Source organism: Cyprinodon tularosa, unplaced genomic scaffold (genome assembly GCF_016077235.1).
Source record: "Cyprinodon tularosa strain WSP-4 unplaced genomic scaffold, ASM1607723v1 ctg142, whole genome shotgun sequence".
In the NCBI taxonomy this organism is placed as follows: Eukaryota; Metazoa; Chordata; class Actinopteri; order Cyprinodontiformes; family Cyprinodontidae; genus Cyprinodon; species Cyprinodon tularosa.
In genome coordinates, this window is record NW_024038243.1 from 273,442 (window position 1) to 345,530 (window position 72,089).

The 72,089-nt window shown below is 38.2% G+C and overlaps 1 protein-coding gene across 2 annotated transcripts; it reads right to left on the reverse strand.

Moving 5' to 3' along the window:
• Nucleotides 1–8,291: 8,291 nt before the first annotated feature.
• Nucleotides 8,292–55,158, reverse strand: dkk2 (dickkopf WNT signaling pathway inhibitor 2). 2 transcript variants are annotated; one of them, XM_038278560.1, is made up of 4 exons: nucleotides 54,655–55,158; nucleotides 25,452–25,602; nucleotides 15,330–15,461; nucleotides 8,292–10,720 (listed from the first exon to the last, which is right to left on the reverse strand). In XM_038278560.1, the coding sequence occupies exons 1-4, from the start codon at nucleotides 54,844–54,846 to the stop codon at nucleotides 10,470–10,472; spliced, it is 726 nt and encodes a 241-aa protein (XP_038134488.1). In that variant the 5' UTR covers nucleotides 54,847–55,158; the 3' UTR covers nucleotides 8,292–10,469. The 2 variants fall into 2 exon arrangements, with proteins under 2 accessions (XP_038134488.1, XP_038134487.1); XM_038278559.1 differs by having other exon boundaries at nucleotides 25,452–25,605; nucleotides 54,655–55,156.
• Nucleotides 55,159–72,089: the final 16,931 nt, after the last annotated feature.

A 72,089-nucleotide genomic window follows, 5' to 3' on the forward strand; every position in this document is an offset into this window, starting at 1 on the left:
ATTATTGAGGAGCTTTAGCTCATGCAAAGATCTTTGTGAACTTCCCTGCAAGTGTTTTCAAGTTGCTCCTGCAAGCTTTGGTCACTAAGACCAGGTCTTGTTAGCTTTAAGCTAACATCATGCATGCATTAGATGACTAAATATTTACCGTTATGTTAGTTTTGGTGTTGAGTGTGGCAAACTATGACATCAATGAGTGCATTTTATTCATGCATTACTCTTTTAGAAATAGAGGAGACCAGTGTGTTTGTTTCCACCATGTGTCTCCTACAACCCTGGCTGATTGGAGAACCTGGCAAAGAGTAGACCTAAAAAAAAACCGTTATATCCTGTAGACATATTTCTCCTTATTGCAGACGGTATTATTACGTTATTATTACTGTCTCTGTGTATCGGCTCTTTAGACCCGCTCAGCTTGTTGCTCTGTCTCAGTCAGCGGTGGTTTTCTCAGAATCCTGCTAATGTCTCTCGTTTTTCTTGTTGTTTATGTACTGTTCAGTATCAGGCAACAGTTTTATTTGAGGCAGTTATATTAGCTCCACTTACAACAATAAATGCTTCACACTTTGATGGAAGAGTAATAAAAAAAGAGAACGATGTCGAGGAACATATACCAGGCAGATGGAGATTTCTGCAGAGGTTTAAAGGTGATGGTTAGTATTTGGGAATAGGATTACTATTACTTCTTTTTAAATCTTTCTTTCAGGGGTGTTTTTAAGACAAAATGATTTAAGTTTTTTCTTAATTTTTTGGTGTTTCTGCTCCTTGTTAGTAAAAAAATTGGTACATCATATGTCATTATTATGAGATTTAAAGTCACAAATTCAACTTTTTAAGTCATAATGAGATGGAGTTATAATTATCGCACGACAAAGTATTTCATAACAATGACATAATAATAACTTAAGATCTTACAATCATGAGATTCTAAGTTATAATTTTGAGTCAAACTTAAATTATGACTCTCTGTTATAGCTATGACTTTATATCTCATAATAAAAACGTTCAAACTCATAATCCTCATCTGGAATCACATAGTTATGACTTTGGAAGAGGAAATGATGACTTAATGTCATCATTATAACTTTATATCCCATAATTATGACTCTGCCCCTCATACTTCTGATTTTGAATGTCCAATTTATGACTTTAAATCTCATAATTAGGAATTTAGTAAATTTCATATTTATTACTCTGAAATGTGAAATTACGACTTTATATCTCATAATTACAACTTAAAATCTAATAAAAAGCCATAATATCTGGTTAAATTGTGCTTTGAAATGACATGCGCTGTGAATTGGCGCTATATAAATAAATTGAATTGAAATAAATTGAATAATAGCAACTTTCAAAGTTATAATTATGAGATTTAAAGTCATAAATAAGACAGTGACAGTCGGAATTATCATGTGGAACCTCATAATTATGGCTTTGAATGTCATAATTTAGTCTTTATTTCTCATAGAACTTAAATCCTCTTCATTATGACATACCATGTGCCATTTTATTACTTTCAAGTGGCAGAAATGGGATTCCATATTTTGGAGTCTTGATTCGTCCGTAAAACTATTCTGTGACAGATTGAAAAATCTCATAAAACATCAATCCGTGTTTGTTGTGGCTCTAAGAATCCTTCGATCCCGTCAGTCTGGTGTTGCTCAAAAGTGTTTGTTTTTGCGGTCAGAAAAGAAATGGACGCTGAAAAAAAAAAACAAGGCTTAGGCCGAATAGAAGTCCCCCAATGAAAACTGATGACATCTTCATTTTTATCGGCTCGTAGAAACTGTGAGTCTAACCCAGCGCCTGTGACGCATGAAATAGAGGGATAAAATCATTCTGCCTGCCTGCTTGACAAGACTTTCCCTCTCTGCCACAGCAAATGATATGAGCCATACAGAACCAAATTACATCTATGATTTACATAACGCCAACACAGGCACGAAATCAAAGCTTCCACTGAATCATTTAGCATATTTATGTAGCTGGCAGCTTCATGGGTAGTCAAAGCTGCCTGTCTGAACCGCCCTCATTCGTATTCATTTGTAATTTCTGCTGACACATGCTGGAAAGGGCTGACACGGCGACACTCGTTCGCTCATTAGCAGCTTTTTGATGGAGACTGAAAAGTTGTGGGTGGCCTGGAATGAGACAAGAGGAGGAAAGTGCTTTCTTTCTTCAATCTCTTCTTTCCACGGAGACCTGGACTCCATAATCAGTCTAAATGCAATGTTTCTAGTATCTGTGGAGATTACACAAAAGCATCCAATATTTCAGCAAATGTGAAGTGAATCCAAGCTAAAGGTATGGTGAAGTTATTACTTTTAATCAAAGGAACATCTGAGAAAGGAATGTATTGGATGTTAACTGCTGACGCATGCTGGAAAGGACAAACACAGCTCCAAATGTTCTTTTAGGGGATTTTGACCATGTGTCACAAAAAGGGACTTTTATCAGTATATCTGTGAAGATGCAAGCAAGTCTCTTCTTTTTACTACCCTGGCTTCTGCAGACCACAGCTGTGTCTATAATACAGCCTTAAAAAATTGAAAAGTCTAAAAAAGAGATGTTAGAGACTGGACAAATGTTGCTGTGCTATCTATGCTGGGCTGTTTTGACTACAGAACTGGAAATGTTTAAACCATCAACACCTTAATTTATAGATGTTGGAGATCTGCCTGTTTTTCAGTTTAGTCCTGTTTCTCTGACTGACTAACTGCATGTGCTCTCTTCATCCTCTGAAATGGGGGCTGGCTTTGAACTGGTCAGCCTGGCTGTGTGTTTCCTGGACTTGGCCGCCTGTGGAGCTGGTTAACAGTTACATTCAGTCCAGTAGCTTTATTTGTCCCAGTATGGGCAATTTTTGTGTAGTAGTAGTACAACTTTTTACTCACATGTTCACATTTCACAAATCACAGATAAAAAAAAAAAAATAAGTAACACAAGAAACACATAAAATATTTAAAAAGATAAAAGTAAGGTGGATAAAAGAGACAAAAATGCAAAAAAATAATAAAAAGTAAATAAATGTGTGTAAATAAATATGTGCAGTGCAGGGGATGAATGAGAGCATAGGCCTGAATGCATGCAACATTTGGCTTTCTGCTTTTCCTGGTAGAGTTTAGCAGCTGAAGAGCAGAGGGAATATTTGTATCTGTTGGTCCGAACTGGCAGGTATTTAAAACATTTTGAACCTCTGCTTCTTTCTTAATGTCTGCTTCTGTCTCCTTGAACCCCAGTCGGCCTCAGCAGATGGCCGCTCACACTGAGCCTGGTTCTGCTGGAGGTTTCTTCCTGTTCAAAGGGAGTTTTTCCTCTCCACTGTCGCTACAAGCATGCTTGATGTGTCTTCAAGTCAATGAGTCGATGCAATCAACTGGTTTTCCTTAGTGTTGCAGTCACTGACCTCTAGGGGCTCGCTTCATGAGAGCGCTCTCTCTTTGTGTTTCAGGTCTACCTGGCTGGTACAGGAGCAATGTGTTGAAGCTTGTCAGTCACCCCATAAAGAGCGTCAAACCAGAGATTGTCAGGTCCCTTCTCTTTCTCTCATTCCCTGGGCCTTGATCTGAAGTGATCTTGTCTGTGAGCTGACCGTTACATGGTTTTACTGTGTGAATATTGTTAATGTGTGATTCATGTTGAATAATTGTCTAACTAAAGTGTTTTCCGTTCACAGTGGAAGCTGGAAGGGGTTCTCTGCCATTTTTGTTTAAATGTTTGCTCCTTGTTTTGTGGTTAGCCAGGGAGTTCAGGTATTGTACTTTCTTTTTAGTTCTCCTTTAGAAAGTGTTTTTTTTAATAACTAAATAAGGGGATGTTTTGTTTGTTGGTTTGGCCTTTGAGACCCTGAGGCTTAAGGCTTTGCTGTGTTTTGCTGTCTCCTGTGATTGAACCCCTGCTAATTGTGAAATAAATTATATTTTGCTACTGACATCTGAAAACCTTCAATCAATCTGTCTGTATAATCTGGTTGAATTGTCTCTGTAAAGTGCCTTGAGATGACATGTGTTGTGAATTGGCGGCATATAAATAAACTGAATCAAATAGAATTAAAGATGAGTGAAAATTATGTAATAAAATAAGTAGCTTTTTTATCTATGTCTAAGCTGCTACTTTTACTTCTTGTTACTCATGCTATGCATTTGGAACGATGAGCATAAGAGAAACAAACATCAAATGTTGTCGATATGCAGTTGCCACGTCCATGCAACATCTGATTCCTAGCTTCAGCTTTTTATAAAGTACATACTTTATTATCAGCTTTAAGAAAGGATTGAATTAATTATGCATCTAATCAAATTATGTTATAGATGTGTATGAATGATATTACTGTCATGATTTGAAATAAACCTTAACTGGTTGCAATAGTTCTTTACAAGAGGGACTACTTTATCATATTTGCACACCAATGTCAACTTGAAGTTAATATTATTTTTTTTATTCCCACAAAGAATGTCCTTTCTTTTTTCCTCTACCAGTCTCATCCTCACAAAGCGACCATACTGGCCATTTGTGAATGCGTAAGCATGGGAATTTCATTTAAAAGTAATAAAAGGATAATTGTTGTCAGCTGAAAAGATGCTATTCAGAGACACATTATATTTAGAGGATGAAACACAGTTCATTTTATTTCCAAAACCAAAAAAGGAGCCTTGGAAAATATAAAAGATGAAGCAAAGCCTGCTGTCGATGGCAGGAGCAGCTCAACACCACAGTTATAAACCAGAGCTTCTGGTTGTTTGTTGGTACAAAAGTAACAAACAGTTCTTCCTTCTTTTGTTACAAGAACATTGATTCCTTCTGTTTAGCATGAAGAGAGCTTGCATTGCTTAATTTATTCTGAAAGCAAGTGGTAATAACTAGTGTTGCTCCGATGCCATTTTTTGGCCCCGATACCCGGCTGTGCAGTATTGGTCGATACCATCTGTTTGAAATTGATGTGTGTGTTTATATAAAGAACTCCATTCTACTTGGATGTAAAATAATTACCATCATGGCTTTGTCAAACTGCTGCCTACCTTTGTGAAGCAGGAAAAAGACTAATACAAAGTGAATCCAGTAGAACTTTTTATTTCCTACCTGGAATGGGTGACAATAGTTGAAGAAACTTTTGGCTCTCAAAATTGTATCAGTGCCCTATTTGTTGGTACTCACTGATACAGATACCACCATTTAATGCTGGATCAGGACCGATACTGGTATCGGTGCAACACTAGTAATAAACTATACTGGAGGCAGCGTGCATGGTCTTTAAATATTAATGAAGGGTCTGATAAAATATGTTTGATAAAAAACATGCTTCATTTTAACCCTCCTCTCTTTTATGTTCAAAATATACTAAGCTGCTTCTGCAACTATGAAAGGACACAACTTCACTCACAACCAAGATAATTGTTTTTATTGTTGTTCAACCTATGCAAAGTGTGGGCTTTGACATTGGTTTTGGATTCTCATTCATCCGGTTCATGGCAACCACAAAACAGGCTTAAGTTGGAAGGCAACCGGACTTTCGCTCACTTTTCAGAGATTTTTGACACCTATCCAGCAGGCTTTGTCAGACCGAAGCCCTGCTGAGAACCAATAAGATTTCACGAAGACTCCTGGATAGGTGCTGAAATGTCCTAAAAAAAAACTGAGAGAAAATCCGGTTGCCTTCCAATTTAAGCCTGTTTTGTGGTTTACTGACGGACTTTAAAAGTGAAAAAATGCTTGCTGCCTTTTCCTTAATAATAATAATAATAAATCCTTAACATTTGCTGATCAGGAACAATGCTTCATTAAATGCCTCAAGTAATTTCCCACTTCACCATGTTGCTGTTCAAGCTGTCCTTACTTACTAGATCTTTGTTTTAACTGGCTGGTATTTCATTGTAGGTGGGATTATATTGCAGTTGGTGTCAGCGCAATTGCAGCAGCTTTTGGGTTGCACGAAATAAATTCTCTCTGCACACATAATGGAGCGGACTGTACCACTTTTGGAGTTGTTATAAATTTGCACATGCAATCTAAGTAGACAACCTTCAACACGCTTAATAAGTATTCCTACATTTTGTTTGAATGTGATATACTTTTAGTAAAGACATCAGTACCATTCAGTAGATCATATATCAATGAGGAACAATTCTCCTACTATATATAACCTCCCAAATGGTAGAATTATATGCTGATGTTGCTCAACTATATCTGTCCATAAATCTTCATGAAAAACACCTATGCACGCTTTAAATAAAAATGCTGCTCTAACTTAAATAATTTACTTGAAATTTAACAGGTTCGCCCAACTTATTTTATTGGTTTTCAACTCATAAACTTAACAAACCAAGTTGGATCTACTTCATTCAATTACTTGTTACAAATTGAAGCAATTCATTTAAAGTGGAGCTGCATGTTCTTTTTAGAGTGCAGGCATGTCTTGAAGACATAAAAACCTGGATGACTCTAGACTTTTGGCTTTTGAATGCAGGCATAACAGATGTGTTTAAAGTTACAGTGTGTAATAATTACAGGGATATACAGTCAGAAATGTAATATATTATACATAACTATGTTATTTATCCTCATCTACGAGCTCAGCCTCTTAACCTTAATATTTGCGTTGCCTTAGAATTCGTTATTTATAATTGCATAGGAGCGGGTCTCGCAGCCATGGAGGTAGACATCTTTGCGCTACGGCAGCGCAGAGCCAACAAACTAGCGATTGTGAGATCGCCCATTACGCTCGAAAGTAAGTATATTTATTATCTTAAGTCTACATGAAATCTATACCCTACACAGACTAATGAAATACTATCTGTGAAATTATCTATCTAAACCAACCTCATCACTTGAGAAGGTAGGTGATGCGGACGTTGTGGAAGACATTTTGTCCCGTAACACTCTCCGTACTGTTGGGGGGGAGAAGCAGTGGGGGGGAGATGTTCATGTTGCTGCGGTCTGCAGTCTGGACGTTAGATGTCGCTGAAAATTACACACTGTAGCTTTAAGAAAGAAGCTGACTGATTTGTCTCTTTATTTTGAATTAAATTGATCTTGGATGTGTAATATTAATAGCAAGAAATCTTGGTGTTATTTTTCATCAAGACTTGTCATTTAAATTCCATAATAAACAGGTTTCTAGAGTTTTCTTTATTGATCTCTGGAATATTACAAAACTTAGTTGCATTTGTTACTTCAAGGCTGGACTATTGTAAATTTCTACTATCAGGAAGTCCACAAACTGTAGTTTAAAGCATTGAGCTGATCCAGAGTTCTGATGAAAATTTAAAAAGAGAGATCATATCTCTCCTATCCTGCTTCTCTTCATTGGCTTCCTGTTAAATCTGGAATAGAATTTAAAATCCTCATTTTCATAAAGCCTTAAATAAGCCATAATATTAGGGATCTGATAATTCCTAATGTTCCTAATAGAGCACTTTGCTCTCAATCTGCAGGTTTACTAGTGGTTCCTACAATTTCTAAAAGTAGAATGGGAGGCAGATCTTTTAGTTATCAGACTCCTCTCCTGTGGAAACAACTACCAGTTTTAGTTTGAGGCAGACACCTTGTCTATTTTAAGGCAGGGCTTAAAACATTCCTATATTATTAAGCTTATAGTTGATGTTTTAAGTGTTTGAGGTTGTTCATCTTTAGATCAGCAGATGCTGGTCTCAGTTGTCTACAGACGATTCCACCTAAGAGCATCTGAAATCCAGTCAAAGTGTTGGGACTGCTGTTAGTACCAGTGGGTATGTGAGGGCGACCACACAATTAAGTCAATAAAATGTCTTTAATTCCCGTCATGTGTTGTTAGGCTTACAACATGTAATAAAAATATTTGCACAGAACCACAAAGTACCCCGCACATTGTCTCTGGGATGAGAAGGGATTCTTAGACGAGATGACATCTGCAAAGCATCAGCTCATTAAGGCTTTCATGAGGTTTGTTTGTGATCATGAAAACATCTCCGCTGCTGACTCTGTCACTTCAGGTTTTATGAACCTTGCCTTTTTAAGCACTTTGTTTTCAATAACAAAAAGTCTATGGAAATGATAGAAATATTAAGCCTCATATTATGTAAAATTTTATTAATAAACAATAGACTTTTCTATTTTTTACAGGAAAATAATAAAACAGTTTTTTTTTCTCATGCATGGATGTATGCACAGATACTATCCAGTAATATTAAAACAATTTGAAAACATATATATATATTTTTTTCCCCAATATATAAAATATATGTATATATAAAGTCTGACCGCCGCTTGTCTGATGCACTCATGAATGAAGATCAATTGAGATAAAAAAAAAAAAAATACTTTTCCTAACTTTATTAGTGGAAAGAAATAACATTTCCAAAAAATATAATAGACTTAGTATTTGAGCATAAAGTTCTTAAGTGATAGCGGTCAAAAGAAATGTGGCACTCTACTTTCATGGCACTCCAGCAGTTGTGCTAACATACACATATATATAGCATACATAATAATGAACAAAATACAACATTGTAAGCTCAGACAACTACATATCTTACAGGCTATCATTTATCACTCCATTATTTCTGTCTTATTTTTTGCTAGGTCTAAAATGCTGTATTTTTATAATGTTATAATGGGCAGAAGTAAAATCCTGTATCATCCAAATCAGTGTAATTAATCTATATGATCTGATTCACTCAGTGATTTACTTAAAAAAATGTAAAAAGTATTCTCATTTTGAATAAGACTCTCATCTGTTTAACTTAGCAACTTTAAAAACAGTTTAATGCATATATTGTGAAACAGAAATAGTTAATTTAACCAATGATTAAACTTTGATACTTCAGTTTATTTGACAATATTGTACATTATTATATTGTATTCAGCATATAGTGATATATTGCATATATACCATCATTTTTAAATACCTTTATTGATTTATACATTTTTAATGACAATAAAATGTTTTCTGATTTCTACTCAGATTGTATCTAATGTATGGTGTTGGGTTGTATCGTAATGTTTGTCATCATTATATCCTCTTATTTCAAGGGGATTTGTAATAAAATGAAGCAGCAGGAAACACATCAATCAATAACACATACTTTGTGATTGCTTATACAAAATACATTCCTTTTATTCTTCCATTATTTTGAAAACACAAACCAAATCAATGTAAAATATTCACACATATCATTTTAGTGGGATATACATCTTAACATAATTTACACACTATTTACACAAAACAGTCAGGAAATCATTGTATTACCTGCTACAAGCTGTCTTTTTTTATGTAAGCAGTCTCATGTTTATGTCTACCTACCATATCTCCTCTGACTAGACCGTGCAGGATTAGTATGTACATGATATACATACAGTCTTAAATATAATGCTTCCAGTTTATTTACATAAAAAAGCTTATTGATATTTCAAATGATTACAAGATGTATGCTTTAAAGCGATTCTATGAGTGTCTGCTTCAGGGTTCGGGAACAGAATTAGGTTTTTCAGTATTTCATGAGAAGAACGTATGTGGTTGTATTCAAAAAGGCTAAAAAGTAAACAGGGTTCCGCACCGCCCGGAGAACAAAGTATCAAACCACAGATTCTCTTTGAACACCAGCTCTATGTAATCTATCTCCGCATGTCTCCATTCCTACGGGCTTTGCAAATGGAAAAAAAAAAAAAAACTCAATTGGAAACCCTTAAACGCTGGAGTCTCGTTAATGTGACTGGGAAAGCAGAGCCGCTTTCTGTCTGGTACCGGTACCGCCGAGTCTGCAGTGGAGGTTTCCCTCGCACACAAACTGTTTCAGCTCTCGTCCCGACGGATCACAGCTGTATCTGACAGACCAAAGTGAACACAATCATGCTTTATCTCTCGCCTGCTGAACTAACGCAGCAGATGAAACTCATTAACTCCAAGCAGAACACTCTGTAGGTCTTTGGTTTATAAGTGTGAGGTGTAAGCACATTAACACTAAAGAAGTCTGACGGATGCAACAAAGTGTTCCCTAAGATAAAGATTCCAATATCTAAGGAATACGTATTTAAAATATTTTAAAGTAACTAATTGGAGAGGCTTGTAATGAATATTGTATTTTACAAAATAAAAGTCTGCTACATCTGCTGTCTCCACCTTGACAAAGTCCGCACCCATCGCAGCATGTTGCCAGCTATCTTTGCGGTTCCCTGAACATCATCCGGTCATGTTTAATTCTTCAGAGGGGCGTGGTTGGTCCATCTCCTAAAGCTGCGAGGAAAATACATGCTTGTGTCTTGAAGTTGCGCGCTTGCGTGAGTGCAATGACGGCAGCTCACAGCAAACACATCAGAGGGTTCCCATTTGCTGTTCGCTTGCAGAGCTTTTGAACCCACGCCTCAGAAGTCTGTTCTGTCTCTAGTTAGTCTCTGTCTTTTGCTCCTTTCAGTGCAGCCACAAGCCATTCTTTTCTAAAAACTTTCCGTGGCAGATGGAGACAGAGGCCTCAGCGCCTGTGGCAGCTGCTTCGGCTTCAGATCTTCTGGCACATGTGAAGTCTGGACTTGGATGAGGAGGTGGCATCTTTCCACACCTTGCAGGAGAAGCCCTTGGCGCAGTCGCAGCGCTGGAAGATCTCCAGGCCGTGAGAACCTTTCTTCCTCTGCTTGGTGCATACCTCTCCCTGCCGCAGCACCGGTTTGCAGATTTTGGTCCAGAAGTGACGGGCGCAGCAGTAGCCGTCTGAGCAGTCGGATGAGCGTAGGCAAGGGTCGCCCTCGTGACCTTAGAAAAGATAACAGCAATAATCGATGATGAGTCAAAAAGCGACTGGGCCTTACAATATTACTCATACCCCTTCAACATTTTCACATTTTGTAAACAATATACAGTGTAGTGCATCTGAAACCTGTGGTGTGCATCTTTATTCAAGTCCTCGAGCCAAAACAGCTACAGCATGCTTCCATAGGGAGGTAAATATTCTCTATGTCCTTCCTTTGACTCCCCATATCTCAGAGGATATACTTTAAAATATTTATTTTGCTCTTTAAATCATTTAGTCCCAAAATATATTAAAGACTTTTGGTCAGTGGATCAACCATCCAGACCTTTTAGGTCTTTGGACTCAAATCTACTCTGCAGAACCATTTGCTTTATTTCCTAGGGCTCAGCTTTGCTAAGTGTTGAGGACACAATATTGACATTTCTAGTATTGTTTTGTTTAACATGGAAGTTATGTCCCCCTGAAGGCAGCTGCGCCTTGGAACTTCCCTACCAGTTCTTTACCTAACTCAAACTGGGTAAAACCCTATAAAAAAGGACTATAAAACAGGAGTAAAAAAGTAACCGCGTTTATTCCAGGTCAGGTCGTTACAGGACAGAGAAATTGCTTGTAGTAAGCAAAGCTGTGGGCTCAAAAAACGTCAGCGAGCGTCCGGCAAAGATTGAGCAATGATTGAGCCCCGAACACAGTTCTCTCCTCCTTCTTATACCTCATGAGTCCATGTGTTGCATCAAGTGGATGCTTGTCCGTATCAGAAACTGACACGCCATCCATGCCTTGACCTTTATGCATCTTGCCTCTTTGCCCCTCTTTTTAAAGACACGAAGGCTGTCCTGATTAGATGACCTCCGTACACAAAGTGACATCCACCATGTGAAGGAAGGCCTTCTACTCAGTCTAATCTGTTTAACAGAATAAAAATGCACATGGTGTATAAAGAATAAACCTAACACTTTTGTAAGCCAAAACCTTATTACCCATTAAATAAGTAGGATTTACAAGCGCAGCAGCATTAAATATTGTATTCTAAAAGAAATGCTGCCAATCAGTGGACTTTAGCCCAGCTTAGTGCCTGGAGGATAAAGCAAAAGTGATGTATGGAGACCTACGGAAGATGGAGCAGTGGTTCTGTTATGGACGGCTGCGGAAGTTTTCATGGATTAAGATACAGCTATGCCTGCGTGTTGGGTCACAGCTTTTTGCCTCAGTCTCCATAAGGATGGATTCTGCTCATATAAGCTTCCTAAGGATCCCGAGCTGCTTTCAAAGTGGGTGAAGCAGGTCAGTGAGATCGGGAGATGTTGGAGCACTACACAGTGTCTCTTCTGGTTAGGCTGGTATAAGTGGGCTGGTTATACTATCTGTACCAGCGGCGTAGTGTTTTCTACCAGGGCTGCTGTAGTCATATTAAGCTGGGTGTACACTGCAATTTTTCAATCATTGCACGCCGCCACAACTCACAGGGGGTTTAACAGTTAACAGCTCACGATGTGATCTACTGTACGTCTAAAAACCACATGGGACTCAGCTCCGCAGTGAGATGGAGCTAGCAATATGAAGCTCTGCTCTGGCTTGGCCAATTTGTGTAATTTTGAGTACTGAAAGCCCTAAAAAGAAAAGGCAACGATGTATTTGGACAAAGACATGGCTGAGCAAACGTGGATACTACAGTCTGTCAATTTTAAAGGAAAAACTCCATTTCACTCGCACCCCCACCATGCTTCTGGGGTTTCATCTCAGAGGAAGAAGAAGAAGAAGAATCCTTGTTTATGCACTGAACAATTTGTCCACGACCACTTTACAACGGCCGGCTGAATTTCAAACATGTTTGATTTTCTCCCGACCTTACGATTCCTTTAATAATCAATGGTTCCATCCATCTCAATTAAAGAATGTCGAGCTAGCTTCAAAAGTGTTCTCCCTCTGAAGTCACCGCACGGTGATGGGTTGCTGACGGCTATTAAAGGTAGGATATTTGTGTTAAAAATACACCTATTTCATTCATAATAGCTAAGAAACCACTTAGTACTTCCTGGTTCAAGATTTTAAAAATTACATGACAACACACAAATGCACATAGGTTTGAAACGTACACAATGAGACGTGCAACTGTCTAACAAATACCATGGCCAACTCTAGGGTTTAGAATTATGTTATGTAAATCTTTAAAAAAAAAATGCTGTTTTCAACACTTTCAAAGCCTCTTTGTGTATTTTAAGAGTGACAGTAATTTCTTTTCTAGAGTTTTTCACAATCTGTTGATCATAGCACTATTTACGAGCCAAATCAAAAAATGTCTCACAATGTTAATATCTGTGAACCCTCTCCTGTAGGAGCTGTTGCTTGTCCCCCGTGTTTTTCTGCACAGAACCATCCAGGCAGCTACAAATTTTCCTACGTGCATGGTGCAGATAATCTGTAGGCAACAGATGTGACAAGCATAAACCAGGCGTTATGCCCCACTAATCTGGAATAAACTTCCAGAAAACTGTAAAAGATCTAAAACCCTAAGTTGGGTTTAATATGAGAATAATGCATTTAAAATGTGTAATTACGTAATTAATTTGAGAGGCTTTAAGTTAAATCCATTTTAAAAGATCTAATTCTTGAGAGCAGCAATTACCTGTATATTAAAACGATGAGTTTAAGTTTTCAGTCCAACTTTCTTTCATTTGGTTAATCAACTTTTTTCACTTTAATTAATCATCCTAATTATTTAATAACCTTTATGTTGCATTGTAATTTTTCAGTGTATTTCCTTCTTTTTTTTGTACAGTACAGCACTTTAAATGATCTTGCTAGTGAAACGTATTATTCAAACAAACTTGTCTTGCCTTACAAAGATAACGGTTAAGAGAAAAAACAGCTAAATCCGAAAGAAATATATATAAAAATACTATTAGAAAGTGTATAAGCTTTAGAAAGCCTAAAATAAAAAAGAATGACATAAAAGCTGGTTGAAAACTTGGTAGTACACTGCTCTTCATTATTAGAAGAGTTATATGTGTATATATTTATATTAACTTGTGTGGTTTGTTTTATATATATATATATATATATATATATATATATATATATATATATATATATATATAAATATATCTATATATAAATATATCTATATCTATATCTATATATCTATATATAAATTAGTGCTGTCAATCGATCAAATTTTTTTAATCGCGATTAATCGCATCAATGCCTAAGTTAACTCGCGATTAATCGCATTTTAATCGCAAATTTTTTTTCTGATTGAAAATCATTTAAATACTCTCGATGACATACAAAAAATACATACAGGCTAGGTTTGTGCCAATGTTCTTTTTTTTAAAGGAAAACGGGTCACAGACACTGATTTATGCCTTAGAAACAAATGGCAAGAAGATGGGGAGGCATGTAGCAAAAAATAACAAAAATGTAGCCAAAAAAAAGGCACTGAAAACAGGCTGATGTAAAATAGTCTTTACAGTCAATACAGTCTTTTGAACAAAGACAAGCATTTTACCCTACTGCTATAAAATGTAGTAGAGTTAACATTAGATGTTAATTAACCAAGATAATAATGAACAATTTTCAATCAATACATCAAAATCAATAGACCGACATCACTAGATGGAGGTAGTCTATGCTCTAGAAAGTTACTTTTCAGCCTCTTAACAAAAATGAGAACACACACCCACAGACCCACCCACACACACACACACACACGATACTGACCTGTGGCGTACACAGACAGCAAGAGTGCCGTAGCAGATTCCATTTCACCTCAGTAATCTGTTTTCTCAGCGTATTTCAGGTTGCTATAGGCACCAGACATTCAACTTGTTTGTTGGTGGTAGGGCTTAAAGAAAAGGCACTAGTGCTACCCAGTGTATGAGCGTCTTTTTCCTTGAGGAGCTCCGCTCTCGAAGCCTATGAGAAATGCATAGATTGGGGGGATATAGCCCGCCTTCCCGCAGGCTGCAGCGGGATGTACTTGGAAAATTGTACCATAAAACCACATAGCGTTAATCTCACGTTAAAAAAATTATCGCCATTAAAATGGCCTCGCGTTAACGCGATAATAACGCGATAATTTTGACAGCACTAATATATATATATATATATATATATATATATATATATATATATATATATATATATATATATATATATATATATATATATATATATATATATATATATATATATAATTAAAGTATTTCTGATTCTGATTCAGCTTGATGCCTTGTGCATTTAAATATGGGGTTTTTCCAGACTCTTACATTAAATTATAAATGACATGAGCACTAAGCAGCAGTCTTAGTGAGTTATTACCAATAAACAAACCATATCACCATTCTGTGGTTTTACTCGAATTTCACACCAAGTGCTGCTCTCCATGAAACTGTCTGCATGGCTCCAGCTAGGTGCAGGAACAGCAAAAAGCAGTGTGGTTTCTTCTCGACTCTTTGGGTACACCATTGCTGACACATGAGTAGAAAGCCAATTATCAACATAGTTTGTGGACTGGCTGGGTCCATGAATACCGAAAGACCTCCAGAAATGGAACAAGAGACATATTTAGTCACCTACTTCACTGAAGGCATCTTGTATGGGTGGGGGTCTTACCTTTTAGTACATGCTTAGCCTGGCCCCTCCCTTTCTTCCTCCAGCTGTGGTCTTTGGTGTTCAGCACATTGGGATTATCTATTGCCGAGATGTGAGGGGACAGCACACTCTCAGTGATGGAGACGCAAATATCTGCAGCAAAAAAGGAAACAATGGTTTTTATAACGGTCCGTCATCTTGGCTTCTTAGCTAATCACAAAACCTTCAGTTATTTTTTTATTTACAGGATTTTTCCTTTAAAATGACATTGAATCTTCAAGACACTAAGAGGAACCCAGTATTGACATCACTTTTAGAAATGCTGAGTACCAGAAGTGTCAAAGATATGAACATTCTTCACTTGAGTAAAAGTACAGATACCTTGGTAAAAGAAAATACTTTGGTTAAATTAAAAGTACCTGTTAAACTTGTTTACTTAAGTAAAATAGTACAAGTTCTACATTGATCTTAGAAGAAAAAAAGTACAAATTATACACAGCAACCTTTATAAACAAGTATAGTCTATAGTCGTGTGTGTTTCGTTCGGTTCATGCGCTGCTCCTTTTTCACATAAGCGAAGCGTTTACACTGCAGAGCAGAAGGTGGCAGTACTGCGACCAAAGCCAACCACCAGTAGTAAACAACAAGAAGAAGAAGCGACGCAGCTTCGCTGGGTGTAGCAGGGAAAAAAATCAGTTGTTGTAGAGAATTGTGTCGGAATGGCGAGTGGGAAAGAACAGGAGTTGGAAGACGCACCAGTGGCACTTTATAGGTCTGCTGTATGGGACCACTTTGCATTTAGAGTGACCTACGATGACGGTGGAAAGAAAGTTGTGGATAAAAGTGCAACAGTGTGCAAGCATTGTGCAACACATTTTGTTTATGCTAACAGCAACATGACCAACATGTCATGCTAACCCGAAATCCCTCATACTCCATCAGCAAAAAAACTAATTACAATCCATTATTTTTGGGGGGATTTTTTCATTAATTTCATACATTTTTATGGGATGTCGGTGTAACAATCAACATATACCGAATCGAACCGAACCGAAAACCGTGACCACGAAACCATGAATTTAACCGAACCGTGGATTTTGTGAACCGTTCCACCCCTAATATATATATATATATATATATATATATATATATATATATATATATATATATATATATATATATATATATATATATATATATAAATATATATATATATATATATATATATATATATATATATATATATATATATATATATATATATATATATATATATATATATATATATATATATAGTGCCAATCCAAGCATGTAATCTCAAGACACTTTACAGACATTTCAGACAAGATAACATAGATTGAACTGAACAGAAGTCCTGCATGAACAGCAGAATGCATTTAGAACTGTGGTATTCACAGCATTAAAGTTGCAGCTGACATTAACATTAAATATAACCAAAAACATAATCAAAATGTACATTTAAAATCTAATAAGGGGGGATGGGTGTGGTATGTCTTGTGTCTCAGAATCTGATCCATCAGTGTTTACCTATCAACAAACTGTGCTCCAACTGGACAGATTATCTATTTGGTCCTCATTTTCCCTGTTTAATGCTGCTGTTTCATTATGTCGATATGTATAAAAATAACCAAAGTGGAAAAAGTAGGGAATACAAAGTACAGATATTTGTTGTTAAATGTAGATAGTAAAGGTGAAAAGTCCTCAGAAAGTATTTACATAGCTACTTGATGGCATTGCCAGGTCCTTTACCTCAGGGGTTTATTCTTCTTAGAGCTTCATGTTATGCAATGGCGCAGCATTAAGCACCTTCATAAAGCTGTAAAATCCTGGGTGTTACATATCTTTTTGCTGTTCTGTTCTGCTTTTCACTGATATTATTTTGAGTTGTAATAATAAATATTACAACCTGAAACATTTCAGGACTTCAGTCGATTCTTTCCAGAAACTTAGACATTTGATTAATCCGATTTAAAGCTGTAAATTATTCACACTATTGTGAACCTGTTTGTCTTTATTTTTTTTTAAATCCTAATTATTATTATGGTGGATTTATAGATACAGCCAGACTTGTAAGAGAACCCAGTAAAATAATTACAGTTTCAACATCTCCCCACTCCCTTTATTGAGCACACAGTTTTAAAATCTTGTTTAAATTGTTTTCATTATTGGCTCCCATAAATATATCTAAGCCGCTCATATGAATAGTTCCTTTTAGATGGAGCTTGTTTTAGATTAGACGGATCAACAAACTGTGCTTTCACTGCTTCAGGATCAAAGCTGAGGAGCAGCCTCCCCACTGTTGGACATGTCATAAAAAAATAGCTGAGAACACATTTTTTCCAACTGTCTTTTGTTTTCCATTGTCTTGGGACATTTAAACTTCTGCTGTAATCTTTTTTATTTTTACAAGCAAATATCTACTGTTGCCACATGTTCATCCAGGAGGATTGTATCAAGGCAATGACTCGATGTAATCGTTTGGTTTTCTTCACATGGCTTTTGTAAGGTGCATTGGGATGAGTTGTAAATTGGTGATGAATAAATGTAGCAAGGTATGCAAAGGAGGGCCTGGGTGGGATTTGATCAATCAGACTTCTGGGTGGAAGTCATGCATGAACAGAGATGGGAAGTAACGAAGTACAAATACTTCGTTACTGTACTCAAGTAGATTTTTCTGATATTTTTACTTTACTTTACTAGTTATTTTTATGGCGACTTTTTACTTCTGCTCCTTACATTGTTACACAAATATCTGTTTTTCTACTCCTTACATTTAAAAAAATTGGCTCGTTACTTTAGTTTTGAATCCTTTCAATGGAGTTACCGTTATTATTTTTCACGTCATCAATCCCAAATTCAATCTAATTGGATGGGAATCTATGTTGCATTTGACGCACCACTACAAGATGAATCGACGGATTCGGCGGTATTTATTCGCGGCAAATCATTGCAGCTTGGTGGCGGTGGCGTTAGCATAGTAGTTTGGACGACGACATGATTGAAAATAAACACAACAGAGATCTAGTCCTATTGGCAGACATATATTTAAAATGTAGGCAACGGCATGAAAAAAGTGGTTTCTACTTTTACTTTTATACTTTAAGTAGATTTACAAGCCTGTACTTTGTTACTTTTACTTGAGTAAAGAAGTTTAATCAGTACTTCCACTTTTACCAGAGTATTTTTTAACACAAGTATCTGTACTTTTACTCAAGTACGGAAACTGAGTACTTTTGCCATCTCTGTGCATGGACCAGTTAGACAAAGGGATATGCCACTGGCCATGTAGCTGGGACGCATGATCAGTCGGAGGCATAGGGACAGGACAACACTGGCATATCTCTTCCCATCTTTCCACAAGCGTGTCCTAATGCTCAGGGCAGGCTGGCAAGAACACTTTTGAACCAATAGTTAAAAACTATAGGACTTCACATAAATAAACTAAACTGATTTTTTAATTGAATTTTTTAAAATAACAAGATAACTTATAGGGTTTTTTTAATTTTTTTTTTTTTTTATGAGTTGTTGTAGATGTTGGCTGTTGGCAGAAAGGATTTTCTGTAACGGCCTGTCTAACACCACAGCCTTTTATTGAAGACACTTTGGTGTTTAACAATCATTTACAGAGGATGCTTACTGTTGTAAGACAGACTGCCTTAGACAACGCAGCTCCTTTGAAAATGAAAACCGTTAAAAATAGAAAGCTTGCTCCTTGGTTTAATGCAGAGCTGCGTACTTTGAAGCAAAATGCTAGGAAACTGGAGAGAAAATATCGCTCCACAGGCCTGCGAGAGTCCTTCCTAGTCTGGAAAAATGGTTTACTGCTGTATAAGAGGACCCTTTGTAAAGCAAGAGCAGCATACTTCTCCTCATTAATAGAGGAGAATAAGAATAATCCTAGATTTCTTTTTAATACAGTTGCCAAACTCACCCAGAGCCATAGCTCTGTTGAACCGTCCATTCCACCTGCTCTTAGCAGCAATGATTTTATGGGATTCTTTATAAATAAGATTGATCTTATTAAAAATAAGATCATAAGCACTCCTCTATCCGCGATTGTACCTGAGGTAGTCATGGAATCTGAACCGGGTTTAGACTGCTTTGATCCAGTTGAACTCTCTGAATTAGCAAAATTATTGTCTTCATCTAAGCCTTCAACTTGTATGTTAGATCCAGTTCCAACCAGGTTATTTAAGGAGGTATTCCCTTTGATCTCCTCCTCCATTTTAGATGTGATTAATCTATCTCTGTTACAGGGATATGTACCTAAAGCTTTTAAGATTGCTGTAATTAAACCTCTGCTTAAGAAACCGTCTCTTGACCCAGATGACTTGGTCAATTATAGACCTATATCCAATCTTCCTTTCTTATCCAAAATTCTTGAGAAAGTAGTTGCCAAACAAGTTTGCGATCACTTCCACCATAATGAACTTTTTGAAGAGTTTCAGTCTGGCTTTAGAGCTCATCATAGCACTGAAACAGCTCTGGTGAAAGTCACTAATGATATTCTCATGGCCTCAGATAATGGACTTGTATCTGTGCTCGTCCTGTTGGATCTTAGTGCTGCATTTGATACAGTTAACCATAATATTCTTTTAGAAAGACTTGAATATTTTGTTGGAATTAAAGGAACAGCACTAGACTGGTTTAAATCTTATCTATCTGATCGAATTCAGTTTGTTCATGTTAATGATAGATCTTCAACACGCTCAAAGGTTACCTGTGGAGTACCACAGGGATCAGTGCTAGGACCAATTCTCTTTACTTTATACATGCTCCCAATTGGTAGAATTATTAGACAGCATGGGATTAATTTCCACTGTTATGCTGATGATACCCAGCTATATCTGTCTATAAATCCAGATGAAGCTAACCCATTACATAGATTACAGGCATGTCTTGAAGACATAAAAACCTGGATGACTCTTAATTTTCTGCTTCTGAATGCAGACAAAACAGAAGTTATAGTCTTTGGACCAGAGTCTCTGAAAAAGAAACTGATTAGCCAGTCACTTCATTTGGATGGGATTAAACTGATTTCAGATAATAAAGTAAAAAATCTTGGTGTTATTTTTGATCAGGACCTGTCATTTAAATCCCATATCAAAGAGGTTTCTAGAATTTCCTTCTTTCATCTGAGGAACATTGCAAAAATTAGAAATATCCTGTCCAGGGGTGATGCTGAGAAACTAGTCCATGCATTTGTTACTTCAAGGCTGGACTATTGTAATTCTTTACTATCAGGAAGTCCACAAACTGTAGTTAAAAGCCTTCAGCTGATCCAAAATGCTGCAGCCAGAGTTCTAATGAAAATGAAAAAGAGAGATCATATCTCTCCTATCCTGGCTTCTCTTCATTGGCTTCCTGTTAAATCAAGAATAGAATTTAAAATCCTCCTTCTCACATATAAAGCCTTAAATGGCCAAGCTCCATCTTATATCAGAGATCTGATTGTTCCTTATGTTCCTAACAGAGCACTTCGCTCTCAATCTGCAGGTTTACTAGTGGTTCCTAGAATTTCTAAAAGTAGAATGGGAGGCAGATCTTTTAGTTATCAGGCTCCTCTCCTGTGGAACCAACTACCAGTTTTAGTCCGTGAGGCAGACACCCTGTCTACTTTTAAGGCTAGGCTTAAAACTTTCATTTTTGATAAAGCTTATAGTTAGGGTGGCTCAGGTTATCCTGAGCTATCTCTATAGTTATGCTGCTATAGGCTTAGACTTTTGGAGGACATAGGGACCCCCATTTCATCATTCTGCTTCATTCTCTCTCTGTTCTCCTATTCTGCAGAATCTGTTAGTTCAATCTCTAACCTTCTGCTCTCTCTGCTTTTCCTCAGAGTAGCTTTGCCTCGTCTGTTCCTGTTTGGCTGTGACGTCATCCTGGAAAAAAACATCAGCTGTGCTGCTTCTATCAACACCCTTGTTAATAGATGTTGGAGATCGGCCTGTTTTCCAGTGTGGTCCTGTTTCTCTGACCGTGACTGAGTGGATGTGCTCTCTTCGTCCTCTGGCATGGGAGCTGCCTTGGAGCTCGTCTGCCTGGCTGTGTGTTTCCTGGACGGGGCCGCCTTTTACAGCTGCTTTTTGTATCTCTGCTTCTGTCTCCTTGAACCCCAGTCGGCCTCGGCAGATGGCCGCTCACACTGAGCCTGGTTCTGCTGGAGGTTTCTTCCTGTTAAAAGGGAGTTTTTCCTCTCCACTGTCGCTACAAGCATGCTTAGTGTGGGGGATTGTATTTGAGTCAATGAGTCAATGCAATCAACTGGTTTTCCTTAGATAGAAAACTTTGTATCAATTTGACTGTATGATCTGGTTGAACTGTAAAGTGCCTTGAGATGACATGTGTTGTGAATTTGGCGCTATATAAATAAACTGAATTGAATTGAATTGAATTGTTGTCCATAATGTTCCTCATTTTAAATAGAATTATTCTTTTTGAAATCCTCTCCAGAGGTTCTAAAGGAGTTCCTGGAATGCTCCGGGTTCTGGGACTGACACTATATGGACCTGGTGCCTTATTGTGATTCAGTGTCTCCGGTTGCCTCTTCTGAGTTTTTTTGAGAAAAAATGTATAGAAGCAGGAGGGTCCATGGCAGTGAAAGATAAAACACTTGAGGTGTGAGAGGAAAGCTTTGTTTCAAAGGAGGGCTGTAAATTTGTTTGACTGTGGGAACGAGAGAAGAATACTGAGCTTGTTCCTGAACTGAACCTATTGAAGAATGTGTTCAGTTCATTGGCTCTGTCTAGACTTCCACCTTACTGTTATCCCTTTTGATTTGAGGCTTATGATCCTATTTATCCTTGACCAAATCTCAGATATTGTTTCTGGAGTGTGTTTTCCAGCTTCCTCCAATATGCTTTGATTTATCTTGACCTTTAACACTCCTCAATATTCCCCATCTTACTACATGAAAACTTTTTTTTTTCTTGCTTAGCGGTTTCTTCAGATCACTGGTGATACAGGGTTTATTACTAGGGAAGTATCTCACAGTTGTGGTGTGTGTGTGTGTGTGTGTGGGGGGGGGGGGGGTTGGGGGGGGGGGGGGGATGCTATCAGTCATTGCATACTCTCCACATAGCTGACAAAGTGCATCCCAGTCTGTGGCCTCAGAACAACCTTGCAGGGCTTTTTTAGCTTCATGTGACTTATTTCTTCCAGTTCTGTTGGTTCTCTCTTTAAAAGAGCGAACACTCTGAACAGTGAAAAAAGACTGTAATCTCATTTTTCAGGATAAGGTCTTATTTAAGAGATGTATGATTTCTTGACATTTGCATAAAAAAAGTCCAAAGTTTTGTTTTCCTTGGTGTACCAGCTAATAAACAAACTGTTGGATTGTTGACAGTTTAGTAGAGAGTGAGGCATGATTACAATTACCAGTTACTGCCACAAATGCATTTAGCTGTTGTCTATGTAGCTAAGCAACCACAGAAATTATGACATCACATACAGTGTTGGCAACAGCAGAAGGTGGTATGTAAACAGTTGCCAAAACAGTACTAGTGACATCTCTGGGTAAATATGGAAAAAAAACTCACAGTTCAATATCTGGGCTGCAGAGATTAAACTTCATAGTAACATATTCTGGATGACGCCATCTGTTGTTAACAAGCAATGTCAACCCCTCCCTTGAGTTTTCAAGCCTTATTTAAATCTCTGTCTGTCATAAGGTCAGAAAGGCTGGCAGAGAGACAGTAAAACTGCTTCAGTAAAACACAAAACACCCCGTATTAATATTCTGGTGTTCCTAGGACTAGGAGTTTGTCTAACTTGCTGCTCAAAAATCGAATGTTGCCCATAAAAGATGGCTTGAATTTCCTTCAAGCCATTGATTTTAACTCTGCAATACAAAAAAAATCAATATATCTGATGATAACACAGCTTTAGAGATACTAACAAAACTTTAGAACTGATCTTCTAACATATTTGTTTTTTATCTTATCGAGAATATGAATAGAGTTCCTTGAGTAAGTTTCTGTTCTGTAAAATGGAGAGAATATGCAGTTGATTAGTTATGTGGGAGGTTTTTGTTTGACTGAGCATCAAAAGAGTTATAGATTAGTGTTTATTTTCTGATCTGAATGTAAGTTAATACTTTGTTCTGTAACCCAATCTTTTGCAGTCATGCAACTTGTAGTTTATTTCTGTTTGGTTCCCTCACTGATTTGTTTAGATCTCCTTAGGAAACGCTGCTCCATTTTCTATGGTTTACATTTAGTGTGCCCATTGAGAAGCTTTTATTGATAGGAGAAAACCTTATAGCACAAATGTAAACGTCTTTGTAAACTGCTTGTTCTCTGAGTTTCTTCTTATCATTTTGACATAATAAGAAATGTTCCAAAGTTGGCTCTCCATTAATGTGGCCATGCAAACAGGATGTTATTTCTTTTTTCTGTTGTTTCTTACACTTACACTTGGATAGCACGTTGTTCTCTGGTGGCAAAATATGTTAAAAAAGTGTCTTTGAGTAAGAAGATTTTAAATTTGCACTAAAATGCACATAATAATCAACACACTAAGATAAATGGTATCAAACTTTGTATGGTAGAGTATCCTCTTGAATCTAACAATACTAGCAGGAAAACTTGATTTTTTCATGGCCTCAGTCAGGAATAGACAAAAAAGATAAAACGTGAATAAAAAGTGCTCAATGTAGCGAGAAATTATTTCTTGCAGAAAAATTGAAAAACAATCAGATTTTTTTCACTTAGAATATAGCCGCAAATTTTTCGCCTTGTCATAGTTTTGAAGTTTCTGACATGTGTGATTATGGAGAAGTAAAGAACTGAGAGAGTTTCACTAGTTTTCAGTATAAAACCAAAGGGCAGGTCCTGTAAAATATAAAAGTATTTAATTTTTCCCAACTTGGTGATTTAGAAGTTTTAATATGTGAATGTGAATCTTAATAAGCAAAAGAGCTACATCATGAAAACAAATTTACAACAAACCAGAAGTTTAAAGTAGTTTTTTTTTTATTCCAATGCATATCATTGTAAGTGGTACCAAAAAAAATATTTTATTGGTTTAAAAAAAAAACATGTGAAAACAAATGACTAAAACACCCAGAAATTAATGTTTCACTCAGTCATCACTACCCTGTGATTTCTAGATGTTTATTTTTAATGTGGACGATTGAAATGTAACAGGAAGAAGTTTTAAATATCAAAAGTTAAAATTTCCTGTTTTCTGAGTGTTTGCAGGGATCATAAAGGAGACACATTTTCAACACAAGCATTTGTATTTGTATTCATCATCCACTTAGCTTATACAGTACAGTAAGTAATGTTTTAAACAACAGTCATGGTTGATTAACTTTATTTGTAATTGAAAATAGGAGCTATACACAGTATAAAGCAGCATTTTATAAAAATCAGCCGGCGATACCAAAGATCAAGCAGTGTTTATAAATTCTACTGTAATTAGAGATTTTGAGAGCAACTCTTTGTGCTGCCGTCACCCAAGTGCTGAGTGACATCAAAAGCTTTTGTTTTGCTAAAGTTAACCCAGTTCAGTAATGCAGAAAGCCATTGTTGATATTTTTTTATTCATATTGAAAATAAAGCTAAGGCTCTATCAGATCGTTTAGTGTTGGCTGGATGGGATCACCTGTTAAGTCTGACTGCTGAGGAATTTGAGGGGCAACAAGATCTGACCAGTTTATTCCAACTTTATGTAAGTATAGCAAATACTTTATAATAGCCTCACTTAATCTCATGTTATACTGGGCAGATTATCTGATTTTATTGGTACAGATTTGAACCCCTTGGTATGGAATTGCTAACTGCAGGTGTCTCAAAACTTTACAGGCTTTTTATAGAGAGTTGATATTTGCCTAAGATAAAAAAAAAAAACTCAATTGTGAAAGCCTTCATAACAAGGAGTTTAATTAATATATGTTTTAGGGTAAATGTCCTTTATTTATCATATTTTTATGCACTTGTTATGAGAATTTGCTTCATAAATAAAACAGACTGGGACTTGATGTTAAAGAAGCAGTGGGTTTCTAGACAAAGTAACTTTGGTTATAAAAACCCAAGGTGAAAAATCAAGATCTTAATATTGGCATTAAATGCATATTCATTTCAAATGAAATTCAATAAAAGTGTCTTTGTGCTCACTCACAGTTACTACAGCGGTTCCCAGGGCAGCACATAGCATCTCGATGGCAGCGCTTCTTTCTCCTGCGGCAGGACAGGCAGCGAGACGGAGCATGCTGGGGGCTGTGGCAGTAGCTGCCAACACTGCACTCCTTGTCGTTACTGCATGGATACACCTGCTGGGGACAAAATAAAATTTTGAAATATAGCAGGTAAGAATATTTTAGGGTACAATAACAAAAAAAAAAATGAATCACAGCATTTATCAACATTCTACTTTATGGAATATTTTGATCTATAACCTCCTGAATCCAAAACACTGTGTGTCTAAGCGTGAGCATGCTTGTATAAATGAGGTTTCTCTGTAAGAATGTTCAATAGCAGGCGTGAGGAGCCACAGACCTGCCCCTCGTGGATATGAAGCAGACAAAAATGAAGTCAGAACACAAGAGCCTGAGGGCCAAAGCAGGGAAAACAGCAACCTCAACAGGAAGAACCTCAGTCACAAAGTATTTTCAAAGGCTTTAAGAGTAAACCCTAGTGAGAAACTTCATCCATAAACGGATAAATATGGAAAAGTAAGGAACTTCCCTGAGAAGGGCAGACCAAAAATAGTACAAAAGAGCATCAATAACTTATCCAGAAGGTCAAAAAATAACAAAGGACAATACCTATAGATTTGTAGGCCTCATTTATCTAAGTCCAAATTTCTACAAAAAATGTGTATGTATATATATATATATATATATATATATATATTAGTGCTGTCAAAATTATCGCGTTATTAACGCGTTAACGCAAGGCCATTTTAACGGCGATAATTTTTTTATCGTGAGATTAACGCTATGTGGTTTTATGGTACAATTTTCCAAGTACATCCCGCTGCAGCCTGCGAGAAGGCGGGGCTATTTTCCCCCAGTCTATGCATTTCTCATAGGCTTCCAGAGCGGAGCTCCTCAAGGGAAAAAGACGCTCATACACTGGGTGACGCTAGTGCCTTTTCTTTAAGCCCTACCACCAACAAACAAGTTGAGTGTCTGGTGCCTATAGCAACCTGAAATACGCTGAGAAAACAGATTACTGAGGTGAAATGGAATCTGCTACGGCACTCTTGCCGTCTGTGTACGCCACAGGTCAGTATCGCGTGTGTGTGTATGTGTGTGTGGGTGGGTGGGTGTGTGTGTGTTCTCATTTTTGTTAAGAGGCTGAAAAGTAACTTTCTAGAGCATAGACTACCTCCATCTAGTGATGTCGGTCTATTGATTTTGACGTATTGATTGAAAATTGTTCATTATTATCTTGGTTAATTAACATATAATGTTAACTACTGCATTTTACAGCAGTAGGGTAAAATGCTTGTCTTTGTTCAAAAGACTGTATTAACTGTAAATACTGTCTTTTACATCAGGCTGTTTTCAAGGCCTTTTTTTTGGCTACATTTTTGTTATTTTTTGCTACATGCCTCCCCATCTTCTTGCCATATGTTTCTATGGCATAAATCAGTATCTGTGACCTGTTCTCATTTAAAAAAAAGAACATTGGCACAAACCTAGCCTGTATGTATTTTTTTGTATGTCATCGAGAGTATTTAAATGATTTTCAATCAGGAAAAAATGTGCGATTAAAATGCGATTAATCGCGAGTTAACTTAGGCATTGATGCGATTAATCGCGATTAAAAACATTTAATCGATTGACAGCACTAATATATATATATATACCGGTATATATATAGCTTTAATGGCAGAATTCAAAAGCCAGAACCACTACTGATCCTAAAAGAAAACAAAGTCCTGTTTTACAATTACCAGGCAACATCTAGATAACCTGATATTCAGAGGACTGATTAGTCAAAGTTTTGGTTCTGTCAATGTTTCAGGATAAAAACTATTCTGCAAAGAAGAGAGTGCAAAAAGTCCTCCCCAGTGATGTTAAGACTCTATCTTATGAGTTTTTGCTTGATTTTATTCTTCTGGAACTAAGACCCTCGAATGCTGCTGTAAAAAACTTTGATACAAAACAGCTATTATGAGAAAAAAGTGGTTACATCATTGCTTTTCATCAATATTTATCTTTTATAAGACATTGTTTAAAAAGTTAATCTGCACCAATCACAACCATCTATTTTGTCTATGATTTATTACAGTTAATTGCCCTAGACTCTGACTGTAAAGTTTGCAGGAGTTCAGATGGAGTTTATGAGTATTTTTATGGGGGTTAAATAATTCCAACATTTCTTTTCTATATCAAAATGATCTTTATTGGAACTGTTCTCTCTCTAAAAAGGTTGCCTTAAATTGAAAATAAATGTCATTAGGATTGTTTCCCTTTCACTCAGGCCCCTCAAAGTGTTCAGGGCTTTAATGAGCTGGAAAGAAAGGAAATTTTAGCAGGCAGTTATACTCCTTCATACTTAATCTAGCTGAAATTCTGTTTTGGTGCTTTGTACTGAATGACTAAATATACTTCAAAGGGTAATAAAAGGAACTGAGCTCACCAGAAAAACAAAAAAGACACACCTTTACAGATATAACATACAGTGAGGGCTAACTCACATTTTCCACATACAGAGAGAGAAGTGTTATTGGAACCAGTGTCTTTGAAGAATTCCTTTCACATGCAAGTCCTTTTGTTCTTGGAGTTGGAGCAGGAGCAAAGGCGTTTGGCATAAAATGCACCACAAATCAAATAAACTTTGTAGGCATGCGAAATAAAGCAATGAAATTTGCACTGAGTTAATCAGGAGATAAAAATTTGAAATAAAACAGCTGCATGAAAGGCTTTCTAGGATTCAGCCCCCCTGTGTCCGCAACTCCTTCTTGTATTTCAGCTATTTATATCTAAAAGTTTAAAAAAAAGATCAAAGGTGTGAAGTTTCCCCACAATCTAACACCAAAGTAAACATACCAACAGCAGAGAGGAGAGGAAACCCAAACTAACGGTGCAAACTATGTTGTATGATTTGCAGCCCGACATCAGAAAGGCTTGTTCTGCTGCCACACCAGCAGCTCCACCGCATCTACATTCAGCTGGCACCGCGCTGACAGACCTGATTTACTGTGGTTTACCACTGACAAACATGAAACGCTCCACATTGGACTGAGCATGACATATCCTGACTTAGTCCGGCTCAAATAATTAGATCCACAATCATAAAAAAAACACTGAGTTTAGAGTATCAGTGTCCATATGGATGGGTGGTCATGCCAAACAAAGAGCAAAAGAAAAAAAAACATAACAGGGTTTAGGGTCAAGAATGTTTGAATCAACAGCATCGATATTTCAGTGTGTTATAATTTCTTTCTCCTGTGCTTCGGCTTTGGAAAATTAACATGATTAGACTTTACTGGACGGTCGCCAGTCTGCCTCACTGAGCTGAAAACAGATGGAGTCGATGACAAAGCCAAAGAAAAATTAGCTTGAATACAAGCTGTATGCTCATCCATCATCATGTCAGATTCCAAGAAATCAAACGCTTAACATGTTGATGAAAGTAACAGAGCCCTGATGTTTAATAGATTTTCACCAATCCCTCCTAAAGTAAGAACAAAGATGGTAAAAGTTTATTCAAAGGCTTTATGTGCTATAATAAAAGGAAAAAGGGAGAAGAATAACAGATTTTTTAAAGTTAATCCTTTCCCCTTGTCTCTGGAGCTCATTATTTGCACATATTTAAATAATTTAACAAGGATTAAAACGGTGTGAACATTATCTGACTCAGAGCAGTATTCCATAAAAATAACAACAACCAGGATTTGATGGTCTCTGGTATGAACTTTACAGTGGAGAGCTTACATCTGCTCCAACTAAAACAACTGGTAAATTTACACAAGGCTACGACCGATTAAAACGTCCTGAGTACTTTAGAGTTATGATTTTGTTTCACTTGTACTGCATGCTTTACCTACAAACAAAACAATAAAAGGTCAAACTCTAGCATGTGCATAAAGAAAGATAACTGCTGTTTTTCAAACTGCTCCTTGCATCTTGATTAGAAACCAGTAGGCAGCATAAACCTGCTTTAAGATGGATTTATAAACACTAATTTCCCATTTATTCATAAACTGTGGTGCCTCTTTTAATATCTTCATTTAGTTTTTGTAAGTTCTTGTTGAAAACGGCAGCTTTGTTTATATAGACATAAATATCGGGGTTGAAGAGCGTTCAACAACATCAACTGTTGCTTAAAGCAGCTTCAATAGATTAGAAATTAGGGATGCATGCTATTGGATTATTGTCCTTTATCCAACATTTTACAACTCCACTGGTTGATGACTGATACCAATATTTTTTCCCCTGGACCTTACAGACACTATAATTTTCTCCCTCGCGTCCTGTGCAGTCATTGCAAATGGGCTTTTGCCAAGCTGTTTCTGATACATCAGTCGGGTGCATGTGACCCACTGGCGCAGGTATAATTATCACAAAAAACAGAATTAGACTGACCCTCCCTCCGCCCAAAAGCTTTACAAATCAAAGGACAAAAAAACAGCAATGATCTCTGCCACTTCGACCTTCTTTTAACCCCTTTAAGCATGCTAAGTACTGTTGATTATAATGTGTTTTTTTCACATAAATTTATCCTTAAAGATTATTTGGATTGTATAATAGAGTATTAGGGCCAGGCTCGAATTTTTTTTCTTCTATTTCAAGAATAAAGTTGTAAAATTACAAGAATAAAGTCGTAATATTAAAAGAATAAAGTCCTAAAATTACAAGAAATACCGTCTTCCCTAAAATGAGGAATGTGGAGCATTATGTGAATTTATACATTGGCTCTGGTTTCACAAATAAGGAAATCTTTTAGCACCAGCATCTAATTGGGCAGTAGGTCTAAGTGGTTACTGATTGGTTGAGCTGGTCAGCCGTCATCTGCTGGTCGAAGCTCCAAGCTTTCTTTCTGAAACCGCTTGTGGTCTGATGACTTCATTCTCATAATATTACAACTTTATTCTCATAATGTTGCGACTTTATTCTCAAAATAGAAGGAAAAAAAATCTCTAGCCTGGCCCTAATACTCGGTTGTAGGATTATGGGTAAAAAAAGAAACAAAAGTAAATCTAACCTATGATTAAACAGCTTGTCAGCATCCTTTTCCTCATGCTGTTGGATATTTTCAGCACCTCACATGACTGGGGAACAATTTGGCCCACACGTCTTTCCAGGGATATTTTAGTTGCTTCTGTGCAGCTCACTTAACGTACCTTCAGTGAGGGATGAACATACATATACATGTATTTTAAATCAGTACTATCATCTAATGAAAGATCACAATAATGGTATTTTCAAGTGATACCAATATTGTCTAATGAAATGTTGAGATTTTAGACAGAATACTTTTTTTTGCACCCCAAGTTTGAGGAAAAAAGAGAGTTTTAAAGTTATTGATTTTGATCCCTTTTGTGAGACATTTTGCTGCCAAGAAAAACAATAGTTGTCTGATGGTGGATGCAACCATAGGGTCCTGCAACCACAGGGTTGTGGGTTCAAGTCCAGGTTCTGGCTATCACCTACTGATGGTGGTCAGTGTGTAAATGAGTGAATAACTGAAAGTGCTTTAGTCGGGTTTTCTCACTTGAAAAAGCACTGCATAAGTACAGGAAATTTATCATTAAGCTCTTTTAAAAGTGATTTTGGAAATAGGTCCTGCATGCTCATTACATTTCTTTCTCTGAATTTGTCTTCTGTATTTATTTTTTGGGACTGTACATGTTTTGCTCAGGTGTTAGCATATAAGTAATTTTAAGAAGTATAACTCATTTTTAAAATGTTTTAGGATCTTTCATTTATTCGGTTAGAATATTTTTTATATACTTCATTAAAGATGTCACACATTGCTACCTTGCCTAACTGTTCTGTTTATAATCCGGTGTAGACCAAGTTCCAGCCAACAGGAAGATTATCCCAGAATAGCTTAATATACAGATGATTAATGGATCAACTCAATCAAAGCAAGGTACTCAGATCTTGTGGCTACAGAATAAGTCCAAATCATGAAACCTCCATCACTATGCTCTGCTGCTGGTTTGAAGAGGTAAACCTCATATATTGTTTTAAGTTTTCTCCAAATATGGAGCTTTAAACTACAATCTGTTCTCATTTGTCCCACAAGCATTACTCCAGAAAGTCATGTCTTTTATTTAGATTCAATTCAATTCAATTCAGTTTATTTATATAGCGCCAAATTCACAACACATGTCATCTCAAGGCACTTTACAGTTCAACCAGATCATACAGTCAAATTGATACAAAGTTTTCTATCTAAGGAAAACCAGTTGATTGCATTGACTCATTGACTCAAATACAATCCCTCACACTAAGCATGCTTGTAGCGACAGTGGAGAGGAAAAACTCCCTTTTAACAGGAAGAAACCTCCAGCAGAACCAGGCTCAGTGTGAGCGGCCATCTGCCAAGGCCGACTGGGGTTCAAGGAGACAGAAGCAGAGATACAAGCAGCTGTAAAAGGCGGCCCCGTCCAGGAAACACACAGCCAGGCAGACGAGCTCCAAGGCAGCTCCCATGCCAGAGGATGAAGAGAGCACATCCACCCAGCCACGGCCAGAGAAACAGGACCACACCTGAAGACAGGCCGATCTCCAACATCTACAAAAAAGGGTGTTGATGGAAGCAGCACAGCTGATGTTTCTTTCCTGGATGACGTCACAGCCAAACAGGAACAGACGAGGCAAAGCTACTCTGAGGAAAAGCAGAGAGAGCAGAAGGTTAGAGATTGAACTAACAGATTCTGCAGAATAGGAGAACAGAGAGAGGATGAAGCAGAATGATGAAATGGGGGTCCTTATGTCCTCCAAAAGTCTAAACCTATAGCAGCATAAATATAGAGAGAGAGCTCAGGATAACCTGAGCCACCCTAACTATAAGCTTTATCAAAAAGGAAAGTTTTAAGCCTAGTCTTAAAAGTAGACAGAGTGTCTGCCTCACGGACTAAAACTGGTAGTTGGTTCCACAGGAGAGGAGCCTGATAACTAAAAGATCTGCCTCCCATTCTACTTTTAGAAATTCTAGGAACCACTAGTAAACCTGCAGATTGAGAGCGAAGTGCTCTGTTAGGAACATAAGGAACAATCAGATCTCTGATATAAGATATAGCTTGGCCATTTAAGGCTTTATATGTGAGAAGGAGGATTTTAAATTATATTCTTGATTTAACAGGAAGCCAATGAAGAGAAGCCAGGATAGGAGAGATATGATCTCTCTTTTTAATTTTCATCAGAACTCTGGCTGCAGCATTTTGGATCAGCTGAAGGCTTTTAACTACAGTTTGTGGACTTCCTGATAGTAAAGAATTACAATAGTCCAGCCTTGAAGTAACAAATGCATGGACTAGTTTCTCAGCATCACCCCTGGACAGGAGATTTCTAATTTTTGCAATGTTCCTCAGATGAAAGAAGGAAATTCTAGAAACCTCTTTGATCTGGGATTTAAATGACAGGTCCTGATCAAAAACAACATTTTTTACTTTATTATCTGAAATCAGTTTAATCCCATCCAAATGAAGTGACTGGCTAATCAGCTTCTTTTTCAGAGACTCTGGTCCAAAGACTATAACTTCTGTTTTGTCTGCATTCAGAAGCAGAAAGTTAAGAGTCATCCAGGTTTTTATGTCTTCAAGACATGCTTGTAATCTATGTAATGGGTTAGCTTCATCTGGATTTATAGACAGATATAGCTGGGTATCATCAGCATAACAGTGGAAATGAATCCCATGCTGTCTAATAACTCTACCAATTGGGAGCATGTATAAAGTAAAGAGAATTGGTCCTAGCACTGATCCCTGTGGTACTCCACAGGTAACCTTTGAGTGTGTTGAAGATCTATCATTAACATAAACAAACTGAATTCGATCAGATAGATAGGATTTAAACCAGTCTAGTGCTGTTCCTTTAATTCCAACAAAATATTCAAGTCTTTCTAAAAGAATATTATGGTCAACTGTATCAAATGCAGCACTAAGATCCAACAGGACGAGCACAGATACAAGTCCATTATCTGAGGACATGAGAATATCATTAGTGACTTTCACCAGAGCTGTTTCAGTGCTATGATGAGCTCTAAAGCCAGACTGAAACTCTTCAAAAAGTTCATTATGGTGGAAGTGATCGCAAACTTGTTTGGCAACTACTTTCTCAAGAATTTTGGATAAGAAAGGAAGATTGGATATAGGTCTATAATTAACCAAGTCATCTGGGTCAAGAGACGGTTTCTTAAGCAGAGGTTTAATTGCAGCAACCTTAAAAGCTTTAGGTACATATCCCTGTAACAGAGATAGATTAATCACATCTAAAATGGAGGAGGAGATCAAAGGGAATACCTCCTTAAATAACCTGGTTGGAACTCGATCTAACATACAAGTTGAAGGCCTAGATGAAGACAATAATTTTGCTAATTCAGAAAGTTCAACTGGATCAAAGCAGTCTAAACCCGGTTCAGATTCCATGACTACCTCAGGTACAATCGCGGATAGAGGAGTGCTTATGATCTTATTTTTAATAAGATCAATCTTATTTATAAAGAATCCCATAAAATCATTGCTGTTAAGAGCAGGTGGAATGGACGGTTCAACAGAGCTATGGCTCTGGGTGAGTTTGGCAACTGTATTAAAAAGAAATCTAGGATTATTCTTATTCTCCTCTATTAATGAGGAGAAGTATGCTGCTCTTGCTTTACAAAGGGTCCTCTTATACAGCAGTAAACCATTTTTCCAGACTAGGAAGGACTCCTGCAGGCCTGTGGAGCGATATTTTCTCTCCAGTTTCCTAGCATTTTGCTTCAAAGTACGCAGCTCTGCATTAAACCAAGGAGCAAGCTTTCTATTTTTAACGGTTTTCTTTTTCAAAGGAGCTGCGTTGTCTAAGGCAGTACGCAGAGAACTAGCAACCCCATCAACAAAATCATCAACCTGTGAAGGGGAATAAGCTATACTTTTGCACTCTGCAGCACTGCTCAGCGACACAGAGGAGAGAGAAAGTGAAGCCGATTCTTTAAAATTTATAACTGCACTATCTGATAAAGATCTACTAAAATTGAACCTTCTTTTGGGGGAGGAGAACTCTGTTAAAGTAATCCTGAAGGTTATTAGAAAGTGGTCAGAGAGGACAGGGTTGTGAGGAAATACTGTTATTTCTTCACATTCTATGCCGTATGTCAGCACAAGATCCAAAGTATGAAGATGAGAATGTGTGGGACTATTCACATTTTGAACAAAGCCAATAGTGTCTAAGATAGCATTAAAGGCTGCTCTTAAGCTATCGCCTTCAATGTCAGCATGGATGTTAAAATCTCCCACTATGATGACCCTGTCAGTATTTAATACCAAATCAGAAAGGAACTCTGAAAACTCATCTAAAAATTCAGAGTAAGGACCTGGCGGACGATACAAAGTTACAAAAAGAAGAGGTTTGGATGAGGGAAATTAAGGGTTAAATGTTCAAAAGAGTTGTAGGTATTAACTGTTTTGGGAGTAATCAGTAAGTCAGACTGGAAGATTGTTGCTACTCCTCCTCCTCGCCCAGAACTTCTGGGTATGTGAAAATTTAAATAGCTTGAAGGAGTTGCCTCGTTTATGCTCACATAATCCTCTTGCTGCAGCCAGGTTTCTGTAAGGCAAAACAAGTCAATGTGATTATCACAAATCAAGTCATTAACTAGCAGACTTTTAGAGGAAAGCGATCTTATGTTAAACAGACCGCATTTAATTGTTTTAACTTTTTCCCCACTTGGAGTTATTTTGATTTTAATTAGATTATCATGATTTACTCCTTTGGGAATCTTTGCTAATTTATTAGATTTTGGTCGTGGGCAAGACACTGTCTGGATGGAGTAAAGAGTGGGTAACAGTAGAGAAGCTGCAGAGATGTGTGTTAAACTACAACTCTGCTTCCTGGTCTGCACCCTGGGTGGTCAGGGTTTTGGAGGACTAATAAATGTGGCCAGATTCCTAGAAAGAAGAGCTGCACCATCCAAAGTGGGATGAATGCCGTCTCTCCGAATCAGACCAGGCTTTCCCCAAAAGGATTGCCAATTATTAATGTAGCCCACGTTGTTTTCAGGACACCACCTAGACAACCAGCGGTTGAATGACGACATGCGGCTAAACATGTCATCACTGGTCAGATCAGGGAGGGGACCAGAGAAAATTACGGAGTCCGACATTTTTTTGGCAAACTTACACACCGAAGCAACACTAATTTTAGTGACCTCCGATCGGCGTAACCGGGTGTCATTACCACCAGCGTGAATAACAATCTTACTGTATTTAACCTTATCCTTAGCCAGTAGTTTCAGGTAGGATTTGATGTCGCCCGTTCTGGCCCCCGGCAAACATTTGACTATGGTCCCTGGTGTCTCTAATGCCACGTTTCTGACTATGGAGCTGCCAATCACCAGAGTGGGTTGCTCAGTGGGTGTGTCACTGAGTGGGGAAAACCGGTTAGAAACGTGAACGGGTTGGTGGTGACCAGTGGGCAGAGATCCACGACTACGCTTTCTGCGTACAGTTACCCAATCGCCTGGCTGCTCAGGCACTTTTGGAGGAGAGCTACGTGGGGGGCCTACTTTAACTCCTGGATGTTCAACAGCCTGAAGCCTGGATTCTAACTCTGACACCCTCGCCTCCAAAGCTACAAAAATACTACACTTATTACACATCCCATTATCACTAAAGGAGGCAGAGGAATAACTGAACATCTGACACAGAGAGCAGGAGAGAGGAGAGGAAGAAGGAAGAGTTGGAAAAGAGAGGGAGGGAGAGAGAGAAGCCATAGCAATGCTAAGCTAGCGCTAGCCTAGGCTAGCTACTCCTTGCTATCAGAAATAAAACCGTGTGAAACTGACAAGTGCTCAGTAGAAAAGTGCAGCAGAAGGTGCTATGTTTTAAAGTAGTCAGTTAGAGTTACTTAGATACAGAGATATCACAGAGAAAATAACTTAACGTCAGATGGAGTTCCTCTGGACAGCTGCAGCAGCTGCACACTCAGTTAGTCCAAACAGGAAGTTACCAATGGTAAGATGTAGATGTAACTATTTAAACATTACTTTTTCTACTATAGTCTTTAGGGAGAAAATTACTCTCTCCTTAAACCAATCAACACAGCCACATTTGTTGTTCTCCTTTTTTTTTCCTGGCCATCCTGTCAGAACCTAAGGCAAGTGAGGTTTAATCGAGCTTTTGGTCTGTTTTGTTTTTCTAATTCCTCTGAAAACTGCGCTCTGACTTCTGTAAGGATTTCTTAGGATCTCTAACTACACAGAATGATTACTGCCATTCTTGTTTTCCTAAACAGTCATTGCAGTTTGTTTTTCTTCATTGTGTTTAGAGACTCCTGCATACAGATCAGCAGCCCTTTTTATAAATCTGTCCCAAATTTATGGTTAACAAAAATTGCCTCTCTGATTAATGCTTATATTACCATATTTGGCACCATTTCGGGACACAAACATGTTTCAGAGTTGCACCTTTATGTAGTGGTGAGCACACTGTTTGTCTGTGTGTGGACTCTATAGGGTAAGTAACCAGGCATATTGATCAGGAACTTTGTTTGGACCTCCACCTGGATAACAGAGCATCTCACCCTATCCTACAGAGGAAGCTAATTGCAATCCCCAGTATCCTGGATCATGTCCTTTATTTGTACTTTTGTAATTTTTAACCCATGTCTCTCTTCATCCCCACGGACCGATGCACATCTTAAACCACATCCACCCTATCAGTGCTCATACACACGTTACAAAGAATTCAGAAGTACTCTAGTTTCATTGGACTGATCTGCTATCTGGAGAGGAAAAATCTACTTCTCTAGTTGGGAACCATGATTACAGGAAGTAATTCATCAATAGAGGTTAAACAAATAGGGTGAGCAGCAGGTTGCTGTCATTTCCTAATGATTCCTGACGAAGAATTAAGGATGTACTTATGTTTTCCCAGTAAAATAGTTCTTCCTGACTTTTTCCGGCTCTAACCTTTCTTGATATGAATCATTAAAAACAAAAGCAGACATGTTTTGCAGTCTGCTGCTATTTTTAATACGTGGAACCAGTGTTGGTAAAGATACATAAACCAAGTTACTAGCTAAAGTTACTACTTCTGCAGAAAAGCATTTTAACTCAGTAATTGCACAATTAAAGTAACTAGTTACTAGTCAAAGTAATTATGCAGTTCCTTATTGCGATCTAAAATGTAGAAGAATTTAGATAACGTTCCTGTTACTGAAATTTTAAATACAAGTGGGGAAAATTATTAATTAAATCTGAAAACACTGTAAAGTAATCTGCACCATTTTGGTGTGTGTGATTGGATAAGTGAGTTGCAATAAAATTATATAGTTGTTTCTCTATTATAAAATAACAATAAAGCACATTACATATTTTAGGGATGCACGATATTGGGATTTTGGCCGATATCCGATATGCCGATATTTTAAAACTCATGTAGCCGATAACCGATATCGATACTGATGTTAAAGCTGGACAAAAATAAGTAGTCATTGAAAATAGCAGTTTTGTTATCCATTTCTGACACTTTGAAAAATAATATACTCAAATATATTTTCTTATGCTGATATCAAATTGATTTTTAAAAACGCGGTATCGATCTATTTTACTTTCAAAATCTTGTGAAATTTCATCGTTCTGTTACAAACTCTTGTGATATTTTGCAAATTCTTGTGAGATTTTGTTAGTAAAATAGATCGATACCGCGTCAACATATAAAAATATGGCAAAATCTTGTGAATTTTCGGGGGATTTTGTAACATAACGATGACATATAGCAATATTTTATTAGTAAAAGAGATTGATATGGTGTTTTTAAATGGCAATATATCAGCATAGGAAGATATTGTGATATTTTATTGTATCAATATTTTTTTCCCTCGTCTTTAGAAGTTTTTAAGTCTGTAAAAAGTTTAGAGCAAGAAGAAGTAGTATTTTTTATTTTTTTTTTAGACTTAAGAGACTCAGAAGCTGATCAAATATCAAGTTAAATATCGGTGGGGTGGCCGATGTACGATATTCAGTTTTAAAGCCGATACAGGCCGATACCGATAGGGGGCCGATTATATCGTGCATCCCTAACATATTTTATATTTTTGCAAGTTGTAACCTTCAACTGGCAATAAAAAAGCAGCATGAAGCTGAAGCAGACTTTGAAGCTGAAAAAAAAAATCCTTTTTCAATTTAACAAAAAAAAGTACACTTTGCAATTAAACTAAACAGTGGTTGCATTATTACAAAAGAAAAACGATAGCAGGACATTAACTTTGAGTGAAAAACATTGCTCATCCCTGCAGTGAAAATCTCTCCCAGCAGCAGAGACGGTATGCTGATAAAAACGTCACTTTTATTGATTTAGCTGTATTAACATGCTGCATTAGAAGTAACGTAAAGGTGTTACCAAAATGTGAAAAGTAACAATTTAGATGACTTTTTGAATTAAAAAAATATTGCAATTAGTACCAACTTTTTTTTGTCATTTCACTTTTTAGGTGCTACTATGTTTATTTATTTGAGTAACATAAATCCTGTTCCCTTTTCTTAAAAAATACCTGCTCAGCAGAGTTGTCTGCTATGTTGCATAATGCGAGATAACAAGTGTCTGAGGACAAATAATGATACTGTGTACCTGGGTGTAATTTAAGGAAGCCTTACAGGTATTAAAAACTGAGTACGGCCCAGCCCTCTTGTGCCACATCCTTTCTTTTACAACCTTCAGCCCTCTTTTAAAGCACAAGCTGTCATTTTACGTTTCTGTCTGAAGATGGATTAAACGTGCAGTAATTGGACCGGAGACTATGGTGTTTGGAGAGGACCAGGTTGGCTGCCGTCGGACTAATCACCCCTTGGCTCCAGCCCTATGCCTAATAAACAGACATTAAGATGGTCCTCACCCCCCTCAAGAAGACAAATAGTCGTAGTCCTTAATTAAAACAATATGTTTTAACTTCAGTCACTGCTTTAATCTCATATAATACTTCTTGGATTTTGTAAAATTAAATTTTTTTTTTCTGAATTAAGGCATCACCATCAAAGCTGGAAGCTGTTTATTAGGAGAAATGCATACATTCCTGAGGATTGCTAGGGCAAACACGAGCAGGAGATGAATTTGTTGGAAATATGAGGAGAAGTTTGGGAATATACAGCTGGAATTTTTCTGCCACTGACAAGAAAAATGTGCTGTTATCTAAATACGAAGACAGGCGGGGGCCAGACACATGCTGGGCTGCCTCAGATCTGTCCGACCGGCCAAGCTGCAGTTTTAGATCAGTTACAATTGATTTTAAGCGCTGTGGCGTAGAGGAGGACCTGAGGACACCTCTTCCATCAAGACTGAAACTGAAAGACAGATCTTTGAAAGCTGGTGATACCTGAACCTCAAACAAGAGCTGATAATCTGCCCTCTTCCTGTCGTGTTTTAAAACACCTCCTTTTCTATCTCTGAGGGACATTTAAATGCATCATCCTCATCTCATATCTGCTCCCTTATTTTTACCCTCACACATAAAAGCACAGCCCTGGATACTGAACAGGAAGTGGGTAAACACGGTGTCCACTCTGAATACCCAGCCCCCCATGCTGGTGAGATGATAAAGGAAGGGAGAGACGGAGAGATTTCCATATGGGAAACCTGAGGTTTTGTGCTGGTAAAGCACTCCTGCTGCGGGAGCAACAATCTACAAGGGATTTACTGCAGGATATACATGGCTTTGAAAAATCTTTTCTAGTCTCTGAGATCCCGTATTTACCTCCATACACCCATGCCAAAGGGATGACATAATTTCCAAGGAAGTTCTCTGTGATGCATGTAACAAACATTAGGTTATGTCTGCAAAAAACATATAACAAAACAAAACCAAAAATAAAAAAAAATTAAATTCAACTATTACAGCAAAAGAACATAACATTTTGCAAACAGTAGATTAGCTTTACTCCAATTGCTAAAAATCCCCCTTTGGGTCTAAAATGAACAGAAGTAGTCCTCATTACATTTGGTGGTTTTGTGCTTTTTCATATTAGTGTGAATCCATGGTACAAGTTCAAACTGGAGGAATTTTACCTCACAACAATCTCATCATAGTATCCGTGCCTTTACAACAACTAATCATCATTCAAAACATTTTTTTTTATAGTTCCAGACTGAAGGATATCCTCGCTCTTCCGCTGAACTGCTAATCTAGATTACAGTCAGCACCAACGTCTTCTGCAGCGGTCTGACTTTAAAGTGAAACAATTAATCGGATTAATCATGATTAATTGATTATTGATATAATTGTCAACTAATTTAGTAATTGATTACTCGTTATTGGAGTGTAGAAATACTACAACATGCTTTTAGCTGACCCACTTAGAGTGGTATTTAGACCAACATTGAAAAGAAATATAGATAGTTAAGATAAAAAACAAACTTTTTCATCTGTCAATTTGGTCTACCCAGAACCTCTCAAGTCAGAAGGTTTTAGTTTCAGCAGGTTATATTTCATAAAAAGTCTTAGAACGGTTGTCTATCCAATTATTCATGAATTAATCTAAATACACAAATTAATTAATGAAACTTCTAAGTCCAAATTTGCCAACGGTTCACATGTATTAGAAATACTGATAGAAGCCATTTTATTTAAAACACTCAAATTGTACTCAAATACCATGAAGCCCTCAGTCCTCATTACCATAAATCCAACTCTTGGCGAAACTGTTATTAGCCTGAACATGCTTTGCTAACTTTACCAAGTGCAACTAGGAATACAACTACAGTTTTAAGAGGCATGATTTCCTGAAAAGTAGCCAATAACAATTTACTTTCTCAGGTTGGTTCCACCATCAAAGTGACAAAGGTTGACATGAGAGAACAGAAACAGAGTAGGAGAGAATCTACAGGTGTATAAATAGAAAGCCACGAGAGCAGAAAAGGAGCATGCACTCCTTGTTTTGATATATAGTATTGAATCTGCATGCATAAACAATGAAATTGCTCTCTCTGTCCATATCTTTTTCTGTCCCCTCTCCCTTTCTCAGACCTCTGACCTTTCCATCTGCGAGTCCACTGTATACAATTTCAATCCCTAAATGCTTCATACATACATAGGCTGGACAGTGGCACAGTGGGTAGAACTGCTGCCTTGCAGCAACAAGGTTAGAGCAGTGAGCTTGTGCTCTGAGAAGGTTGCAACTATCCGGCTTGATCCCCACAGCCTCCACTCCGGGTCCCTGAGCAAGACCCTTAACCCCACACTGCTCCCCGGGCGCAGCACAGTGCTCCCCAAGGGGATGGGTTAAATGCAGAGTTAATTTCTCCATTGTGAGATCTATAAAGTTCAATTATTATTTCTTTTTTCTTTTTTTTCCCCGATTCACTGCCTAGGGTCTTTCTGTATAGAGTTTGCATGCTCTCCATGTGCATGTGTGGGTTGTCTCTGGGTACTCCAGCTTCCCCCCACAGCCCAAAAACATGACTGTTACAGTAGGTTAATCTCTTTAGCTGTGAGTATGTGCATGACTTGTTGTTTGTCCTGTTTGTCTTGTCTCTGTGTTGCCCTGCGATGGTCTGGCGATGTGTCCAGGGTGTACCCCGCCTCTCACCCGACAGCTGGACAGATAAGATAGGAACCAGCACCCCTCACGACCCCAGCAGGAATAAGCGTGACAGAAAATGGATGGATGGATGGATGGATGGATGGCTTTAAACATAATTACCAAGCAGAACCTTACAGCAACAATCATAATGGTCTACTTCTGAAAGCAAATCTGATGGTATACAACCTAGTTGCAGGAAATCAATCTTGGCAAAAGAGGAAAAGAATACATGCAAACAAACAAGCTCTTTTAAAAATGCATGTGGAGAGCATGTTAAGGGTGTGTGTACTGTTTGTGTGCAGATTTGGCACACATCTGACTTCATACTAACTGCTTTTTTTTTCTTTTATGCTCAAGTTTTCAGCGGATAATACTGTCATGGTTTTAGAAGTGGGTAATAAAGACTGGTAGTTGACAACTAAAGACAACAGTAATTACATTTGTGTTGGCACACCATATCAAGCTTAATCATAGAATGACTTCATCATAAGCATTAAATACATGCTTGTGCTGCTGAGCAATGCTAATAATATTTAGACATATGTTTATGTGGAGCTATAAAGTAAAAATCACATGCAGGTGAGGCTACAGTATGCAAGGCCTTGTAAATCATTTTTTTTTTTACTTTTAACCTTGTAGAAATGTTGACAGTAAGAGTTTGGTTGTCCATTCCACATGTTTTGTTGATCAGGAGAGGCTACATTGCTTAAGATAATTTTTAGGGTTGCTGTTGATCTTTGCATTGCCTTTGCTTCTTAAGGGTCTCGTCTGGTATAGGCAAAGGTAACAACTTTGTCCAGGTTGGACTCTGCTGCTTGCCCTAGATCTTGTTTATAGGGAATGTTATTATAATGGTTTCTCTATCTACTATGACAGAGGAGCAGTTTGGAGAAGAGAAGGTTATCAAACTGTTGTTGGGAGCAACCACAAAACCATCATCTTCGTCATTGGGTAAGGGACATTTTCTAGCCATACGTCCAAACCCATTTACACCATAGCTGCCTTCACCAAATTGCACTCACATTCATCAACTGACTGGAAGGCACCTTGGTGTTTAATGCCTTGCCAGCGGATGGAGGCCCACCTACACGGGTGGAAGTTGGAGTTGAACCTGAAATCTTCCAATTTCAAGACAACTTCTCGACCTACTCTACCATACTACTCTGATGGACACGTTTTTGGTGTCTGTCTGATGATGGCAGGAGTAGCGTCAGCTCCAGCTCGTAACCTGAAGCCATGAATGGTGTTAATGAGCGCCAGGGGCCTGAAGGAGTCAAATAAACAATGTGAGTGAATAAACAGACTTCATATGCCCTGGAAGCACAGACGGCATGTATCAGATAACATAGGGATGACTGTGCACCAGTCACTCACACTAACCATGTCTTCAAACACTGCTTCTTTCATCACGCAAAACACATGTGTTTACAGCCGGGACTCTTTTAGCACAAGTCTCCAAAACCTAGACTGTCTTTAGCTTAAGCATACAATCTGGATTGATCCGACATGAGGGAAATGAACTGCTTTAAAGAGTATCCTGAGAAAAGGGGCTGTGTGTTGTTGTTCTTTTTCAAAGAGATACACACAGGATTCATCTGTCATCAGAGAAAACACCACTAACAAGGGTCAAAAAGTGATACTTCAGTTCATATGAAGTGAGATTGCTGGTGAATATGCTTAGCTATCGAGGATATTGTAAGTTCAATAGAGGATTAAAAATATAAGAAATCGAAATCAGCTTTTGTCGCTAAAAGCATTTGAAAGGCAGGTGTTTCCTGCTTCTTCCAACTCAAAGGACGCACCTTGATAGAACTGTTAGATTAGTGATGAGGTGATTTCTAGGGGATCTAATACTCATCTTTTCATCTTTTAGTACTTTCTATTTTACCACATAATGAGGAACCAATGGCTGTAGTGCAAATTTACCCTTAATCAGTAAAACAGAATTAAGTGGAGAAAAGTGTGAGCTAACCTGTCAGTAAAGTGCCCTCCCCCACCTGTCTGACATCACCATTGTTTTTTTGTCCAGACCATCATGGCTGCCGCTGTTTGTAAGCTAGGAAACAGATGCTACATTTTCAGTACATCAGATTTCAGCTAATGCGTAAGGACACTTAAGCCAAAGCGGTAGTGTGTCAACATTCACCATTATAAAGGCTTTTTAAAGGTACACTATGCAACCGGTGTTGATTTTCCAGCGAGGCTCCCCCCAGATGGCGAAAGTAAAAGTGCACTGTCGTAAATATGCACTGCTGTTCTCCTGGTTTCTCCGTCAAGCCAGGCGCGGTTGTTTTGAGCTTAGCAGGGAATGACTAATGCTGCGTTCACACCGGGGGCAGCTGGCGTGACAGCAGCAGCGAGTTTACATGCAAAGTCAATGGTTGACGCGCGTCAAGGCGCAGCAAAAGGTCCCGCGGCGCGTTTTGAGCTGCAGGCGCAGCACGTCTGAGCAGCTGAAGCAGCGCGTCGGGCGTCGGGCTAAGCATCTGACGCAGGGAGAGAGACACAGCGCTGATGATCAATCCTCTTTTATTGACGCCTAAATTAACTTAAAATGCAGAAATCTGCCGGCAGAATATGCAGTTTGGATTATTTAGATGAAAAACACCTACCAGCTGCCGTGGTGAACTGCGAGGAGGCAACCCGGCCAGAGGCTGCTGATGAAGGGATCCCTACTTTCGGCGCATCCCTGGTATGTGGGGGTCTGAGCGGCTCCGACAGAAAAAATATTGAAGGCAGGATAATAATCTGAATGAACTGACGGCACTGATTACGTTTTCAGGTGTGTTTTCTCACTTAAACACATATTAAAACTACTTTATTCCCACTGATCACAGCAAATATAGCTGCAAGGCAGAGAAAGGATAGTGAAGCTCCGCCCAACACGCCTCAGACACACTTTTGCACCGCGCAGCCAGAGCAGCAAAGCTGTTTCAGCCGCGTCAGAACTAACTGGTACAAGCAGCAAAAAGGAAGCAGCAGATGTGATTTTGCTGCTTTTGCTGCGTGAACGTAGCATAACTGCACAAAGATCGCCACTGTGCTAGCAACGAGCATGCTTTTAACTGGGGGGTGTAGCAGTTCTCGCCGTAAAGCAAGACTGACTCTCACGAGACTTCTGAGCCTGTGGGTGCGGGTCGGTGCTCCTGCAGTTGCAAGTGCAGTATTTCCCCCACAGACCACCAGGGCGGCCGAGAATACCTTTGTTCAACCTGAAATGACTCATTTAATCATCCATAACATTATGGAACACATTAATTAACTGAAAAATGTTGCATAGTGTGCCTTTAAATTGTGCTGGCAGTAAGGAAGGAGGTGGGAAAAGCAAACAGGATGCTTCCTATCAATATTTTAGTTGGCACAGGGACCTCTTGACGTTACTACCCACTGCTAGGAGCTATATGGTTTCCCACAATTCTTTGCATGACAAGTTGCATAGGTCGGACCACATCACAAAGTAAAAAAAAAACACATTAATTCTTTATTGTCCCATCAACACTGCACCTCTGAGAGCGATCCATGCCGAGTTCGGACCGAGCTTGGATCAGTTAACTTGGTTCCTTATAACCATTTTCACAACACACTAGCACAGTTCCTTGCCTCCTATCGGTCCACGATGCTACAGCTCTCAAGATGGGAATTACGCAAACAAAAATGGCGCCCATAATATGGAGGAAGATATGTGCCTGAACAGCATGCAATTTATTGTTAAAAGGCTGAGAAGAAGTTGATGTTGTGAACAGATGAAGAGATCTGTGAATCCCTTGGCAAAAAGTAGTATACTTGAAGTAAATTCTATTAAGAATACTTAAGTATAAGTATAAGTTTGGAATGTATACCCGAACAATGTATTTCCTTAAACTAAACTACATTTTTAAGTTTACTAAAGTCTACTTAAAGTAGACTTTAGTAAACAATAAAGTAAACAATAGTATAGTCAAGTAAACTTGACTTGACTTGTTAAGTGTATGAAATATATTTTAGAATAAGTAAACTCTAAGTGCACTGCCTGATTGTAAGTATTAAATTGGTGCACTTTTAGTATACTTCAATAAACTACTTTTTGCTAAGGGATTGCAAAGCCATACATGCTGAAAAACCCGCAAAATGAGTCCACTGACTATAAGTAGGAGATGAAGCGGTCTGCTCATGCGCTCTGTTATCAGAGAGCAGATGAACCCTTCTCAGCACTACTGTTGAACGAGTGGTTCGGTTTTGTCCTGCACGGTCCAGTTCAGTTACAATCCATTTACTTTCAACAGTTACCAAGGTTACTGTGCTCGGACCATTTCAAAAGTGTAGTGTAAATAGGGGTTTTGTGATATAATCGGCCCCCTATCGGTATCGGCCTGTATCGGCCTTAAAACTGAATATCAGACATCGGCCACCCCACCGATATTTGACCCGATATTTGATCAGCTTCTGAGATTCTAAAGTCAAAAAAAAAAAATAAAAATACTACTTCTTCTTCTTCCTCAAATCTTCTTTTGTACAGACTTCAAAACTTCTAAAGACGAGGGAAAAAATATTGATACATTAAAATATCACAATATCTTCATATGCTGATATATTGCCATTTAAAAACACCATATCAATCTCTTTTACTAATGAAATATTGCAATATGTCATCATTATGCTACGAAATCCCCAGAAAATTCACGAAATTTTGCCATATTTTTATATGTTGATATATTGACGCGGTATCGATCTATTTTACTAACAAAATCTCACAAGAATTTGCAAAATATCACGAGAGTTTGTAACAGAACGATGAAATTTCATGAGATTTTGAAAGTAAAATAGATCGTTTTTAAAAATCTATTTGATATCAGCATATGAAAATATATTTGAGTATATTATTTTTCAAAGTGTCAGAAATGGATAACAAAACTGCTATTTTCAATGACTACTTATTTTTGTCCAGCTTTAACATCAGTATCGATATCAGTTATCGGCTACATGAGTTTTAAAATATCGACATATCGGATATCGCCCAAAATCCCAATATCGTGCATCCCTAAAACATGTTGCCTTGACAATTTGTGCAATTTGGTGTGGTGAAAGCCCTAAAAAGAAAAGGGTACGACTTATTTGGAAGAAGACATGGCTGAGCAGACGTGGCTACTATGGCCTGTCAGTTTTACAGAAAGAACTCCATTTCACTCGTACCCCCGCCATGTTTCTGGGTTTTCGACTGATGGGAAGAAGAAGAGGAATCTTTGTTTGCGCATGGCCACTGAGCGATTTGCGCAGAACCACCTTACTGCGGCCAACTGAATTTCAAACATGTTTGATTTTCTCCCGACCTTACGATTCCTGATCAGGAGGTGGTCGTGAGAGGCTGATCGCCCCACGTTACCCCCTGTACTCTACACGACACACGATCAGGTTGAAACTCAGTCCGATTGAAAAATTCTTGCACTGGAGAATCTGCCCGAAAAGGCCAAAAAATCGTACAGTGTATGCCCGACTTTAGACTGAAACACTTTTATTTCTGTGATTTGTTTCGGGTTAATCTTCGTTTATGTAAATACATTTTTTAGTTGTAATTTTCCCTTTAAGAGTGAGAGTGATTATGGTTCTAATTCAACGTTAATATTTGTCATATTCTATAATGTGATCTAATATATCAAATAATATTGACCAGTTGGATGAAACTGCCTCTAGCCTCCCACATAAAAAACCTGTGTGCCTTAAAGGCAACTTTACAGTGGGGTTGATGCAAAAACGCATATCTATAATAAGATAGTAGCTCTAAATTTGAATTGCACATTCTTATGTCAGACTCAAACAGCCACATAAGGATATCTGGTTTTTTGGAGAGATGGGAACACTGATGCCTGCTGGCATCAGAACAACAATGCTGTTGAGAACAGTGCAGAAATGTCAACATCTAACAAGGATTAATCTGTTTTGAAAGGAAAAAATGCAGCCCTTTGCCATGAGGTTGAACATAATGCAGATGAATACCTCAGTGCAACCAGAACCCATTTGGTCTGGTATGGTGTTGTAGCATAGCTTCAATGTCATTAAGTTTTTTTTTGTATACTTCAATGAGACATTAATGAAAGCTCCAAAATGAGCAGTCTGTTTATAACATACATAGGCAATTTAGAAACCATTATACACTAAACCCTACAGTACTTTTGAGGCTTTCACTGTTTTAGAAATAAAATTTGTTCAATTCTAATTTTAAAACAGTGCAATACAAACTTTGTGCTTGCTTTCATACCTTTTCACAGTCAACCTATTTTGCTAGAGGATAGGGAGACAGAGGAGTCCTTAATGTACAATTGCTGCACAGATTTTTTCAATGATATCTTAATTTGCACCGAATAAGTAGTCAAATGTGATCACTAAAATGCTTCCTGCAGCAGCCATTTGTCATCCCTCTAGCATTTCTTTTTACTATCATTAACTTGATATGTTTAGGTGTAAATAAATAAACAAAAATACAGACAACAGGTGCTATAGAACTCCGTCTGTGTTATAAACTCTCTCTTGGGCACCCCAGAGGCATTGAGCTGCCAGTAAAATCACATCAAAAGGTCTAACTGGATCTATTTGTATCATGGGTGAGCAAATCTATTTCAGAAACATGCCCAACAACGATTCACCAAAGGAACATAATTCTCACAGTGCAACTCCTCAGGACCTTTAGGAAATAAGAAAATCCTGCTCTTTTGCTTTTACAGAAATATATGAACACAGATTGAGCTAGCATTCTGTTTTATTTTTTCATATCAATGTAAGGTGCTTTAAATCAAGGCCAGGCTAGAGATTTTTTTTATTTATTTCCAGAATGAAGTCGTAACATTACGAAAATGAAGTCGCAACGAGAATAGTCATAAAAATACAAGAATAAAGTCGTGACATTACGAGAATAAATAAAAAAAATTATGAGAATAAGGTCGTAAAATTAGGAGAATAAAGTCATAAAATTCCAAGAATAAAGTCGTAACATTATGAGAAAAAAGTTGAAAAATTATGAGAATAAAGTTATAAAATTACGAGAATAAAGTTGTATTTTATGACAACTCTGAGTTTAGACCGCCCATAAGCTCCTGATTGGGTCTCTGCCTTTTCCTGTGTCATTAGCTGTCTCTGCTGTCACTCTGACAAGCTAAAGATTCAAACATCTGATGCTCTGCTGAATTCAGTCTGTGATTTGATGGTCATGGTGCTGAAGTCCTGAGCGCTACTGTAATTAGAACTGTTTATTTCTACACTTTCTGGTACTCTTTGGATTTTTGAGATATCTTTAACAGTCAAGGAGCTACGTTTTATTAAGAAGCATGCAACTCTGTCAAAGGCGACAGATGATTATAAGAGGGAATCTGCTTCTTTAAGTTGGACATTAGTTCTTTTGATTGGGTTATGTAATCTAGAAGGGTTATAATATCAGATGTATTTATTTACACATATCTTTGAATTGGTGTCAGCTGACAAAAAAGACCGTAAGTTAAATTTCTAGAAATGTGTAACAACCTTCTTGCACCACCTTCACTGGCTTCATAAAGCAGTATTTCCATTTCAAGGTATCCTCATCGTTATAAGTGTATAAGGTTAGAGCAGTGCGCTTGTGCTCTGAGAAGGTTGCAAGTACCCGGTTGGATCCCCACAGCCTGCACACTGGGTCCCTGAGCAAGACCCTTAACCCCACGCCGCTCCCCGGGCACCCCCACAATGGCAGCCCACTGCTCTCCAAGAGGATGGGTCAAAACGCAGAGAGTGAATTTCCTCATTGTGGAACAATCAAGGGATTTTACATTTTTCACATTTAGAAAAAGCTCTCAATAATCCTGTAAAGTATATCAGTTTTATCGAAAGTGCTAATAAATAAAATAAAGTGTATTATTGTTATATATTATTATCAAAAAGGGGAAAATATTAAATCTATGAATGTGACTTTATACATCAAAACTATGTATTTTATATACAAATGTGTCATAAAAGTGGATTTTTGCACCACAAATTAGTCAAAAAAAAAACAAAACAATCAATTTCGAAAAAGGGACACTAAAACTAACTTGATATACAAGAAAACAACTTTTACTGCTATATGTGATATGAGTTTTAGTAAAAAATGCTTGTATCTTTTCTTTTTTCATCTCGTTACAGGTGATGAAGCAGACTGAAAATGTTTTGTCATTGTCTCCTTTCTATCTCTTCTTTCTTTCATCTCTTCTCTTTTTTTTCTTTTTTCCTTTTCTTCTTCTGTTTTTCTGCTCTATTTACATTGCAGTGTCCATATAAACTGTAAAATTCCCTGCATAATTATAATAAAGCAATTTATATGCATGAAACAAGTGGAGCTATATGGCAATTGCCATACTGCTACACTTGTGAAAATCTGTTGGCATCAAGACAATTATTCTTATTGCCAGATTGCCAGACAGGACACTGTTAAAAAAAAAAAAAAATGCTTGTATCCCCTGAACCTCTAAAATCCTTGCTCAACTGTGCACTACATAGGTAGCGCCCAGTCCCTGTTGACTTGGTACACTGTGCAAAAACCAAACGAAAGCTGAAAACTTTTTTAGTTGCAGATGCTACACTGGAAAATCGATCTAGAAATAAGCAAATATTTCATAAACTAATTGTATTAACCCTTAATTTGAGTAGGTAAATGAGATGATTTGCAAATGTAATGAGGATTTTTACTCTTAAAATAAGATATTTTGATAAAATGCACTTGAAATTAGACAATGCAATTGTGTTTTCTTATTTTAAATGTAAATTTACTAGTTCCATGTGCAAAATGTCTCTTTTACCTTCTAAAATCAAGAACAAATTCATTTATTTTAAGAAAAAATGACTTATCTAGATTTGGATTTTTTCCTGTGTAGAGGAGCTTTGAAAGCCTGGCGTCCTGGGTGTTAAACCATAGCATAAAGAGTGATGATATGTCAACCACTGACTCACAGTTTAAGCAAAGCAATTGCAACATGAGAACTTAACCACAAATCAGTTTTATCATACTGCTACCAGGGTTTTTTCATTTTCAGCTTCAATGTGCCCATTTTCCAGCTGCTTTTATCACAATAATAAGCTTTACAAATGATGCTGAAAATCTATTAAAACGTCCACCGCTTTGGAAAGAAAACCACACAATGATTAGTTCATAGGAATTATTAGCCGTATAAAAACATCACTGGATGATGAGATGCAGCAGATTTTTACTCCACTGGAAAATTTTCTGAAAATCTTGAACAAACATTCACAATAAAAATATATGAGATATGAACTCTCAACTTGCCATAAAAGCTTCAAGGCATCTTGATTTGGCATTGAGGTGGTCCTTTACATGCATATTGCCCCCCCCCCCCCCCCCCCCCCCCCCCCCCCCCCCCCCCAAAGTCCACCCCTTCAAAACCACCAAAGACTGTTGCAGTGGCACCGATATAAGCAGCCGTTCAATTTGTGGTTTGGCAGTGCTGCTTGAGGTTGGTTTTCCACACTCCGCAGAGGAGAGTGTGGCTTTTCCAATAATTCCTCCATAGAGCCGGCTGCGTCTGCTGTCAGCACTTAGCAGGTATTAGAGGACATCACCACAACAGCACATTATATCACAGAAAAAAGGTGAATATGATAACTGAACGCAGATTTGTTTAATCTGAAAAACAGAACCGAGCAAAGATTGAGAAAAGCCAGTCGCTGCTCAGAGACACACAGCGAGGTCTTTTTTAGACCATCAGAACTTTCATTTTTAAACCCTAACAATTAGATTTAATGTTATAAAGCCACGGAAAATGGCTTTATTAAAGAGCCAGTCCAGATTGTGGGCTTAAAGCAAAATGAAAACCTGATCAGAACTGATGGTACTTTGTTGAAACAGCAGGAACTGACAACTTTCTGAGCTGGTGTTAGTGTATCCCTCAGAGGCCCCTATAAGACTCCCATAATCCCAGCAAGCGTCTGGACCACTTTAATGGCACTAAGACCCAGACAGAAAATTACCCACAGTGTTAACTTTTTCTCACATTTCTGCTGCATTAATGATTTACTGTTGATGTAAGCAGCTCCTGACAGCGGCGTCAGGTTTGAAAAGGCAATTAGGGATTTACAAGGGGTCAAAATTTCCACTAACGATCCACACATGACACTCTTGATTTCATTTTTAATCTGTCATTTTGGAGTTTGAACCTAAACTTCGCCTCCAAATCATAACTTCAAATTCGGGGACTCAAATAAAGTGTTTGAGACTTTGGATTGAATTTAGTCAATTTTAAAGTCTAATCCTCTCAGTTTGATCAAACCAGAGTGAAAAACCCTCCGATTAAAGAATCCTAAAATATGGTTGATGATGACTTCATCTTAGTGTCTTTTTTTTATCTCAATGGACAAAAATTGATAGTTTTAATGTTCTTTTTAAATTAAAACTACTCAAACCACTGGATTAGTGGATTATTCTGCGCTTATCAAATATTTTTCTTAATTTGCTGTGACCTTAAAAAGCCTATGAGATTAATCAAATATTTATAACTGAAGTTTTTAAAGCAATAAAGGCACCTCAAAAGGCTAGAATAAAATTTACAGTAGCTATACCATTTAAAATGTGAACTGAACCAATCAGAGAATTATATTTGCAGTGAAATAAAACCATTAATTTATGTGTAGAAGATAAAGCAAACTCTATTTTAAAGCTTTTAAGGATTTGAAGCCAATTCCAAAAACTGTGACTTGGAAAATTCACCTTTTTCTCCCATTTATTTCACAATAAAGACAGATTTGGGATGATAAATTCTTGTTTTATTAGACCTTTATATTTTTTTCAAAAAAAAAAAAAAAAGGGGGGGGGGGGTTCAATGTTTTTCAGAACATTAATGTGGGAGTTAAACCTTGTAAAAGTTCTTAAGAGGACTAGTTCAGCATTAAGGTGAAAGCTCTCCCACATAGACTGGTCTAAATTATCACACATTAAAGGAATAGTACACCCAAAACATGATTAGCCTTCATTTTCTACTCACCCCCATGCTGAACAACACCCTGGAGTACTTTTTTGATATCTCAAATGCATCTGGAGATCTGGGAGGCTTCTTGCTGTCTGCTGACATTCAAATAATGGAGGTCCATGGCGCCCGAGACAGAAAGGTCCATAAAAGTCCACAAAAACGTGTCAATATTCCTCCATACTGCTCGTCCAATGTAATCCAAGTGTCCTGAGTGGGTAGCATCCAGAATTTACTCGAAACGAAGTCATTTAGAATGTTTTTAGAGCATAAACAGTAGTGTATAGGATTTCCTAATAGCGCCCCCATGCGCGCTCACGACGCTACGGAAGCCGGCAGACCAAACCGGAAGAAAGTGCGCATTCAGCGTCTGGTCTGCCGATAATGCAAGCGTAGAAGAAGAAATGTGCTGTTTACCTGTGCAAAGAAAGAAACAACGAAAGAAAAATGTCTGAGGACTTCAGTGTTGAGGAAGAGCATGAGTTCTTTGCCGAGCTGAATGCGCTGGTTTGGTCTGCCGGCTTCCGTAGAATCGCGAGCGCGCATGGGGGCGCTATTAGGAAATCCTATACACTACTGTTTATGCTCTAAAAACATTCTAAATGACTTCGTTTCGAGTAAATTCTGGATGCTACCCACTCAGGACACTTGGATTACATTGGACGAGCAGTATGGAGGAATATTGACACGTTTTTGTGGACTTTTATGGACCTTTCTGTCTCGGGCGCCATGGACCTCCATTATTTGAATGTCAGCAGACAGCAAGAAGCCTCCCAGATCTCCAGATGCATTTGAGATATCAAAAAAGTACTCCAGAGTGTTGTTCAGCATGGAGGTGAGTAGAAAATGAAGGCTAATCATGTTTTGGGTGTACTATTCCTTTAAAGAGTAATTCCCTCCAACACACCCTGTGGTTAGGAAAATGTTTTACTTCTAAAGAGAACGCTTTTTAGGACGTCAAGACAACTTTAGATGGGGTCTGGTTTAGGAAAAATTCAACCTGGATAAGATTCTGCACTGATGAAAGTATCTTATGGGTAAAATATGTAAAGTATTTCCTATATTTTTGCTGTTACAAACAAAAAAATACACATTTTAAGGGTTTTTCTTAACATGAAGTTCACCTTCATGGTATAATGCAATAAATCCTTCATAAGAAACTCTACAATGAGTTATTCAAGAGTGAACAACTAAGCTTAGAAATACATTTGGTGAATTTTTTGGAGATCTTTTTTTTCTGCAAGAAAGCAAAGCAGTTTTGTGGCATAAAAACACTTTTGTAATGTGGAAGAAAAACATTTCTAAACAGATCAAACATGAATATCTCCAACCACCAACAGGTTTAAATGTGTTGGGTGTAATCAGAGGTGGTGTTAATGGTCAGGTCTAAAGAGAAATAACTCTGAAATGATCTAAGGATGACTAAATAAATTTCCCAGAAAAGCAGGTGAAGGAAACCTTTTAGTTAATTGAAGAAAATACAGTAAAAGTTTTACAAATACTAATCAATCAGTCTGTAATAAATGCAGAATTAATCTTTGAGGTTAAAGGCTTTAAAGTCTGATTCACATCAGATCAAGCCAGGCTGTGAAGCAGCCCTTATAACTGCGAATCAGTCAGAATTTTAGCAGAAAATAATAAAGATTAAAAAATGATTTGTGCTTCAAACCAACAGCAGTTATAAAAGCGTACCTGCTGTGGGAGCCGGAGCTTCCTGGGGAGCAGGGCTGACCGGTTCGCTGCCGGGGTCGGTGTCTCCTCCAGGGAAGAGGGCCTGATGGAGTTCGCTTTGGGGCGCGCCTCTGACACCTGGGATGCCGCCGTCCTCACACAAGCGACTAGAAACATCACAATACAGCATCTCCTCCAAGCTGAGACGATCATCCTCTAAATTATTACCGTGGTAAAAAAAAAAAAAATAAAAGTTTTATCCTGTGGAAGCAGCTATATTTGTCAGCTAGAAGCGCGCGCCGGTGCAGTGTCCATGCGCAGCGCACAGAGCGCACTGATGGAGCTGTGGGGAAAAGCGCAGGGAAGTTCTCAGGATGAAGGAGTGAGCGTCTGCAGCGTGTCTCCGTCAGGCTCTGAGTGGCTCTTAGTCCTCCAGCAGTCTCCTTTATGATCTCAGATACTTTCTTTTTATAGGACTCTAATGAGTTTTCTTCCTCCGCCCCCATTCAGCGTCTGACAAAGACTGAAACTGATCTGCGCTGCCGCTCCTCCACCCCTGCAGGACTCCAGGAGCCTCCGCCGGGAAAAGGCTATAAAATTATACACTGTGTGTTTTAACTGAACACTTGACCCGTTTTACTACGAGGTAAAATGAGGGAAAAGAAGGCAAAGAAAAAGACAGTTTGGCTTCTCAAAAGGGTCATTGTGAGAATGGAGGGAAGGTTTCCACCTTCACAATATTATATTTTAACCTGTATTTTTACTCGATAATTTAGATTAAACATTATGAGATTTTCCCTTTGCTACAGAGGTAGTGATCCAGGAAACATAGAGTCTGCAACAACTTTATGAACTTTCCCAAGTTCTGCTCCAAATAAAGTTAATGTATTTTATCCTAATTGTATGCAACTGTCCAGTTGACTTATATCTCAAGTGGAAGGGGTGTAATATATAGTTGTTAAAGTTAGTGTTGCACCAATGCCATTTTTTGGACCTGATACCCGATACAGATATCATTGATATGTGTGTGCGGTGCGTGTATCAGAGATGGCAAAAGTACTCACTTTCCGTACTTGAGTAAAAGTACAGATACTTGTGTTAAAAAATACTCTGGTGAAAGTGGAAGTACTGATTAAACTTCTTTACTCAAGTAAAAGTAACAAAGTACAGGCTTGTAAATTTACTTAAAGTATAAAAGTAAAAGTAGAAACCACTTTTTTCATGCCGTTGCCTACATTTTAAATGGATGTCTGCCAATAGGACTAGATCTCCGTTGTGTTCATTTTCAATCATCTCGTCGTCCATGCTACTATGCTAATGCCACCGCCACCAAGCTGCAATGATTTGCCGCCAATGAATACCGCCGAATCTGTCGATTCATCTTGTAGTGGTGCGTCAAATGCAACGTAGATTCCCATCCAATTAGATTGAATTTGGTATTTGTGAGATAACGGCTCGCCAGCTCCCGTCTCACGTCAGAGGAGGTGTAAGCAGATGACTTGCAAAAAGGTGGTAAGAACCAGCTGACAACAAAATGCGAGTTCAAAAGCGTGTAGCGGTTTATTTACTGGTGCAACGGTGAAGACAAAACCGGCCATTGCAGGCAATACAAAACACTGACAGCCTCACAGCAAGCTGACTTTAAATATAGTCTCTCTAAGCAGACCTTCAAAAGCAGTTTCTCCAACCAGTCTCTCCAAGCAGCCCTGCTAAGCCATTGTGAGTGTGCCCCTTAAATAGACCCACCAATAATCAGTCAATTGGGACAGCCCAATTAAACAGAAAGGCAAATCCCCAATAAAGCACAGTTAACATTGTAGAAAAATAAAAACAGACAATAGCATAATTCATACAAAAACATACATATTTATGAAATAATTTAACCATACTAACATTACCATTTCACCTACTTATTACCATGCAAACAATTATTACATACATTGAAATCCCACTTAATACCCCTGCCCCCTCTTTTCCAATGCCCTGGGACAATAGATAAGAGACTGGCTCCGATGCGGTACGTGTTTCCACACGGACCAGTATGCTGACGGACTAAGGGAAGATTTTTACTGGGAAGTTTTATTGCCGACTACGGAATGTATATTAAAGCTGTCGCAGTGGGTACTAGTGATGGGCAAGTGAAGCCTCATGAAGCAATGAAGCTTTCCAACGCAAAGTGTTGAAAAAAGTTCATTACTCGATGCTTCATTCATCACTCACTAGTGACATCTGCTGGTGAAACTGTAACAGCCTTGTTACTCAGTTGGATCATACTTCCAAATATTAGGAAATGCAATATTGTCACAAAGTTTTCATCAAACTCATGTTTAGTAAGAGGAGAATCCTATTCAATTGTCATGTTTTAATGATTAAAATGATTTGTAGCCAATCTAATCCTTGACCATCAGTGGTGGTGTTAGGTTTTCTTTTATGACATGGACTTATTAGACAATGAAGATATGTGTTACTTTAATGTATTGAGAACTGAGTGACTGTTGCTGCAGACTCTGTGTACTTTGAGCTTGAAACTTGCTTCCTTAAAGACAGAATTTGTTTAAAATCATCTCTTCCTAGGAGTTCTAGTTCTGATTCTTAATATCAAGTTACACATAGAGTTTGCCTCTTCTAATGGCTTTTAGTCTGGTTTTGATGTCTGATTCTGATGCATCTCCTGATTAAACAAAAGAAAATATAGAAATTTCTGGATTTTAGGTTTAATTGTTTTTATTTAGGAATATGACTTTTTTCACTGTTTCAGGTTGTGATTGTGATCTGTCATCTCATAATACTCCCACATATGAGAGGTTTTTCTCTTTTTTGACGGCTCCATTACAACCACTGCTGATGAAAACTGTTCTGCTGAGACCAAACCACCTACTACAACCCACAAAGCAACAGGATTCATCGCGCTTTTATTTTGAAAACCGACACGCAAAATGAAGCAGTCACGTGACCAATGCAATGCGAGGCCTCGTTTGTTGCCAGTCACGTGGTTTTCAACAAGACAACACAGGCCTCGAAGCGGGGCTTCATTGACACGCCCCCTTATTACTCGGTACAAGCCTCGAAGCCTGGCTTCAGATAGCCCATCACTAGTGGGTACCTTCAGAGTTTGCTACGCTGGTGAGTAAGTAAAGTGTTGAATAAAAGGTGACGTTGTAATTTCGGAACTAGTGAGAATTACCGCCATGACGGCCGGTCTGTGGTGCATGCTGGGAAATGTAGTGAAGGATGTGACGCTGTGTGTGATAGACGGCGGCTACACTGGGAACAGAGGGGGAAAACGGCTCCGTTTTAACTCCATTGAAATGATTCAAAACTAAAGTAACGAGCCAATTATTTAACATGTAAGGAGTAGAAAGTACAGATATTTGTGTAAAAATGTAAGGAGTAGAAGTAAAAAGTCGCCATAAAAATAAGTAGTAAAGTAAAGTAAAAATATCAGAAAAATTTACTTGAGTACAGTAACGAAGTATTTGTACTTCGTTACTTCCCATCTCTGGCGTGTATGTATGAATAACTGCTACTTGGATGTAAAATAATTGCCATCATGGCTTTGTCAAGCTGCTGCCTACCTTTGGAAAGCAGGAAAAAGACTAATACAAAGTGAATCCTGTAGAACTTTTTATTGCCTACCTGGAATGGGTGACAATAGTTGAATAAACTTTTGGCTCTCAAAATGGTACCAGTGCCCTATTTGTTCAGTGTATTCTCATTATCAGTTCGTATGAAATCGTACGAAAAGTTATGCACAGTATTTCGTAGGTTTTTGACGTTTTTTTCGTCGTATTTCGTCGTATTTTTACGTCTTGCCTCGAGAAAAGATATCAGTGCGCATGCGCATCTTACGCACCATTCAACTGCGCATGCGCACTGATATGTTTTTTCGAGGAAAAACGTCAAAAACCCACGAAATACTGTGCATAACTTTTCGTACGAACGAATTTCATACGAACTGATAATGAGAATATGTTGCTTTGTTGGTACTCGCCGTTACCGATACCATCATTTTGGTGCTGGATCGGGGCCCCGCCAGATACTGGTATCGGTGCAACACTATTTAAATGATCTCAGAATTAAATCTTAAAATCATGCCTTTGCATCCCATTTACAATTTATTCACCGGACAGTAATCTCAGCTTTATCTAAGAATAAATAGGAAACTAATATTGAGGAAACTTTATCAGTCATGTGGGGGGTAAAATGTACAAGAAAGTGGTCTGGTTATATATAAACCAAACTTATGGGCAGCAGAAATCCAAAATTAGGCGTGACTATCACCACCACATCAATGGCAAAACATGGTGGTAGTAGTATGATGCTGAAGGAACGCTTCTCTTCAGCAGCACCAGGGAAGCACCAGAATTTTGAGGCTGATGGATGCAGCAGTCTGGGGAGTATAACCGTTTAGATCAAGTAATTTTAATGAATTAGAATGGCCTAGTTAAAGTCCAGACCTAAATTCGGTTACAACTATTACAGTTTAAGAGGAACGGGTTCTTTTAGCTGGTGGGTTGTCGGTTCGAGCCTCTGCTTCAGCTGTCTCAGTCCTTAGGCAGCAAGCTTCATTGCCTGCTGTTGATGGTTCTGATTGTACGGCATCCTCTCCTCCGTCAGTGTGCCCCAGGCCAGCTGTGGCTACAGTGTAGCTTACCACCAACAGTGTGTGCATAAGTGGAATGACCATAACTCTTAAGTCTATTTAGCAGATGTTCGAGCTTGATTTACTTTGAATATTAAAGCTGTAATTCAGGATCAAGGCGAGGTGACACTACATGAGTGTTGGATAGTTTATTTGTTAAGCGTCTAGAAACATATGGATCATTTTTGTTTTACATTAACATCATTTTTTACTTTGCGTGTGGATATGTTATTAAATTCCATTAAAACGGTTTGCGGTTTGTGGCTTTATGGTTTAAAAAAAAAGAGGATTTCAAAATGGGTTTGAACACATTTAGAAGAGAATAACAGATTTACAAATCAAAATGCCTCGATTATAGCATTGATTTGATAAAATTAGCATTTTTTTCAGTTTGAAGAAGAAGCATATTTTTTTCTGCAAATTTTCTCATTCTTTTTGCAATTCCCACACCTGATATTCTACATTAAGCATAATATATGCTGCATAACTAAGAACCAGCCCTCAGAAGCATCTTTCCCACAATGGCTCTGAGCCTCCCCACCTCATCTTCACACAAGTTAGGATGGGAGGAAACCAGTATACCAGGTAAAGGCTTCTGACCTCAAAGGCGATCCATCACATCCTGCAATTCAAAGTGTCAGGTTCTTTTGTCGAGGACAATGGGAGACCAACTGAAGTGGGGAGTGGGAGGAAGTATTGGACTTGTCTGATGTAACTGTAGACGCTCAGAGGTGATACTATTTTAGCCGTCGTTGTCACCTGAGCACACAATGATTTACCATGAAAGACTCCCATCTGACAGATGCCTTTAACAGAATACATCTTTAAAAAAGAAAGAAAAGAGCTTTATTTGTTTTCAGAGAACTTTACAGCAGAGAAGACTGACTTTAAACAAAGTTCCACCTTCCAGTCTTTTATTTACATTTTCCTTCAAATGAATTAGATTTTCTTGTAATCTGACTAACTTTCTTTAGACCCGATGCCTTTTCTTTTCTGCTTTTGTCTTTAACTTTAAAGTTTTATAGTTCCATCATTTTCCTATACAAAGAAATGCCAAAAACCATTTGATCATGATAAAATAAGGTTATATACACCAATCATCCACCATAATGCTGTTTAGATTGTCCTTCATGAGCCTAAATAGAATTTCTTCACCAGGGGCACTAAGCAGATCATAAATAGACATATGCTATCTGCTGGTTTGGTGCCGACAACTGACACATCTACTAAATAGGGCCCAACCATCCTGCATTATCTCAAAGTAAAGTGATAGATCAAGCTTTGCTGATATTAAATAAAAATATCAACACCAACTTTAATGGTGTGTTCATATCAAAAGCCGTTTAAGCGTCAGAGTGTCTACCTTCTGTATCAACATATTCTCATTATCAGTGCGTATGAAATCGTACGAAAAGTTATGCACACTATTTCGTACGTTTTGGACATTCTTCCTCAAAAAACCACATCAGTGCGCACGCGCTGGCAGACAGAAAAAAAAAGCAGATCCGCGGACGGACGGAAAACTGGGAAAAACAGTGCAATCATCACTTATTCATGTCTCTAACTACGTTGCTTGCTGTTTTATATCTTAGGGTTAGGATCAGGGTTAGGGCTAATTGTAATTTATATTCTAGATTCGTGAATGGTGCGTCAGATGCGCATGCACATACGACGAAAAAAACGTCCAAAACGTACGAAATTACGGTGCAGAACTTTTCGTACGATTTCATAATGAGAATAGGTTGTCTGTATGGGGGGTGGACTGAGCCAGGCCTCTGGTACAACAACCCTGTCACACCCCTGTTCTACAGCTGCCACCCAACCTGGAGGAAGTGCAGGCCACCTGGTCTGGGGTCTTGGCGTGGGACTGTTGCAGGGGTTTCCTGGGTTGGCCCCTCTTGGACGCCTTTGCTCTGGGGATCCCTTTGGGCACCTCGGGTTTTGGGTCCCCCGGCGCCTGCCTCGGTGCTCTGGAGGGGTGCGTCTTTGGCTCTTCCCAACCACTATTGAGCATTTTTCCTGTCGATAAACTTTATTTGCGCAAGTGCACTCTCACAAACAACTACAAGTGCTTGGCTCCAGGTACTTAGAAATTCACTTCCATACAGAAAGTCCATATTTTTATCTTCAGCTACCAGAGTATACATGTCAGATGAAGTAATACTACTTATACTTCAGCAATAGTATCAAGGTGTTACTTTATTGTATCTCTTATACTATATCTGTTGGTTGTGTTGTTCTTTTTACATCTCTCTCTGCGGGTGATGAAGCAGACTGAAGACGTTTTATCATTGTCTCCCTTTTATCTCCTCTTTCTTTCTTCTGTCCATATAATCTGTAACACTCCATATTAAAGTTATTTACATTTAAAATCAAGCAGAACACTACGGCTAAAGCCATACTGCTCCACTGGTGAAAGTAAAATCTGTTGGGCTCTTTTTGGCATCAAGATAATTATTCTTATTACCACATTGCCAGACAAGAATCGTAAAAAATATAAGAAAAAAGGCATTTTATGAAGTGATCATTAGAGACAGGAAATAAGTGAAAAGGTTTTGGACCACTAAATGCTAACTTTTAAACGTTAACAACCTAAAACAGCTTGTAGTATCTTCTCCTAAAGACTTTACTGTCCCATATTTACTATCTACTGTACATCTTAAACAGTTATTAGTCCATAAGTGTAACTTTCTGAAGGATTGGTGTGGACATTTCCCCACTGACGTTGGCCTGGTGAGGACATTTCGCCATCAATAATTTGCACTCTTTTTCCCCTTTCCGCTCAGAAACGCCCGACAGTCAGTTGTATGTGTTCTATGGAGGATGTGTTCTCTTGTTTTGATTCCAGATTTAAACCAAAACTGTTAGCACAAACTGAGCTCACTGTGAAAAAAAGGAGAAGCAGAGGCCTGAACTAAACAGGCAAACTGATTCGGAAGGAGAGTCCGTAAAAAAGCATGTTCCCAGCTATTAAAACAAACAAAGTCATGCAAATCTCCATCCTCCAGCACCCATGAAATTTTGAAACATCTCCAAGATGCAGCAGAAGAGGCTAGGATTAAATATGATGTTTTGACAACATGTCACCTAAAATATGCACAACATTATCATTATTTTCTATAATGATCTCTGAGTTTAGCAGTTTCATTCAATTAAGAACTTGGCAAATCCTAAAACTATATAACATATCTGTATTTAGGTAATTCATGATTTAGCTATGACATATTTCATTGAGGTAAGGCAGACTTGTGTGGAGATGCTGACACAGCAGCCAAACCAGTCCTAATCTAACTGAGAATGTTGTTTTAAAGGGGGACAAATATTGCTCAGCTTGGGACCCTGATCTATAACTTATCTGATCATTACTGGTTTAAATGTCCACAATAACTTCCTAATTGTGTTTTAATTAAATTAAATTTCTTTTGCTTTAAAACCCACATGAATGCATAACTCATTTCATACTGTGTTGATCAACAGTCCATCTCAAGATTTCTGACACTGATAAGAGTGTCAGCTGATTGACACATCTTTGTATATGAAGTACTTCTGAGTTGTGAGTATTTCTGCCTGATTGATTATTGCTGTTATGATTAAAAGAGGCAAAAAATCTGAACAGATTCTTCTCTGCCATCAGCAAAGAACACAGTGTGAGAGACATGCTAACACGTTTTGATTATCTTCAATAGTAATGAACTCCTCAAACAATGACACATAGACTAGTTTTCTGGACTGGTGAAAGGGTAATGTGATGTTTCCCAAAGATCTTTTCAAATGAGAATGTCAGAATACAGAGATCATGGTGGAGGGCTTCTGATAAACTACAGAGGCTTTCAGCAAAATGCCAGAAAACATCTCAATTAGACTTAAGCTGATTATTATCTGTGATGCAGTTTAGAATGAAGCTTATTATTAGAAAAGTAAATTCCATATCCCAATCAAACAAAGACTGTAGTGTTTTAAAACAGTGTAATTGACATTTGGAAGGCGGTTTCCATGTATGTAATCCAAACTGCAGGCACCAGGATAATAAAAGTGAATAGTAAAAGAAAATAAAAGTAGAAAAAAGTGATTTACTGCAATATTCCCAGATAAACTTCTTCAAAAGCAGATGAGATAAAAGAGTAGAGTTCACTATTTATTAATTGTAAAGAAAAATAAATTAATATCAATCTGCATGACTAATGCTGATGTGATTCTTGACAATCTGAAGATGGATGGATGGATGGATGGATGGATGGATGGATGGATGGATGGATGGATGGATGGATGGATGGATGGATGGATGGATGGATGGATGGATGGATGGATGGATGGATGGATGGATGGATGGATGGATGGATGGATGGATGGATGGACAGTTTCCTATTTGAAATTATATATATGTAAGGATGCCCATTATATTGAAGTTGACGTCCCTATCAGCTGTTAATATTTTTTTGAATAATGTTGCTGAGGATTCAGAGAACTTTATAAATGAGGCACTAAATGTATCTGTCTATCTATCTGTAATTACAAATATTTGTGTATTTACTAACTGTTCTCAACAATAGGAAAGCATTAAATAGACATATGGCATTGCCATTTATGTCTGCTCTCATTTTAGGCAAAATATCAACACCTAACAGAAGCCGTTGGGTCCTGTAGCTGCAGCATCCACCCTTGTACAGTCCCCAGTAACTTTAATATCAAAGTTATACCCTTGTATTGGTCCATAAATCTTCAGCTCTTCCAGAAAACTAAAAAAAATGGTTTGAAACCTCAGAAGTCTCCAACACCTCTTAGTGGGGAAAAGTGTAAAGAAGACGCCATCTTAGGCACCTGGGAATAGTGTTGGACCATAAGATGGACTGGACCAAAATAACTACTCCAGATTGGACTTTCTCTAAAACTTGGGTGCTGGTGCAGCGCCAGCAAGAGGAAAGTCTTCCAACTGATTAGGATCACCAGAAAAGCTGGCTAGGTAGTTGCCTCTGTCCAGATTCAGGGCTTTCATTAAAAATACTGCATGCTTTGAAAATAAAAACCATTATGAAAATCACAAGTTTTAGTTCCTGGAAAGAAAAGTGGGAAGAAATGCAAACATTTGAACTTCTACACTGTCAAACAGGTTGATGAAACTGGGACTATAATGACTGATTCAAAACACAACTGATGGCTAACAGAGAAAAGGTTGATTCCTTCCAGTGTAGGGCAGCGCCCAGCTGGATTCTGTCTGTCTTCAGCGCAAAAATGAAACAGCTTAAAAACTGCCTGAAGAAAATCTAATGATTATGTCTCACATGGATTTCAGAGCGCCTGGGGCTGTTCAGACCCATTCATCACTTTATTACACGCAAGCAATAAAAAAAAAAAGAGAGAAGAAGTTGAAAATGACAAACTGCTGAAAAATCCAGAGAGGAAAACAATCTGCGCGGTGCTGATGAGAGTGGAAACATCTAAAAGAAGTGCAGCAGATGAGAAATGACAGGCCTGAGGAACATCTGCTAAAGAAGGACTTCAATGAATGTTCTGGAATCTGGTTCATCAGATCAAGGACCTCCAGGTGGTCAAGGTTTTGAACAAAAAGTTTACCTGATGTCAATAATTAAATGCAAAATGAAGCTCTCCAAAAGGAGCAGCAGAATAACCCCGTAAACAACTGTGTACAAATCTGGAACATTTGTATTGCATCAGTCAGAGGGAAAAATTGTCTGACATGCCGTGTCTCATTTTTACTATTTTTGAAACATTACAAAATGTTTTTTTCACAGAAGTTACATATTATCAAGTTAAAGCTGGCTCTCTGTCAAGACAAGACAACGGCCTCCAAACACTGACAAGCTACACAGTTGTGGCCAAAATAATTAATCTACACTCGCCGGCCACTTTATTAGGTACCCCATGCTAGTAACGGGTTGGACCCCGTTTTGCCTTCAGAACTGCCTCAATTCTTCGTGGCATAGATTCAACAAGGTGCTGGAAGCATTCCTCAGAGAGTTTGGTCCATATTGACATGATGGCATCACACAGTTGCCGCAGATTTGTCGGCTGCACATCCATGATGCGAATCTCCCGTTCCACCACATCCCAAAGATGCTCTATTGGATTGAGATCTGGTGACTGTGGAGGCCATTTGAGTACAGTGAACTCATTGTCATGTTCAAGAAACCAGTCTGAGATGATTCCAGCTTTATGACATGGCGCATTATCCTGCTGAAAGTAGCCATCAGAAGTTGGGTACATTGTGGTCATAAAGGGATGAACATGGTCAGCAACAATACTCAGGTAGGCTGTGGCGTTGCAACGATGCTCAATTGGTACCAAGGGGCCTAAAGAGTGCCAAGAAAATATTCCCCACACCATGACACCACCACCACCAGCCTGAACCGTTGATACAAGGCTGGATGGATCCATGCTTTCATGTTGTAGACGCCAAATTCTGACCCTACCATCCGAATGTCGCAGCAGAAATCGAGACTCATCAGACCAGGCAACGTTTTTCCAATCTTCTATTGTCCAATTTCGATGAGCTTGTGCAAATTGTAGCCTCAGTTTCCTGTTCTTAGCTGAAAGGAGTGGCACCCGGTGTGGTCTTCTGCTGCTGTAGCCCATCTGCCTCAAAGTTCGACGTACTGTGCGTTCAGAGATGCTCTTCTGCCCATCTTGGTTGTAACGGGTGGTTATTTGAGTCACTGTTGCCCTTCTATCAGCTCGAACCAGTCTGGCCAGATTTACCAGATTGTGTTAAACAGACAGCTGCTTGGATATTAAAGTTATCCTATAAGTTTCCTAGGCTGGGCAAGGCATTGTAAGTCAGTCAGCTTAAAATAGATATTCTTTGGTCTAAACCAGACTGGATTAATCAGCGTCAAAATACAATAGTGCTTTGCTGTAGCGCTGGACAATGTTTTAATGATGTACTTAATTGAAAGTGGTGTTTATGTCCTTAACATTTCAAGATTTTTTCTATTTTAAAACCCTATGTCCATGGGGCTTTATGACTGGTTTATCATCCATCAATCCATTCATCCGTCTGTCCGTCCGTCCATCCATCCATCCATCCATCCATTCATCCATTCACAACAATCATCCAACCACAACAATCATCCATCCGTCCATCCGTCCGTCCATCCATCCATCCATCCATCTGTCTGTCCATCCATCCGTCCGTCCATCCATCCATCCATCCATCCATCCATCCGTCTGTCCATCAATCCATCCATCCGTCCGTCTGTCCATCCATCCATCCATCCATCCATCCATCCATCCATCCATCCATCCATCCGTCTGTCCATCCATCCATCCATCATCTATCCATCCATCATCCATCCATCCATCCATCCATCATCCATCCATCCATCCATTCACAACAATCATCCAACCACAACAATCATCCATCCGTCCATCCGTCCGTCCATCCATCCATCCATCCATCCATCTGTCTGTCCATCCATCCGTCCGTCCATCCATCCATCCATCCATCCATCCATCCATCCATCCATCCATCCGTCTGTCCATCAATCCATCCATCCGTCCGTCTGTCCATCCATCCATCCATCCATCCATCCATCCATCCATCCATCCATCCATCCATCCATCCATCCATCCGTCTGTCCATCCATCCATCCATCATCTATCCATCCATCATCCATCCATCCATCCATCCATCCACAACAATCATCCAACCACAACAATCCTCCATCCATCCAGCCATCCATCCATCCATCAATCCATCCATCCGTCCGTCCGTCTGTCCGTCCGTCCGTCTATCCATCCATCCATCCGTACATCCATCCATCCATCCATCCATCCACCAACCCATCCATCCGTCCGTCCATCCATCCATCCATCCATCCACCAACCCATCCATCCATCCACCAACCCATCCATCTGTCCGTCCGTCCATCCATCCATCCATCCACCAACCCATCCATCTGTCCGTCCGTCCATCCATCCAACCATCCATCCATCCATCCATCCATCCATCACAATCCTGAGATTGTGAGTTCGATCCCCCACTCCAACAGACAGCCACTCTGGCTCCCTAAGCAAGAACCTTAGTGTGAGGGATTGTATTTGAGTCAATGAATCGATACAATCAACTGGTTTTCCTTAGATAGAAAACTTTGTATCAATTTGACTGTATGATCTGGTTGAACTGTAAAGTGCCTTGAGATGACATGTGTTGTGAATTTGGCGCTATATAAATAAACTGAATTGAATTGAATTGAACCTTAACCCCACACTGCTCCGCACAATGCCAGCCCACTGCTCCCTACAGTAAGGGCATGGGTTAAATGCAGAGAAGTAATTTCCCTCTGTGATTATTAGAGTATAAAAAAAATAATAATAATAATAAAAATAAATCAAACAGCCAGCTATAACCAATTTGGTTATAGCTGGCTGGGTGTTAAATTTTTGGTGTCGTTTTGTGTCCTGGCCATAACATTCTGAAGGATTTCCAGATCTTCTTTGTCTTTTTTTTTTGTTTTTTATAAAACTTGTATTTTTGAATACCAAGCTCCTCTAATTGACCGTTAAAAGACGCCCAGTCTTCAGACTAAGGTCACTTTAATCAAAACTTTAGCTTTGCGTTCAGAACTTCTTTTAACTTCACATTCCGGACAGATCAAGCAAAAACTGCCGCGGACGGCTTTGTTTAAAAGAGGACGTATTGCTCAGGAGATAATTGTCCCTATCCTCTCATTTCCCTGGAAGATGGATTAGTGTGTCTCTACAGCACCGGGTCTTCATTTAGGAACATGAATGCACCCTGTTACTAACTTTAACTGACTCAGATTATTTAATCGATAACAGTGACCCTGCCCTGGCAGAATGCTGACCACATAAAAGCATGAAGCACTGCTGCATTCAAAGGCACAGAAGGCCATTACTGCCTCTAAATCAAAATTTGCCCTTTTTGCCTCGGGCTGTGGGAAGCAGAGTGAAAAACAGAGGTGCATTATCACTGCTCCACCGGTTTATTTTAAAGGAGGCAAAGGCAGCTTTGGTTGCTTTCAACTATGGTGCCTTCTGGGCACTATATGTGCTATTCAGATATATATCAGAACTCAATAAAGCACTTTAAACTGTAAGCGAACATGCATACATGGCTGATTTTAGTAATTTTTCTCACCCATCAGAGTTGCTCCTCATATCATTGACACACACCTAAGAACAGTCTGGACTAAAAGTAGGTCTTAGTGATGTCAATTTAGAAAATAAATAAAAAATTTACATTAGAAATAAACTTAGTGATCAGAGAGCACCCCAATCCCTTATATAGGTCCTAGTTTAAAAAAAAACAAACAGAAAATGTTAAGAATAGTGAGGAGGACATAAGCACAGAAAGTTATGGCAATGGAGACAGCTGATTGGCTGATTCAGAAACTTCTTTAACAAGCATACAGTTATTAATATGGAGGCAAGATCCACTTTATCATCCCCATAGGAGGACATTAATTTCAGCAGGCAGAATTATAAAAATTAAAGAGAAGAAATGTATAATCATGAATGTTGAACTGGTACAATACTGAGAAAAGTCTTTGCCTTCCCACTGTGATCCCAGGACCAAATTACATTTTAACACTTATCTCTTCTCCTCTCAGAGCTGTGTAGAACATTCCTCCATCCATTTAGTATTTTCATCACCTTATTTGTGTTTCATGGTGTTGTGAAATACTACCACTTTAAAGAAAGGACAAATCACAGTTCTGTTTTGTTCTTTTTGTTTAAACGTTTGTTGTATTAACCAATACCAGCTGTTTCACAACTAGCAACAAATTCAGATAGGAACGCCTGTTTCCACCTTGCTTATACTGCAAGAAATTTAAACCTCAATAAGTAATTTTTTTTTCTTAAAATAAGTGGATTTTTTCTTGAATTAAGAATTTAAGTGAGACACTTTCCAATGGAACAACACAATTTACATTTAAAATAAGAAAAAAAACATTGTATTGTCTTATTTTGAGTGCATATAATCTAGTTATCTTATTTTAAGAGTTAAAATACTAGTTCCATTGGCAAATCATCTTATCTATCTGCTCTAATTAAGGGTAAATACACTTAATTTAAGGAATTTTTATTCATTTTTAGATCATTTTTGCAGTGTAGAGTCACTCACACAAACCATTGGAATCACTTCTTGTCAGGGTTTTTATTTTCAGGAGCTTTTAAGAGGACTCTTTGTTAGTATGAGCTCTGGTTTGGGCTGCTAAAACAGGTAAAGTAGGGATATTAATGTGTCCTAGTTAGATTGCATTAATTCCAAACATCTGTTCTAAGCTAAGGCCAATTCATACTTTCTGTGCATAAAAATATCAGCCATTCAAATACCAGGTTTTTGTAAATAAGATTATAATGTGGCGATACATATTTTAAATCACATATAATGTGATATATATCCTGTAAAATGCAAGCATTTCCCATGAGAGCTTTTGAAAAGGCGTAATAATAGTTATCTGGTTATAAACCTTCCTCCTCCTGACTGATGCCTTTGTGGAATTTCATTTTTGAGATCTTTTATAACCTCATGGCACCATATTTATTTCTGGGGGAGGGGCAGAGCAGAGAAATAAGTGCATGTAATCTGCCATTTATAAACAATTTACAACTAAAACTATCAACATCTAAAACAGAACTTGTCATATACCATCATGTGATTTTGTTTATGAATAGGTGATTAAATATCTTTAAAACTGAAAAGCAAAATGCAGAGCAATACCATTACCATTTACCATTAGACCATGTAAACAATTGTTGATATGAAACAGCTTCATTGTTTTGTTTTTTGTTTTTAATTTATTTTAGTTATTTTAAATATTGAACATGTATTAAAATCTCCTTTTACTTTTATAAAATGGACCAGAAGATTTTACTCTGCTTACAGTCATGTAAATCAGGGGTGCTGCAGTGGGGGCACGTCTACAGTGGGTCCAGAGGATCAGGTTTGGGAATCTCTGAATGAAGTAATTTAAACTGGAAAAATTATTTTGGCTAAATAAAAGGTGTTTAACAAAAAAAAAAACTGAACAGGGGAAAAAAAAAAAAAAACTAAGGGAAAATATGTTCTGTCACAGAGCTGCTATAAGAGAGTGCATTCTTAAGCCTGCAACTTTGTCTGTTTCAGTTAAACTGCACAGGATATATGTAATCTTCTATGTGGAAAACATTTAAAGTGATTAAAACTTAATTTATATCACACCAAAACACCAATTTAGAGGGACATGTAAACTTTTCAGCTTGTCTGTGAAATCTTTATTTATGTATGCTGTATCTTATGTCCCACTATACATAAGTTTTCTGCTTTTGTTGGCAAAGGGAGAAAAATGCCTAAGCATTAGTTCAGATACACTGAAAAACATATTTTTTTTCACAAAAGCTCTGTCCATTTTTTCCCCGCAAATATGTAAAAAGCCTTTTTTGTTGTTGTAGCAATTGGAAAACAATAAAATACATTTTGAAAACAATTACTGAGAAGAAAGAAAATCCCTCATTGAGAATTTTTTATTTATTTTAACACTCCCAGCAGCCGAAGATATTGGCACCTCAATATATTATGAATATATTACTGACAGACAGCAACATCACTTCATCTTGACATGGACGAGGCAGGAAGGTTAAATATAGATGTCAGCGTTGGGGCTTTCCCCTTAATAATCCCAGCCTACGACAAGCTGAACATGAACCATGAAAAATAAGCTCAAGGTAAGGATTCAGCAGAGCTGCGTGGACAGAGGCCAGCGTCTGGCAACCTGTGGCCAACTATTCAGATTAGATTTACAATGTTCTTGACCAGGGAAAGCTATAAATACTTTGTTCTCATGATAAACTGTGATTTTCAAAACTATTTAACTGAATCAATATGGTAAGCCAGAAGATTAGATAATACCGTCTGTGGGACTTTAATAGCATGGTAGAACCTCAACGTGTAGACAGCCCTGATAAATCCAAGCTTAATTATTGCTGCAGAGATCCCTTCTGGGAGTTTTGATTGGTTTTGACAGTAATATTGTTTTAATTAAAGCCAGCCTTGGCCACATGCATGTGAGCCTTGCGGTATATAAGCTACGTCTGTCGCTGTAGCGTGCTTTCAGCAGTTTAGCCCAAAGTGCTGCTTTAAAATGTCTGCAGTCATTAAAGTTGCATTTTCTCTTGCCTGTAACTGCAGACCTGTCTGTGAATGCCCACTAATGTTTTCTGGGTTTGTGGGTACAACCCACAGTTGTTTCAGCAAATCAAGAAATTTTACGACAAAAATTAAACAGAGTTGATAAAATGTTAAACATATTCTAAATTTAATGGGGAAAAATTGACCTTCTTCTAGTTTTTACATCACTTGGTTTCTAGTTTGTTTTAGGGATATTCATTCAGATACCTGCACCTGCTGATCTTTTATATTTTATTACATCATAAACCTGCAACAGTGTCCAACTTTTCTCTCTTTTTCTGCTGCTCTGTAGCAGCAGCTGTTTGTTAAAACAATGCCACGAAGAAGAGACAAAGGCAATAACTGGTATAAATCTGGTTGATCTGCTTAACTGTGAAGTGCCTTGAGACGTCATGTGTTGTGAATTGGTGCTAAATAAATAAACTAAATTGAATTGACTGCGATGGACTGGCGACCTGTCCAGGGTGGACCCCGCCTGTAGACAGTTGGAGATAGGCACCAGCACCCCTCGGGACCCCAGCCGGAATAAAGCGTGTCAGAAAATGGATGGATGGATGAATTGAATTGAAGAAAAAGTTAAGGCTGTGACTTAACTGGTAAAGGTAAATTACAGAAACGTCAGAGCAAAATCATTTTGTATTGGAGATAAAAATTCATTAAACATGG

What these genes read in the sequence shown, in the direction of transcription:
- dkk2 (XM_038278559.1), bottom strand. Translation starts at nt 54,846, where the DNA reads ATGATCGTCTCAGCTTGGAGGAGATGCTGTATTGTGATGTTTCTAGTC. An exon ending in TGGGAACCGCTGTAGTAACT is followed by an intron (nt 15,462 to 25,451) that starts GTGAGTGAGCAC and finishes TTTTTGCTGCAG; the next exon opens with ATATTTGCGTCTCCATCACT. An exon ending in GGCTAAGCATGTACTAAAAG is followed by an intron (nt 10,721 to 15,329) that starts GTAAGACCCCCA and finishes ATCTTTTCTAAG; the next exon opens with GTCACGAGGGCGACCCTTGC.